Raw genomic sequence first — 71,563 nt, 5'->3', positions numbered from 1 at the left:
AAACGTGCTAGCTCCTCTAGACTCTCCTGGTTTTAAATTGCATGTCTTACATTGATAGGATCTCCTACAAATGCCCTCACCTTTGCTCCCACTTCATCATCAGCATCCCCTTCATCCTCTTCATCATCATCATCCCCTAGGTCTTCCATAAGCTCTTTGCCTTTTCCTTTAAGATCTGATTAGTTACATAGAATTTAAGTCTTCATAATATAAAATCATAGATATAATATAAGATATTTATCCAAAAATCTCATTGTAAGCATGAGTAGATATATAGTATATAACATCTTAGATTGCTTGGATTTACAAGCCAGAGTGTATATCTCCTTCTCGCTCCAATGAAATTTTCCACTTGGAAAGTTAAGGAATAAATCCCTACTTTCTAAAGTTCTCAAACTTGTTGCACTCTGTACATTATGTTCTCATATCCTAGATCCCACCACTCATTTACAATGGTCGACATAGCTACAATGTAATGCTCGGCATGGCACTATTACGAATCCATCTTAAATTTAAGGTTTAAAAATATAATTACAAAATGAAGAATAACAAATAAATGGTATTGAGAAATAGAAATTTGATGATGCAAAGCATGAAAGAGGACTAATTTGTGTTATATCTAATTGTTAGAGTGCTTTCTCTTATAGTGTTGTGGAGGTAATGACCCATGAGGATCTTCAAGAGCTCACATTATACATTATAGTACATTATTGGTAACTAGTTAATAGACTTGTAATGGATAGCCATACGATCCAAGCTTTTTATTACCTTTTACAAAGTCAAGCCTATAAAGACTTGCCAAGCACATTGCATCAATAATAATCTTATATAATAGCAAATACCAAAACTATGTGTAATTGAGTGGTTAATTAAAAAGTCCCTACCGAAAAATTTGTGTGATTCATATACACTTCTTTGCAAATTTTATGGTGAAAAAGTATCAATCTTTTATAGACTTTCTCTTTTTGATTGAAAGAATTCTTTTTGTCACTAGTACCATAGCCTTTTTTTTAAAGGCTTTAACTCTTTTAAAATAATGAGAAGTAAGCATTGTTAGAATCCTTGTCAATGATGTCAGGGGGAGACAAAGCCTTAAAATGCTCCGCTTAAATCACAAAGCTTAAATTGATGCTATGAGTCTTTTTTTTTGTGGGGGGGGGGGATTGGGGGTTAAATGGGATAAGTTATAGCTCAATGAGTTCCTTTTTTGGGAGTAAAATGAGATAAGATATTAATCCATTTTTCCCAACTACAATGAGTTCAAACATTCCCATCTTTTGCGTAGATTACATAAGTCCATTTTATCCCAACTACAATGAGTTGGAGCTTTCCCATTTTGCCCAAAAAAATTTTTAATGGTTCTTGATGTACTATTTCATTATCTCATTAATTAATTAGATAGCTCACTAATGAAAGATAATGAATCAAGGCATAGACCATTGAAATTTGGTAAGTCCAAAATGTACATGAGATATGCTTTTAATATATACAAGTATTTCATCTCCTTTACGGTTACATAACCAAAAAAAACAAAGAAGACTATTTAGAGTGTAGTTCTCATTTTCATCATTTTCACAACACTTGTCCTCCTCTCTATTGGTGGGTTGTTCAAGTCAAGAGATTAACTTAACCTTGCCAAATCATGAATCCTTGGGTCTTGTTTTCAAGTCTCAAATGCAATTTCCCATTATGGGTGTGCTAGCTTGTCCATCACATCCTCACTCTGTTGTCATAATTCTCCTTACCAAAGGGTTGAAGGAGATCTCTCAATGCCTAGGTGAAGGCAAGCAAATATGGTCCTTCGTGATGGTTCTCTCTCACAAAAATCAAGAAAAAAGAAGTTAATCAAAGAGGAAAACCTACAATTAAACGTACGTAAGAATGCATTCATCTAGCAAGCATGAATTCAAAAGATAGTCCTTCATAATGGTTCTCTTTCACAAAAAGCAAGAAAAGAAGAAGCTAACCAAAGAGGGAAACCTACAATCAAACGTATTCAAGCATTTATTCATCTAGAAAGTGTTGGAATTAGGGTTAGGGTTGCAATAATGCACACACACAAGATGGAGAAGCTTGAGAGCACACAAACCCAGTAGATTTTAAGAATGAACAAATGTATGCCAGATACAAAAGATAAGTACACACCCCAAAATGAGTAGATAAGAGGGTGTACATACACACGGGGGGAAAAAAACCTCATACACATCACTACCATATAATGCTACAAATCCCCCCGGGAGTGATGATGTGAACATGTACAGGGTATGGTCGATCAATCCTGAAAAGGCAGTAAACCCAAAGCTTTACGAAAAGCTTCGAACTTTTCACGAGGAAGAGTCTTTGTAAATAAATATGCCATGTTGTCATGTGTAGGCACATAGACCAAGCTGATCTCTACTGCAAAGAGAGTCTTTTCCTAAAATAGTGGTAACGCACCTCAATGTTCTTAGTACGAGCATGAAACACTGGGTACCTCGTAACTGATAATGCGCTCTAGCTATCAGTGAAAATCGTAGTGCTAGACGACTATCCAACACCCAAAAATCAGCCATAAGACATCTGAGCCACCCACACTCAACTGTAGTTGTAAAGGTTGCCCTGTACTCAGCTTCACAGTTAGAAGTGGGGGGCTGCCCTGTACTCAGCTTCACAGCTAGAAGTGGGGGGGCTGCCCTGTACTCAGCTTCACAGCTAGAAGTGGGGGGGCCATTATAGGCTGCTTCTTGCTGAGCCATGATATACATGAATCACCAAGGCGAAAGAAAAACCCACTAGTGGTCGTGTGCACTGTACTCAGCTTCACAGCTAGAAGTGGGGGGGCCATTGTAGGTTGCTTCTTGCTGAGCCATGATATACATGAATCACCAAGGCGAAAGCAAAACCCACTAGTGGACACTCGTGTGTCATAACATCCAACCCAATCTGAATCACTAAAAGCATGCAGCTGTGACTCACCCCCTTTTGGATAAAACAATCCACAAAACTGAGTGCCCTGTAAATAGCGAAAAACTAGCTTAACAGCCTGCCAATGCTTCGTACCTGGGCTATGCATAAATCTACTCAACTGTGAGACCACATACTGTATATCTGGTCTCGTGTTGCATACATAAAGAAGGGATCCAACAGTGTGCTAATACAAGCTAGCATCAAAAGAGTCTCCTGCATCTTGAAGACTAAGTTGAGTACTTGTCTCCATAGGTGTAGCCACAGGTTATAGTATCGTTGTTCTTTCTTCTTCTCCATGTTCTCACCTCCTGCATCTCTCTTTCTCTTCATGTTCTCTCTCTCGTCCTTCTTCGAATCATTTGAGCTTACAAAATTATCATAAATTTATTTACACAGTATCATAACTTCATTTAACCTATAATTCAATTATCCCCTACAAATCCTTTAAGTCTATAAACTTAACACTACCTTATTCATCTACACAATGTCATTACTTTATTTGTTTATTTGGCATGAGCACAAAAACAAAAGAAACTCTTATTCTCATTTTATTTTAAAACCCAACACGCATCTCTCTCTCTCTCTCTCTCTCTCTCTCTCTCTCTCTCTCTCTCTCTCTCTCTCTCTATATATATATATATATATATATATATATATATATATATATATATATATATATATGTATGTATGTATGTATGTATATGTATATATGTATATATGTATGTATGTATGTATGTATATATATATATATATATACATATATATATATATATATATATATATATATATATATGTATGTATATATATATATATATATATATATATATACATATATATATATATATGTATATATATATACATGTATCTATATATATATATAGATACATGTATATATATACATGTATCTATATATATATATATATATATATATGTATATATATATATATATATATGTATATATATATATATGTATATATATATATATATGTATGTATATATATATGTATATATATATATATGTATATATATATATACATATATATATATATATATATATATATATACATATATATGTATATATATATATATATACATACATATATACATACATATATATATAAATTTATATATATATATATATACATATATATATATATGTATGTATGTATGTATATATATATTCATATGTAAAATAAAATCATGAGATAATCATAAACAATTGTTAACCCAAAGACTTGAATATTTGTAACAATGACATGTTCGTCAAGATAGCCTTCACAACCTTCTCTTTGGGATGAACACAAACTATGTTTGTCATTCAAGATAACCTTCACAACCTTCTCTTTGGGATGAACACAAACTATGTTCACGCTTGATTTGTGAGCTACTATAGTGCAATCCCCACATCCTGTGTAAAGCTCCACAATCACTTATCCTTCTTTTGTTTCTTTAGGAGACTATCCCAAAATTATTTTCCACATCACATCCACCTCAACAAAGAGAGCATTTCTCTAAATTTCACATAATGTGCAACACCCATAATTTGGATTATTACTTAACCATGTAGTCCCATCTGAGAATCTTCCCCTGTGCATAGTGGAGTAAGGATCAATGACATAATCAAGTAAAAATGGTTATACATGCTTTGTTCCAACTATGCTCAAGGTAGCAGCAATGAGGGTATATGTGCACAAGAGTATTAAAAATTTTATTATAATAGAAAGTGTTGTTTAACAACCACCATTTTTGAGAATCATAAGTACCTCTATGGTTACTGTTACTCACCTCTTGTCTAATTTTATTTCCAATCTTTATTGTACACTACACATTGAATAGTGTGTCCAATATGAAGCCATATTACTTGGCGTTGCCTATCATGGTTTGTCACTTGATACATTGTACCAATGACAATAAGGGAGCCATTGTTGTCAAGGATGGTCTCACAAATCTTAAGCAATAAAAGCTTATCTCCATCTATGTGACGTTGACATGAAAACATGAGAATTTATGCCTTAGCTTATAAAGTATCACGTATGGTTTTATTGTTGAACAATTCCTCTTAATCACTCACATGTATAGAGATTCCATGGTGGGATTAAGTCATTGGGGAAGCCATAAATGGAACCTCACTATAACATAATCACATCTTGTGCTTGTATTGATACCTTAAATATTGAAGGTCCAATTTGCTGCGTATTGAAAACGTGCTAGCTCCTCTAGACTCTCCTGGTTTTAAATTGCATGTCTTACCTTGATAGGATCTCCTACAAATGCCCTCACCTTTGCTTCCACTTCATCATCAGCATCCCCTTCATCCTCTTCATCATCATCATCCCCTAGGTCTTCCATAAGCTCTTTGCCTTTTCCTTTAAGATCTGATTAGTTACATAGAATTTAAGTCTTCATAATATAAAATCATATATATAATATTAGATATTTATCCAAAAATCTCATTGTAAGCATGAGTAGATATATAGTATATAACATCTTAGATTGCTTGGATTTACAAGCCAGAGTGTATATTTCCTTCTCGCTCCAATGAAATTTTCCACTTGGAAAGTTAAGGAATAAATCCCTACTTTCTAAAGTTCTCGAACTTGTTGCACTGTGTACATTATGTTCTCATATCCTAGATCCCACCACTCGTTTACAATGGTCGACATAGCTACAATGTAATTCTCGGCATGGCACTATTACGAATCCATCTACATACGATTGTTTCCATACAAGTTACGAATAGAACAATATAAAAAAGCAATGAGTGGTCTTTTTAGATTGTTACACACTTGAATACATCATGCTTAGTAGTTTCGATGACAGTAGAGTGTGTGAAGCTACCACACCTTGTTTTTTTAGTGACCCCACCATTACCTCAAATAACTTCCCAAAATACAATCTCTTGAGCTCAGAGATGCTTCCTTAAAAGTATATGGAAATTGTATTTGATACCACACCTTGCTCTCAAATCTTGTGCCATATCACTTCTAGTCTTAGCCAATCTCTGAATCGACTTGCATTTGCTACATTGCCATTGATAGTGTTGTTGTTACAAGATAAGGTGCTTTGTATATATTAAGAAAATGGAAAAATTTATAATTACTTGCTCTTTAGGATTTGCAAGTCCTGAAGCCTATGGGAATCTCCATCAATCAAGACATCCAAAAGCATATCTTTTTGGTCATTTAGCAGTGTGCTAGATGCCAAGTTGTATAGGCGACTAGACCAGTTGTCCTCTATCATAAATGAAGGCATCATAAAAATCATATGCAAAAGGAGGAAAAAGATATTCTCTCAAATTGGAGAATGATAACAATGCTCAATACTACCTATATAAGGTTTTTGCAAAAGCCTTGGCCCTCAAACAGCGATACAGCAATTCAACACAGCTGCATTTTACATATTTTCATAGTTGGATTGTCTCGGCTCCTCCCATACAATCAATTGCTCTCTAGGAAGGGACAGATTATGCTTAAGAATCTAACCAAGATTTCTTGTTTGTTAAAATAGACTTTGACAAAGCCTATGATAGGCTGGAGCTTTTGTCCATCCTTTGAGTGCATCACAATAATAGTCATTTTTTCCATCATACATATTAAGCTCTTGTAATATTTGTACCAATGATTGGCTATGCATCCCAATTAAAATATTTCTTTAACATGATAATGGAAAGAAACTCGGGTGTGAAGAAAGTTACTGGTTTGCTTTGGTGGCGGTTGTGAATATTTACAATCTCATGGAATTATATAAGTAATCATTAGGTACTTTATGAGATTAAGATATAGCTTACGAGTTAGGGAGGAGAGTATTGAAGCAAATATAAAACACAATAAGTTTAGAGCTATATTGAGATGGGCAAACTAGGATTGGGGTGTAATTAGTGTTTTAATTTTAATTAGTGTTATAATTTTTTTTTGTAATAATTATTACTATTTAGTATCTTTTTTTTAGTTAGTGTATCATTAATTTTATTAAATTTAGATATCATTATATTTATTTTTCAAGAAAAAATATTTAAATATCAAGAATATCTTGTAATGATTATTTGGACAGATTTAGTTTTTTACCAAGAAAGTTTTATTTATATATTCATTTTTATAATTATTTAGTTCTTATAATTTGTTTGATTTCGTTTTTGCATCATAAGTGTTTGTCTTTTTATTATATTTGATCTTCAATAGTATTCTTACATCATAGTATTTGTCTTTTTATTGTATTCAATCTTCAATAGTATTCTTTCTTCCTATTGATATTTGTTGATTAGAGACATGGCTTATGTATTTTTTTGATTTTTTGTTGGTGGATTGGAGGTGGAACCATTGATTTTAAAAAAAGTGGGGGGTCAAATTTTTATTGCCAAACCTTTAAACTTTTTCAATGATTAATACACATAGTGGGGTAAGGATATGAATATATATGTAGTAAAATGATATCAACAACCTTATCCCAATTACCTCTGCTAGACCAAATGGTGAAGAACCGTGCTTTATATTAGATAAGGAAGTGTCTCTAGAATACCTCATCGTGCAACACTCTCAGTCACATGCATGTAACACTTTAGAAACCCAAAACAACAAACCATGGATCTAACTATAGATGAAAGCCAAGCCCTCTCATTTTTTTAAATGGTCACCCAAGTAGAAGCCAAGAAAGTATAGTGGCATATCTCTTGTCTTTTGAGGCCAATGACAATCTTCTATGCAAAATTTTCTCAGAATGTAGATCACTCTTGTCAATGTTTTGGTTAACATATCTATAAAGTGGTCCTATGTATCCTATCATAGCTTTTGGCCCTTTCGAGAAGTGGGGGCTAGACCTTGTAGGGCCTCTGCCCCACTAAGATCTTCTTCAAGTAAGGTGTATGTATTAGTTGCTACAGACTATGCTACTAGATGGGTGCAGAAGCCAATGCCACTTCTAATGCTAAAGAGGAGACAATGATTAAGTTATTTCTATTTGATGTTTATACTAGCGTTAATGAGGTTAAAGAGATGTATACAATGGCAATGTGGCTTTCGAATTGCCATGCAATGACAATCCTTCCAAGTCTTTAATGGTTGGAATGGAATAGGCTTCTGATGGACACTGCTGGATTAAACCAACAAATAGTCTATGAAATTTCTTGGGGTGGTAATGAAAAGTCTATGTGGAGGAATTTTTCATTGTTTTAATGCCTTATGCGGTACTAAAATCACATCTTGGACAGGTATTTCATTTTGCCCACAATGACTTGGCACATATTTATTTAGCCCTCTTTTTAACATTATTCATTAATTTTTTTAATTTACTTCAAGTAAACTTACACAAAAAGTACCTCAGCTTGGATTATTAACAATTGGACATGGATCCTTGGCATGGTTCTACTGCAAGAGTCGTCTTATATTGAAGGCGATTTGTGATGCTACGATATACTATTGCATGCCTAATGACATAAATATGAGTAGGCTTATGATGCATTAAGGGACTCATATACATGAAGTGCAAAGGGGTTTTTCTCGAAATGCATTGCAAGAATAAAGCAACTTGTTTAAGAGGTAGTGTTTTAGGTGACTTCAAGTGGCCTTTGTAATATAAAACTTGACATAACAAAACAACTTGTTGTTAATATGCTATGTTAAGATAGCATGTCATGTCTAGAAGTGGTATAAGCTTTCAAGAGTTGGCTGAGCTCTTACAATAAATGCAACCACTCATCCATTGCCATAGGTATTTCTAGTACCATAAGGTTTAATATACAATTATGATGTTTTCCCACTCATCATGTTCAATGTTTTATAGATTTAAGAGATTGGTACAAGCTTCCAAGAGTGAGGGCAGAGTTCAAGGTGCAGAGTCCAGTATACTAGAATTAAAGAGGTCATGTGCCTACGAGTTCTTTCATGGTAGTCAATTTCTAGGGAAACCATTAAATAAGTCTAAAAGGTGTTATGTTTTCAAGATGTCCACAACAGCAGGTCCTACTTTATGTGTAGACTTGGTATAAATAATGAATCGTTGTGATAATGGAGATCTAAAAAGGGCTTGGGTGTGCTTCGATCACATACGTCACATGTAAGGATGAACCATTAAATGAGTTAGAAAGGTTTTATATTTTAAGATATCCATGATAGGTCCTGCTTGGTGTAGACTTGGTAAAAAGAATGATTCATTGTGATGGTGGAGTCTACACCTAAAGCAGGTCTTGCTTCAGGTGTAGACTTGGTAAAAAGAATGAATCATTGTGATGGTGGAGATCTAAAAATGGCTTAGGTGTACGTCACATGTAAGGATGGACCACTAAGGTAACACGTGTATAATCCAAGGTAAAACATACTCCATTACTAATTTAACACATTGTAGTACTTGCTCTTGATGATATTTCATATATAGCATGTAGTTTGCAAGAGCTCATGACCATTGCGTGATGTGAGATAAAGGAGGAGGACACATATGATCAAGTGATATTCTAGGAAATGCGTAATGATGTGGTGGTGCATAAAGGTGGAGAAAGACCATATTTTTTTGGATTCGTGGGAGATGAGGCTGGTGCTAATTAGGAAGATGTGCGCACAATGTATAATGATGGTCCTCATAACATTATGGAAGGGAGAGAACTATTTTGTTTGTTCCACTGGGAGCAAAGTTTACATATTCACACTGTGCAATATATGGTTAAGAATTTCCAAGATGAACACAAACATCTTTGTCGAATGTGGTATTATGCATTGACCAAGGATGATGCACGTTCTCAATATAGATACATTCAGTCATAGTGGATAAATGGCAAGGTGGCAGATGGAAATATTCCACTAATGGATTGCTAGCTTAGTTGGTGGTTTGTGAGATATCCCAATAGTGTAAGTATCTAGTTGGAGTGAGTATTTACCTCTTTTTATCTAATGCTACATTATTAAACAACCACTTATTATCAGTTTTCATAATGTTAGGAGCTGGATAACACAACTTTGGCACACATGCCTACAACAAATCTTGCAGAGACAAAACATGCAAGTTGGTTAGTAGGGGAAGGCTTCCAAGGTTGGTTAGTAGGGGAAGGCTTCCAGGGTACCATTAGTCTACATGTTGCAGCTGTGTCTAATCTCGGCAATGTAGTGTTACAAGATGCCAAGAAACATGCTTTCAATGAAGGAGAGTACCATGGTGCTGGTCCAAGCATGACAAAGTTGATTCAAAGGGCCAATTCCTCTAAGGCTCCTAGCCCCATTTTCGCTAAAGTAGAATAGTGTTGAAGCATTGAGAGAAATGCCTATGCATGTACAAGCACCTTTTCTTGGTGACAATATCACAAAAATGCGTAAATGCAAGCCATTAGTTATAAATGTGGAAAAAATGAGAATTCATCACATCGACTAGAGTATGTCACAGAGAATGTGCCAAACAAGAGAGGTGGAAGAAGATTCAACTTTCCACCTCTAGCTCCTTCTCCATAACTTGCCAAGGAGATACAACAGTAGGAGTGGAATGTGAAGGGGTGATTGAGAGTGACATGCATGATTCCATGTGGGCTATTCGTCATACTTCTTTGAATGCAAAGTCACATGTCAAGGATGGAAAGGTGGACAATTTGGCAAGTGTTAAAAGGCCATCCAAAACTCAATACGTGGTGTTCTAGCTCCTTTATTCTATGTTATGAAGGAATGGTTTGCAGGTCGTCATCGTCGTCAATTCACGTGGTTTTGTAATGAAAGTTTTGACCACACTTGGGTTATTTATAACTCTATTTGCAATGCTCTAGCAAAACCTCCTACCATGTGACTTGTTCAAAGTGGAACAGTCCTTACTAGTGAGATGAGATTAGAGTGCTGGGGAGGGTGCAGGTTTTATTTTGCAGAGGGGTCACATTAGTGGTTCAAATGTAGCAGGTCAAAGGTCATCAAGATATAGATAAGGGATTTTAGAGATGGTAGCAAAGAGTATAGATATATCACTTACTTTAAATGCTATTATTTGTGAATAGTATGTCATTAAGGCAGGTGAACATGAGGTCTTTCTACTAGAGATAGCAGCAGAAGCAACAATACATGGTGAAAAGTACCAAAGAATCCTACATACACATGTCCAAATTTTAAAATAAGATAAGGGGAGGGAAAAGCCTTATGCTTCTTGCAAGCACATTTACTTTTTGTTCCTCTACGTTTTTGGTTTAGACGTTAGCCATCATATATTTATGCATCAACCATCTCTTAAAAAGGAGAACCTTATTAGGATGTTTAGCATAAGGAGAACAATCTCTGCTTCCTTGTGATAGCACACATTAACACTATTTGTGGACTATAGTACAATTAGTTGAGCACATTTTCATGCTTGTATCAAATTTTTGATATGGGATTTTACTTTATATCTTTCAAATCAAGTGTATTTCAATGAGCATTGTACATTTCCATGGTCTCAATTAAGTGGTCTCGTCATAGGTACCTTAGCATCTAAGCCATGAAGCAATTGATTATATGTCATATCAAAGTCAATTATGCCCCTTGCTCTCTCTACTCAATAACATTATGAGGTCTTGAGACACACCTTCATGGTGGTATTCTCACCCAATGGAGCCCCAATGCACAATCTATAACCTCAATCAGGAGAAGGGAGAAACAATGCATGATTACATTACTAGAACTAAGTATATTATCACTCATTAATCACTCAGGAGAAGGGAGAAACAATGCATGATTACATTACTAGAACTAAGTATATTATCACTCATTAATCGATTATGATCGGTCTCAAGAGCAAGCCTCAACAATATGGAGAGAGAGAGAGAGAGAGAGAGAGAGAGAGAGAGAGAGAGAGAGCATGAGCAAGTGAGTGAGAGCTTAAGATAAGTGTACAGAGGGAAAATAAAAGAAGATAGAGAGAGAGAGAGAGAGAGATTGGTAGGGGAAGAGAATGGAGTAAGATGACACAGAGAATAGAGTGATAATAGAATGACACCATGTACCATTTTCAGCTTTAACTGCCAATGAGAGGTTCTGCCTCAGCATTGCACGTCGGTCGCACAAGAGGCATGGACATACTGCCCTGCAAACCACTTATGCTATCGTCTCTCCACTGGGTCACAAAAATATAAATCCTCAAAATGGCGTGCGAGTCTTGCTCGGCTTGTTTCGAGTTGAAGTGGAAGAGATGAGATGCTCAAAGGCGAACGCAGTCATGTCTTGTGACTGGGTGAGGTCGGGAATACGAGATAAATAGAGAGTGAGAGAGAGGAAATAACGAGAGAAAGTGGGAGAGAGGGAATAGAGAGTGAAAGAGAGAGGGAATAGAGAGAGAGTGAAAGAGTGGGAGACATAGAGTGAAAGAGCGAGAAGCCCTCTCTCATACTCATCCCTATCTCTCTCCCCCCCTCTTAACTCCCTCTCTCTCTCTCTCTATATATATATATAGAGAGAGAGAGTGTGTGAAAGAGTGGGAGACAGAGTGAAAGAGCGAGAAGCCCTCTCTCATACTCGTCCCTATCTCTCTCCCCCCCTCTTAACTCCCTCTCTCTCTCTCTCTCTCTCTCTCTCTCTTTATATATATATATATATATCTTTATCTCTCATACTCGTCCCTATCTCTCTCCCCCCTCTTAACTCCCTCTCTCTCTCTCTCTCTCTCTCTATATATATATATATATATATATGATATATATATATATATATATCATACTCGTCATAAAGATATATATATATATATAAAGAGAGAGAGAGAGAGACTCTCTCTCTCTCTCTCTATATATATATATATATATCTTTATGACGAGTATGGTATATATATACTCTCTCTCTCTCTCTCTCTCTCTCTCTCTCTATATATATATATATATATCTCTTTATGATGAGTATGATATATATATATCTCTCTTTATATATATATCTCTTTATGATGAGTATGATGAGTATGATATATATATATATATATATATCATACTCATCATAAAGAGATATATATATAAAGAGAGAGAGAGAGAGAGTATATATATATATATCATACTCGTCATAAAGATATATATATATAAAGAGAGAGAGAGAGAGAGAGAGAGAGTTAAGAGGGGGGGAGAGAGATAGGGATGAGTATGAGAGAGGGCTTCTCTTGCATAAAATTAAGCACGAATAGAATCAAAGGACACAATGTCTGGTGATTATAGTACTAGTGTCAAGAGGAGAAATGTCATAGGCATGTAGCTAGGTATTTGAAGAAATTGGTGGAGACCTCTAAGAAGTTGGTATCTACGTGGATCGTGAGACCTTGTGTGCAAATCAATTCCTTGAAGCCGAGGCAAACAAGGAGAAAAGAGAGGAAGCCCACACAACAAGCTAGAAGGTATGGACTTTGCCAAGCTAAAAGCCTATAAAGAGAACACGAAAGCCATTTGCAGTTCTCTTAATCGCATTATAGACTCTATTGGAGGTCCTAGATTTTATGATAGAGATTTACCAAATGAGCAACTCACTAATGTTTGCTACTACACATAGGTTCCTAATAGTCCTTTCAAAGACAATTTATCATAATTACTATTACCTTTTGTTGCTACAAGATATGGTATGTTGTGATTTTCTTTCAAGTACAAGGTCGCACAATGAAGCTAGAAGGTATGGAGATGTAAGGTCCCTCCCAAGCCATGTATGTGTTTCTTTTAATATAGATTTCAATAAGGAAAGAGAGTGCACTTAGAGAAGAGTGAGACAATAAGGATAGAAACATTAGAAAAGTGTTCGAATAAAAATATTAGCTCCAAAAATCCTAAAAGAAATAAGAAGACAAGAATAGTTCTATTAATAAGAGATAAGTATCTCCAAAAATAGAAATTCAAAATTAGGTGATAGGAGGTCGTATTTAGAGTACTTTTACATATTTAGAGTCCATGCATACTAAAAAACGTTTCTAAAGATGGCGCGTTTGCGACTATATGCAAATGTTTTTGCCTATTCTACCTACGACAGTTCGTAGACTAGATGCCTTCAAGTTCTTTTGACTGGTTATACAACCATATTCTGAGTTTTTATTAGAGAGTTATGGCCGAAACAATTTGCTGATTCTATCATGGTCTCTACACAGGGAAAACTGTAAGAAGGCAGCAAGTAGCCTCAAAGTAATCCTAGAGCTTGAGATGTATATATCCCTTCATTCTTATCTAATCTCTTAGAAGAGAAGGTTAGATTGCTATGGTCTTTCGGAGGAAGAGACCAAAACTCCATAGCTTTTCTTTTAAAAAAAGAATAGTATGTCGTAGCCCTGCAAGAAAAGGTTATTTTAACATAAAACTTCGAAAGAGAGAAAAGTAAGAGTACGAGTGAGAGGAGATAAAGCTTGGGGATGTTCTGAAACTCTTATTAACGAGTAAAGACAACGATAAACGATAAATTTCTATAAGGCATATATATATATATATATATATATTATTTTTCAATTATATATCATTCTTAGGGGTTGAGGTACGGCCCCGACTTCTCTATTAATTGTTAATAGTGATCTATTTGATTGATTTACTAGTTAAAGTTTGTATTCTTTTAAACAACAGCATATGCCTTAATAAAGAATGTCTTATCACAATCTCAAGTTGATATGCTAAAATCTTTGTGAAGAGGATTGTTTTCTTAAGAAGGTAACATGGATTCTAGTCCTATGGTTTAGTTGAGTAAATGGATCGTTATCTTGGTTAAATTAAGGTACGTGTACAACTCTCCCTGCCTTGATGCTGCCCCGTTCTTGTGCTTGTATAGCCGGACGACGGAGACGTTAGTAAGGTCCGGAGTTGGCCAATGGTATCCCTCATACCATTGGGAACATTGGGTTTGCTGATTGAGGCGAGTGATTGCGATGCTGCCTAGTTCTGAGGGCCCAGGCTAGTGCGGTGAATTAGCCCACCTTAGTGCATAGACATCCCTCTGAGGAGCGGGAGGATCGAGCGACGGAGCCTGAGGGGGCGAGAGGCCGGCTTGAGTCCTCGCCAGCAGCGGGCAGACGATGAGGTGTATGGTCCGGTAGGGTTTTGTCGAGCTTGTAGAGGCTGGAAGGCCGAATTCTAGATCATCGGTAGTATAAAGAAAAATAATAAGAGAGCCGGTTTGTGAAAAGGGCCTTAATTAAGAATCATGTTTATTCATGTCAAACATTGTGGTAGGATTAATTCGAAAACAAATTAACGTGTGAGTAGGGTGGAAAGTGGGAGGATGGAATGCCCCGACGGCACCATCCTACGGGTGGACCCGATTAGTCAAGTAGCTTTCCAACAGATTATGTGAAAGCCCTATGCTAGATAAATAGGTTCTCGGTCGGGCAATTCTATTCTAGAAGACTAGGCCAGCGGGGCGGCTGTGCCTTGCATGGATGAGGAAAAAAGCGTTGTCTCTAGGAATCAAGACTAGTAGTTGCCCAATTATGATCAATTACCCTATGGGTGATTTGATGTTTAGAAGATCACGCTCCCCCTGTGGGATAGGACTAGGTCTTACCTATGAATCGTATCCTTGAATCTCTGCATGGTCAAGGTGTCGATGAGTAGGAAATTTTCTCCAAGTTAAGACTTATAGATTATCTTAAGTGTTTCCCCTATTTTGGAAGGGGGGAACCTTACAAGTGGTATCAGAGCCGATCTTAGTTCCTAGGATTTATTTTTCAAAGATTAACTGTCAAGGGATTAAAACAAGTGATTTTTTATCATATGAGGACGAATCAATCATCTCTACTGGCCATAGAAGTGGTTTGAATATCCTCACATGTTGAGACAATCATCCTATGAAATTGTGCTTGTATCTTGGGGGTGCACACGCAAGATATTTGTACAATAAATTTGAGAAATAAGATTTGGGAGGAAACCTTTTAAGGAAAAACATAGGGCGATCAAATTAAGAAACTAGTGAGAGACTGAATAACTAGAAGGATAGACCGAAACTTTGTTTAGAGAAATTTTCAGGATATATCTCATTAACTCTTGCATATTATAAATTATTAAGATGATAACTCCATTAAGGTTTGAATAGTTGACTTGTGAATGCCATCCATTGGATGCTTTACACTAGGACAATTATCCAAGATCTTGAACTCATCTCGGACAAACATGGGTCTACAAACATGGGTCTAACTTCGGATGTGTAATTCTCCTAAAGGATCATGCTATTAGATGTGTTAATCCCAAGATACTAGATGTGTAATTTTTAGAAAACTAATCATATTAGACGTGTTAATCCTGATAATCTTTGGATGTGTCAATCCCAAGGCACCATATGTATAATTCTTAAAAAAATGAAGATCTCAGATGTATTAACCCTGACTACCTTCAAATGTGGTGCTATGATAAGTATTTGATAGTTTTGAACTTTTAATGAATACAATGAAAGAAGCAAGTTCGCCCTTGCTCGCATCTAAAAATCATAAGAAATGCCAAATTAGTTGGAAGCACTGTTGTCAATCTAACCACTGGAACCAGAATCAGTTATGGGATGCCATGAAAGTACACCTTCGAGAAAGGTTTTGTCCTCCAAGATTTCGAGAGGATAAAATGAATGAATTTTTGGAGCTAACCCAAGAAAGGAAGACCCTAAAAGAATACCACCAAACTTTTGTTAAACTTCTCCAATTTGCTCTAGAGATGGATGAGGTAACTCTTCTCCATCGATTCATTTGGAAGCTTAATCTACCATTGAATAACCTCGTCAAGAATGCAAAACCATCCTCTATTTCAGAAGCCATAATTATAGCCAGAGACTATGATTAAGTTTTTATATATAGAAAGTGTCAAGAAGGACATGAGTCCTTCCATGTTAATCAAGAAGAGGTTCCCTAATTCAAGAGGAAGGTCAAGCCCACTCTTAGCTAACGAGGAATCATGAGCTAGAGAAAAATTAGGTTAAGAAATAGGGATAGCAGGGTTAAAGATAATCGAATTCAATAAGTATTTCTATGAGTTAATAGAAGAGGATTGGTGTAAGATTCATGTGAAGTAATGTGCATGATGAATAGAGGTATTCTACAAGACGATACTAAGATTATGAAATTGCTATCATAGATTAGATTGTGTAAAGGATTGATTCCCTTACCTTTTTCCATGACAATTTGTTAAGTACCATATTACATGGGGGTATAGAATAAGGAATTCGAGGGTTCATATCATATGAGAGGTATATGGATGCATGAACTTAGGATAATAAGGCCAATTAACTTTAGAATAATAGAAATAGGACTTTTGGAGGCACAACAAAACAAGCCAAACACATGAAATAAGGGACTCGGAACAATGTTTAGATAAAAGAAGATTTCTACCTTTGAAAGAGACAGGAGGATTTACTTAGATACTACCCCAGCTCGTGAGATGAGGACATCTCGAATCTTTTAAGTGGGGGAGATTGTAAGGTCCCCCTCCCAAGCCATGTATGTGTTTCTTTTAATATAGATTTCAATAAGGAAAGAGAGTGCACTTAGAGAAGAGTGAGACAATAAGGCTAGAAACATTAGGAAAGTGTTAAAATAAAAATATTAGCTCCAAAAATCCTAAAAAAAATAAGAAGACAAGAATAGTTCTATTAAGAGATAAGTATCTCCAAAAATAGAAATTTGACTTTAGGTGACAGGAGGTCGTATTTAGAGTACTTTTACATATTTATAGTCCATGCATACTACAAATGTGGAAAAGCAATGTGTTTCTAAAGATGGTGTGTTTCGACTATATATAGATGTTTTTACCTATTCTACCCGCGAGCGATGGCTTGTAGACTAGATGCCTTTCGGTTCTTTTAACTGGTTATACGACCATATTCTGAGTTTTTATCAGAGAGTTATGGTCGAAACAATTTGCTGATTCTGTCACAGGGTCTCTACACAGGGAAAACTGTAAGAAGGCAGCAAGTAGCCTCAAGGTAATCCTAGAGCTTGAGATGTATATATCCCTTCATTCTTATCTAATCTTAGAAGAGAAGGTTAGATTATTGTGGTTATTCGGAGGAAGAGACCAAAACTCCATAGCTTTTCTTTTAAAGAAAGAATAGTATGCCGTAGCCCTGCAAGAAAAGGCTATTTTGTCATAGACCTTTGAAAGAGAGAAAAGTCAGAGTACGAGTAAGAGGAGATAAAGCTTAGGGATGATCGGATGATTTCAATCTAAGAGAAGGTATTAGAAGACTCTCTATTCTCATATATCAAGTTCTGAAACTCTTATTAACGAGCAAAGACAATGATAAACGACAAATGTCTATAAGGTATATATATATTTTGTTTTTCAATTATATATCATTATTAGGGATTGAGGTATGGCCCCGGCTTCTCTATTAATTGTTAATAGTGATCTATTTGATCCATTTACTAGTTAACGTTTGTATTCTTTTAAACAACATCATATGCCTTAATACTGAATGTCTTATCGCAATCTCAAGTTTAAATGCTAAAATCTTTGTGAAGATGATTATTTTCTTAAGAAGGTAACATGGATTCTAGTCCTATGGTTTAGTTAAGTAAATGGATTATTATCTTGGTTAAATTAAGGTACATGTACAACTCTCCCTGCGTTGACGCTGCCCCGTTCTTGTGCTTGTATAGCCGGACGGCGGAGACGTTAGTAACTGCCCAAATTATGATCAATTACCCTATGGGTGATTTGATGTTTAGAAGATCACGCTCCCCTTGTGGGATAGGACTAGGTCTTACCTATGAATCGTATCCTTGAGTCTCTACATGGTCAAGGTGTCGATGAGTAGGAAATTTTCTCCAAGTTAAGACTTAATGGACTATCTTAAGTGTTTCCCCTATTTTGGAAGGGGGAACCTTACAGGAGTCTACCAAGCTAAGAGCTTATAAAGAGAACATGGAAGCTATTTGCAGTTCTCTCAATTGCATTATAGACTCCATTGGAGCTCTTAGCTTTTATGTTAGAGATATTACTAAATGAGCATCTCATCAGTGGTTCCTAGTAATCCTTTTAAAGACAATCTATCATAATTACTATTACCTTTTGTTGCTCTAAGATATGGTATGTTGTGATTTTCTTTGAAGAAGATAATCATTTTTCATCCTTGCATAGGTTCCTAGTAAATCTTTACAGACAATCTATCATAATTACTATTATCTTTTGTTGCTCTAAGATATGGTATGTTGTGATTTTATTTGAAGAAGGTATTTGCTGTATTCATACTGTAACACATTTGTGTTTCTTGTATAACTAATTCTAGTTACCTTTTATAACATGTTTCTTGTATAACTAATTCTAGTTACCTTTTATAACATGTTTTATTGGAATCGTTTTTCATGTCATCATATAGGCTTTGTGTTTTTTGTTAGCTCCATGTTCGATAATCCCAAAGATGACTTCTTGGAGTGTTTTCACGAAATGTGCTGCTGAGCTCAAGAAGTGGAACCAATTGTGACGCAATGTCCTGTTATGTTTCCAATGCATCAAATTGAGGGTTCTCCTTCAGATCCCTTGGCTCCATTATTCATACAATCTTGGATGGCTTGCATGTTATTAATTCATTGTTGCAAAGAAAAGGTGAGCTGCCATGTAAGGTCCACTAATGGTAGTAATAATAATGTCTCGCATGGAGAGGAGTAGTAGCTCAACAACTCGACACATACAATCAAATGCAATGAAGCTATGGTGTGGAGTTATAAATGTAAGGAGGGATGGGAGATGTGAAAATGCAAGGAAGGAAGGTGGAAATGGTGTGGAGCTATAGAAAATGAGCTTTACAACAATTGTACAATAGTTATATTATGGGTGTGATGACAAGATAGTGGGGAAGAGGGATAACAATTCCTATGTCGGAGAAAGAAAGTGTGGGTGCAACTTGTGTTCGAAAGAGGGCAAAAGAAGTAGACAACTATGGTGTGTAATGGCAAGACAAGTACGAAGCATAGTCCAACATTAGTACACCATGGCACAGATGTATGCATTTGCAAGACAAGCACACAACATAGTTAAGCAAAGGTTATGGAAGGCATGAAAGTGCGCTGGGTTAACATAGCTAAATTAAAAAAAATGGTGGTCCGAATTCCAAATTTGAAAACCTTTCAAGATATAAGGTGTTTGAAATCCTTTTCAAATTTTAAAATGTTTTAAAATAATGTGCCACGTAAGCTGGTACTTCCACTCCTCTATGGCTAGGTGTGACGGGTTGCTGCATGTGCAGCGTCGCTATGGGGACGTCGGGCACATGAAGGTTTTGGGAGCTCCTTCAACTAGAGGATGTAGAGGCCCTTCCTCCTCTCAATAATATGGGGCAACACTCTAAGAAACCCAACAAAAGCATACTAGGGAACTCATGGCTCATATTTTGCAGGTAAGTTTTATCGAAGGTTGGAAGACCAGGCTGCCCAGGTTTGGACCCAAAACCAAAAGATGGTACCTAAAAGAAAAATAAGTGGATTACACTTTTGTTGCTTTCATAGAGAATCCTGTGGGGACCAGATCTACAGTTAAAATCTGGTCTAAAAAGGGAGTCATATTGGAAAAACACTCAGGCGATGATGGAGGCTTGCATTATGTTGGGTTACCAAATCTCTTGGGAGCATTCTAGCTTTCTTTTGGAGGATGAGCGATGGACTTTGTTGTGTAACTTATTAAATGAAGTGAAGCGTGAGAAGTAGGCGGCTGGTTTGAGATAGTTTTGGATGTAATTGGTTCAGTGGTGTACTCAGCTTTGGGTTAATACATATACTTATTATTGATCCCTCCCAAAAAAAAGAAACCCAACAAAAGCATGCATAAAAAATGGACATGTCAAATATATTAGCACCAATTTTTTATGATTCATACCACTCCTATTCACTCTCCTATTCGGAAAAAATCATAGCTCCACAGAGACAAGGCCGATCAAAATTCTGTCACCACAGATATTTTTTAAATATACCAAAGAAAATTCCTATGGAGTTAGACTTTGTGTCGGCTGCAAACGGACCCGGCTGTCACCTTTGCTTCAGCATGTTGATTTGCGCCTACAATTGGCAATTGGCACTTCATTAGATGAAGCAGGAAGAAGACACATTGAATTTGATGCAAAACCAGACGGATTAAAAGCGTTGCCACTATCCTAAGGAATAGGAGATGATTGTCCTGCCATCGACATAATATACGCCTTTCGCACCTTATACCTGATGATTCTTCAAAAGAGCGCGTTGCATGTGCACCAACCTTGATTTTAATGGAAAGAGGCGATAAATTTGTCCTTCAAAAATCCCCCATGCTGTCAGGAATACGTTGATCATCCTGCAAGGAATTGGTGAACCTTGTCCACAAAGAAAAAATTAGACTCAAACCCCGTGGTGGCCGTCAAATCCGATCGACGTTCATGAAGGAGGCCACGCCAGCAGTTCGATGCTTTTATGTGGCTGTTGCCATGCGCGCCTCTCTATCACCTTGTCGCCTGCATCATGAACTAAACTAATTTCTGCGCGACCGATCTCTTCACCACCAAACGCCTGGAGAGTTTCCAGCCCATCAAAACGGAGGAAGTACAGTGCGCACGGGTGAGAGAGAGGGGGGGGACTTTTTCAAAGCGGGCAGCGAAAGGGGCAGTGTTGCTCAGCTGACAAACAGATCACATCATACGACGTGGATATGAGTGTTTGAAAGGGCCGAGCAACAAAGATGACAAAGGTTGAAAAAACTTAATTAACTTTCTCTCAAAGGTTAAACAAAACACATTGACTAATTAAAAAAAGGAAAACCCACAAGATGAAACGGTAGCATAAGCCCAACTTCTGCGCGACCTTCCTTAATTTCACAAAGATGACAAAGAGAAATGTATATGCATAAATTTCTGCGCAAACTAGAGGGAATATATTTTTTAATTTAATATAATAATTATTTATATAAGCTCGATGCTCAGAAGCGTCAGGATACAGGCCTAATCATTTATAATTAGTTCATCACAATGACGTATATGCATAAATATTTGTGCAAACCAATAATGGATATATATAAGCTTATCAAGATGACGAAGAGAAATGTATATGCATAAAATTTTGCGCAAACCAATAATGGACTGGAGGGATTAGCGTACCTTAATCTTTGTTAGTTTTAATCCTAATCATTGTTAATATCTGCGCAAACCAATAATGGATTGATATAAGCTTATCAAGATGACGAAGAGAAATGTATATGCATAAATTTCTGCGCAAACCAATAATGTACTGGAGGGATCAGCACACCTTAATCTTCGTAGTTAATACTAATCATTGTTTAATCCACGCTCGGTCACATCAGCAGCGAAAGGGTGCCTGTGGACAAATGAATACCGTGGACTCTTATCATCATTGAGGTGGTGAAGGCAATCAACGACGGTTGCAGCGTTTCAGACTTTTAAAAATCTAAAATATCAATTAATAATCTCAATTAACCTAAGCTAACGTCTTAGCTTTCCACGATTAATTCAAAGATTTTTTTTTTTCACTCATTGTCCTATTCGGAAAAAATCATAGCTCCACAGAGACAAGGCCGATCAAAATTCTGTCACCACAGATATTTTTTAAATATACCAAAGAAAATTCCTATGGAGTTAGACTTTGTGTCGGCTGCAAACGGACCCGGCTGTCACCTTTGCTTCAGCATGTTGATTTGCGCCTACAATTGGCAATTGGCACTTCATTAGATGAAGCAGGAAGAAGACACATTGAATTTGATGCAAAACCAGACGGATTAAAAGCGTTGCCACTATCCTAAGGAATAGGAGATGATTGTCCTGCCATCGACATAATATACGCCTTTCGCACCTTATACCTGATGATTCTTCAAAAGAGCGCGTTGCATGTGCACCAACCTTGATTTTAATGGAAAGAGGCGATAAATTTGTCCTTCAAAAATCCCCCATGCTGTCAGGAATACGTTGATCATCCTGCAAGGAATTGGTGAACCTTGTCCACAAAGAAAAAATTAGACTCAAACCCCGTGGTGGCCGTCAAATCCGATCGACGTTCATGAAGGAGGCCACGCCAGCAGTTCGATGCTTTTATGTGGCTGTTGCCATGCGCGCCTCTCTATCACCTTGTCGCCTGCATCATGAACTAAACTAATTTCTGCGCGACCGATCTCTTCACCACCAAACGCCTGGAGAGTTTCCAGCCCATCAAAACGGAGGAAGTACAGTGCGCACGGGTGAGAGAGAGGGGGGGGACTTTTTCAAAGCGGGCAGCGAAAGGGGCAGTGTTGCTCAGCTGACAAACAGATCACATCATACGACGTGGATATGAGTGTTTGAAAGGGCCGAGCAACAAAGATGACAAAGGTTGAAAAAACTTAATTAACTTTCTCTCAAAGGTTAAACAAAACACATTGACTAATTAAAAAAAGGAAAACCCACAAGATGAAACGGTAGCATAAGCCCAACTTCTGCGCGACCTTCCTTAATTTCACAAAGATGACAAAGAGAAATGTATATGCATAAATTTCTGCGCAAACTAGAGGGAATATATTTTTTAATTTAATATAATAATTATTTATATAAGCTCGATGCTCAGAAGCGTCAGGATACAGGCCTAATCATTTATAATTAGTTCATCACAATGACGTATATGCATAAATATTTGTGCAAACCAATAATGGATATATATAAGCTTATCAAGATGACGAAGAGAAATGTATATGCATAAAATTTTGCGCAAACCAATAATGGACTGGAGGGATTAGCGTACCTTAATCTTTGTTAGTTTTAATCCTAATCATTGTTAATATCTGCGCAAACCAATAATGGATTGATATAAGCTTATCAAGATGACGAAGAGAAATGTATATGCATAAATTTCTGCGCAAACCAATAATGTACTGGAGGGATCAGCACACCTTAATCTTCGTAGTTAATACTAATCATTGTTTAATCCACGCTCGGTCACATCAGCAGCGAAAGGGTGCCTGTGGACAAATGAATACCGTGGACTCTTATCATCATTGAGGTGGTGAAGGCAATCAACGACGGTTGCAGCGTTTCAGACTTTTAAAAATCTAAAATATCAATTAATAATCTCAATTAACCTAAGCTAACGTCTTAGCTTTCCACGATTAATTCAAAGATTTTTTTTTTCACTCATTGTGGCCCCCTATTAGCACCAATTTTAAATAAATAGCTCTTTATTAGTCCATATATTGGTCGAAGGCCAAGGCCCCATCCCTTCCAAGACCTTCATTTTAGTTTATATATTCTATCTTTTACTAATTGCCACAATGAAATTAAAATAAGATGAATATTCTAGCAATGGTCTGATGGATGACAAGTGAGGACGTGGCAAAGAGTAATAGGGACGGCCCGACGCCACGCAAGGTGGGCCAGTCTGGATGCTGGAGCTATCTTTTACGGAGACAGCTACTACCTAGTAATGATAGGGTACTTGGGGGAAGATTCAAGAGACTCGTGACTCGTGAGTCGTCGCCTAATTGGCATCGAGTTTAGAGGGACCGCCAAATCTAGCTGCTGTACGGTCCAAGTGCCGTATGCGGAGGTGGCAACGCGGGGTTTTGCCACGGTGGAAAATGCACGTGCTGCTTCCTCCCCTTGTTCGGCATTAATCCTTCGGCGTTCTTGTTTTACCTTCTGTAGGCATCCGCGTCTTCTCGCCATAGCTAAAGCTCGTTCTCCTTCTATTCCTCGTCTTTCTATCCATCTTGCGCTGCGCTTCGATAAATCGTGTCTTCTTCGCTTGCATGATAAGAACACCGCCCCGCTCCGCCCTGTCTCGGCCCTCAGGAGCTGTTCTCATTGTAGACAAGGTGCGCTTTCTTGGCTTTCGTCTGTAGTTTTTCTCTGCTTTTAACTCACGGAATCGATTTGTATCAGAAACGGGAAAGAAGGCATGACTCGCTGCCAGGGTCGGTCCTCCGACCGAAGAATTCCAGTCGGTCCGATGGAGCCATGGCCTCTATTTCTCTTGCAGTAGCGATTGGGTTAAATTCTTGGAAAACCCGATGCAGGTCGCTTCTTCCTCATCCGATTTCTTACGTTGGCTAGCTTGATATAGATGGTTCTTTCAGGCCTGGCCAATTCGTTTCGGAGGCTTTTTAGCCACATAAGGCAATCTGCGTTAAGCTCTTGTAGCAGTGGAGAGGGAGACATGGAACTCCAAGAAGGCGAGCGAGCTGTGCAGGCATCGACTCGTTACATATCGGCAGCTTCGGTAGCTTTAGCGGAAAGGGAAGGAGCGTTGGAGAGGTCATCAACTGAAAGGCCTTCGGGTAACTTGCAGAGCCGGCATGTGGCCATCAGAATGGTTCCCATCAAGCGCAAGCTGGAGGATCTTGAACTTGGCTCAGGCGGTTTGTCTGCCCCTCAAGCTCGACCTAGACGGGAAACAAGAGACGATCTACCGGAGGCAGCTTTGCCTGAACTCAGCGGCAGCGACAGAAATTGTGCCGATTCTGTCAACTCCGTTCAGGCTCAATCCCTGGACGAGGAGAGTGATATCAAAAAAGACGGAAACTCAGCCACCGATCTTGATTGCATGTGGGATGGGGAGGTACCCTGGAGTAACAGTAGTGCTGCATGGCCGGATACCAGGGTTTCAGATGGCAACAAAGAATTTCACACAGGAAGGGGAGCGGTGAGGGTTTCTGACACTGGTGGTGATGTGGCCATGCCTTCAACAACTGAAGAAGGCAACATCAGCAAGAGTTCTTTTTCATCTGCTGTAGGTAGGATTGAAAGTTCTGCTAAAGAGCCATCAGATCATGTCGACTCTTTGTTTGGGAAAGCTACAGAAGATTTTCGAGCACTTGATTCAGTGGATTGCAAAACTTCTGAAGCAGGGAGAACAGGGACAGATTTAGCTTCACTGAAGGAAGGTGATCCTTGCGAGCTACAGACCATTGTGAGAAGGCCAGAAACTGGTTTTGATGCTGGACATCAGGAAACCAGGACAAGCATCACAGGCAGTGGTTCAAGTTCTAAGGGGGATTTCTTCTGTGATGATATCTTCTTAAGCTCGGGTAATGAAAGGCGCTCTCACATGCTGCTTCAGTTCTTTGTCAAAACATACATTGATGGGCGCACCATTGTTCTTTATGGGAGTGCATTTGATACAGTTGAGTCTGTTCATAGGCAAATTTTTGTGAAGACAGGCTTACCATTGTCAGAGCAGCGCTTGATATACTTTGGGAGGCAGCTACAGCATGAGCAGACACTTGCAGAGTGTGGAGTTGCAAATGATGCTACTTTGTATTTGGTTGCACGCATGCGTAGCACTGCTCTTCCTCATTCATGGCAGCTCATAAATGATCTGGTTGCCATGATCAGAAGAACCTGTGCCATGGAATATGAGGAAGGACAGGCCAGATACAAATTAATGCAGGCTCAGCTTAGCATCAGGTCTGGGGTGAAAGAGTTTTTGAAGATGGCAATGAAATCTGCACTGTTTTCTGAGCACATGCAGGTATTCCAACTTGCAGGAGCCACGTCTGCACTGGTTATGTTGTTACTTTCTCCAATCGAGTCAAATTGCGACTGTGCGGAGGAGTCAATCAAGTTATTTTTCTGCACAAATGAAGATTGCTTACCTGCTCACATGCATAGCCATTGCGCCCCTGTGCTGTTGGACTTCTGCAAATTGCTGGCTAAAAGTGCTCCTTCTCACTCTCTTTATCCTGTCTGCCGCGATGCTCTCGCTTGCTTACTTGATATGGTTGGTAATGGGGGCTCTTACTTCCATGAAGCTAAGGCGGAAACTATTGTTCATGATTTTGCCCCGTTTGTTAATGAACTTTCAATAAGCCTTTGTTCCAACTTGCGGTGGACTGCAATGGAGTACAGTATCAGGGAAAGGTCAGCTCACTTTCCCTCATATGTCAAGGATGGGCAGGATTTCACAGCTTTTGTGATACTTTTATGCAAAGCTATGGAAGCATGCAAAGGGAATGGTGTTTTTGGCTCATCCTTCAGTGAGAATGAGGGACTTTTGAGCAGTCTCACACATAGCAGAACAGTAGGCACTCTGAACAAGGCAGACCTTGGTATGGGCTCTTTGGGGTCAGTGGATGAAGTTGAAGCCAAAGCTGGTGCAGGACTGGAGATAGGATCCCAAAGGTGGCTGCAATGGCTGTTCCATGAGCTTCATCAAGCACTAGATGGTTGTTTGGCAGCTATCGAGCTCACTGAAAGACCTCTAGAACCATCAGAGTTGGCAGAAGCTGACGAAAAGCCTTTTTGTTGGGCTCCATTTTTGGTTGTACTGAAAGGGCTCCACGCTATTGCTCAACTTCACGAGGGTTCTTTGGAAGATCTGCTTGTGATGCTCCAAACACACCGATCTGCTTTAAATTTGTTAATCAAGCAGTCTAGATGGCAGGATGACCATTCTTGGTTACTTGATCATAAATATCTCTTGAATTTTGATTCAAAGAGGAGGCTTGTGATGGCAATGCTTCCAGAGCCACAGGATGATCACGATGAAAGGCAGGAAATTGTAGTGCCACGATCTAAGCTACTCTCTGAGTCTTTTGAGGCGCTAGCATATGCTGATCCTGATACTTTACAAGGGGGCATTTCTTTGGAATTTACATCAGAGGAAGCAACAGGACCAGGAGTTTTAAGGGAATGGTTCTCATTGATTTGCCGGGAGATTTTCAACCCTCAAAATGCTCTTTTCAAATCCTGCCCAAGTGACGGTCGAAGGGTCTTTCCCAATCCTGGTATGTTGCACTTCTATTACAGAATTTGTTTCAGCTCTTTTTTTTTGGGGGGGTCAGCTTCTTGTTGATTAGATTAATGCTGGCATCAAAGTGAATAAGCATTGTGGGTTAAAGAGGTTTTTTTTAGATTAGATAAATGCTGGCATCAAAGTGAATAAGCATTGTGGGTTAAAGAGGTTTTTTTAAGATTAGATAAATTTTTTAGCTTTCTAGAAAGACTTTTACCTGTGTGTTTGCCATGTGCTGAGAAAACAAAATTAGTAAGTTTAGGTGTTATTTGGATTCTAGGTGATTCATATGCATAGTGCTTAATCACCAAATGAAAGTTGCTGAGGATAGGTAGAAATTCCAAGTTTGAAAAACAGCTAGCTGTTTCACCCAAGGACTAACTTTTCTGTTTTGTGGAGTTCAGCCAGAATCAAGTCTGAAGAGACGTGTTTAAAATAAATGGAAGCTCTCTCTCTCTCTCTCTCTCTCTCTCTCTCTCTGCACATGCATACCATGGATCTGTTTGATCCCCCGTAACCTGCCTGTGCAGCTCTCTAACCCTAATAACATTACTTTCTAACATGCATTATGGGCCATTCAAAGTGATCAAGAAGATTAATGAAGTGGCATAAAGACTTGCTTTGCCGGCTCATTGGAAGATTCATAATGCATTCCATGTTAGCCTCCTTCAAAGATTTGTGAGTGAGTTGCCCGTTGAGCCCATGATGGAAGATCCACCAGAAGAGATTTTGCAGCCAGAGAAAATTGTATTTCATAATGAGAAGAGGCTGCCGAGATTCTTGGTCAAGTTCTACAATTATCCAACCATGGATGCAAAATGGTTGGATGAGCTGACTATTGAGGAAGTACCCTCAGCTCTTGGATGCATATCTTGAGACTTTCAGTTGAGGTCAACGATGATCACAAGATGTGTATCCAGTTTGCTTATGTACAGGCATAGAGGTGGTCGCATGATGTGTACCCAGTTTGCCTATGGACAGCTTAACATTAAAGCCCAGCTTGGCTGGCATGGAAAGTCCAGATCACACTGGCTTTGTGATCTCATCTTGGGTCTATTAGCTTGGCTTTTGGCCCTAGATAGGTACATAGATGATGAATATGGAATTCCAAGTTTTCATATGCATATACATCTCATTCTTGCGTGGCTGGTTAGATGATTTGCTAGATGTTGCCTTGTTTTCATGTCTTGCATGAGTTGCCGTGGGTCAATCTCGTGGCACCGGGTACGCTTGGAGCTATTGGCTTCGAGACTGTGTGTGTGCCATTGTATTCTCACAAGTGGTTGTCGTGGTTGCAGGGCTTTGAAGTTGGGCCAAAAACTCAATTTTTGGTTCGGGTACGCTTGGAGCTATTGGCTTCGAGACTGTGTGCGCGCCATTGTATTCTCACAAGTGGTTGTCGTGGTTGCAGGGCTCTGAAGTTGGGCGAAAAACTCAATTTTTGGTTCACTTTGGGACTTATGAGAAATTATTATCTTCTATGTTCACACCCACTTAATATCGGGACTCCCAAACCTTTGTATTTCTATAAGGCACCTTCTTTTGGACATTAGAGAGTGCCAAAGCCCATTTTTAAGTGTATGTACTATGTGAACATTTTAGACACTTGTCAAGTTATGCATGCATGTTTAGACACTTGGCAAGCAAAGTGTGCATGTTTTGACACCTCTCGTCCGTCCACTGAAGGAAAACCTCATGTTTGCTTTCTCTCTTTCTCTCTCTCTCTCTCTCATCCCTGACACATGCTCTACCTTCTCTACATGCTACCAAGACCGTTGTGAAGTCTCCCCATTGCCTCTACGTGCTGTTTGGGCTGTTTTCACGCAAGAGTACCCTGATTTTCAGAAACCCTAATCGCTCTACAAGCTCCCGAAGTGTCTTGGAAGCTCTTTTGGGCAATTATGTTGTCCAGGAGGTGCCTGCTGCCTGGTAAATTATTCTTTTGTTGAAATTTCAGATTCACGGACCATGGCTCCATGGTTGCATCCACGGTTATGGGCAATAGCTAGAAGGGTTTAAAGTTTGTCTCACAAGTGCTTGTGTAAAGTCCTTACTAGACCATGCCCATGGATTATCTAACATAGAACCACTGTGGATCAGGATAGAGGACATGCTGAGAAACCCTAGCAAGGTTTTTGTAGACCCAATGTCGAACTCATCACGTGACCGTGATAGATTGTGGCTAGCGACTCACCACCCAACCGTAGGTTCAATACCTTGAACCACCCCCGAGCTTGGGTTTAGATTGTCGAGAGCTTGCTAGTCACCGATGACTCCAACTTGGCGTCCCATACCACCTAGTTGAATCACCCGATGATAGCTCCATGGCCGAGAGATCTTGCACGCTCCTTGGTAACCCCAGGTGTCATGTGCATGCTTATTCCCAGGGTTGATCCTTGAAGGGCAACAAATAAAGAACAGTTTTCAACTAGATTCAGGATCTACAGTAGGTAGGTGGGGGTAGGGAAGACAATGGTAGAGCCCAGGAGGTTGTCAGCCAACATTCATGGAGGGATACCTTTGTTGGTTGCAGCAAATGGGGGATTTGTTTAGGGGGGACCTAGCCGACAGCAAGTCGGCTAGCCTACTAGTGTTCTCCAAGGCCTATACCTAGCTAAGGTTGAGCTCATTGTAGGCATTCACGCCGCCAGTGTGCTTGGGGTGGCCAAACCATACATGGTATGAAAACGTTGGAATATTTGGCATTTATTGCTATTTTGTTGGTTGTGAGCATTTTATGCTGTTGGCCGACTTTAGTAGTCTGATGGCCGACGAGGGCTAGAGAAGGGTATATAAAACAAGCGAAGAAAACGATGGAGTTGTCTCATTCTTCACAAAGGATTGCTGCCTTCCAAGGGCCAAGATAGCCAAGGGGAAGCTCCAGTCAAGGTGAACATTGCAGGTCAAGATTGGCCGACTTCAGTCTGCTGGCTGACCAGGGCTAGAGAAGGGTATATAAAACCAGCCAAGAAAACGATGGAGTTGTCTCATTCTTCACAAAGGATTGCTACCTTTCAAGGGCCAGGACAGCCAAGGGAAAGCTCCAGTCAAGGTGAACATTGAAGGTCAAGATTTTAGTCTTTATTTTGCTGATTTGCATCATTCTAATAAAGCAAATACACCATTCGTGGTGGGGGCCCCACAGAGGGTATTCGAGACCCAATACTGTGTTCTCTTCTCTCTCTCTCTCTCTCTCTCTCTCTCTCTCTCTTTTTTGCACATCTACTTCAGTTTTGTGCGTTAAATTCGTCATGAAAGATTGCTGAATTTTGAGCATTGAAGTTATCGATTCGATCCCGAAGCTTTTGTATGTTACACTGGTATCAGAGTCTTCTTCAAGTGTAAAGATTCAACCAGAAAAAAAGAAAAAAAGAAAGAATTTTTTTTGCTCACTCGTGTGGTTGGTTTCTAGACTTCGGGATCTGGGCTAGTTGGTATTTAGAAGGTGAGTCCATTCCTTGGTTGGACCGAGTGGGCTCATGCCCACACCAGATTAGGTTTGGTAGCTTATGTTTGGGATGAGTTTGTTCTCGGACTATGGTTTCTACCGCTCCATTACCTTGAGCGACTCGAAGACGAGTTTAAGGGAGCGTGTCAAAATGCGCAGCCAGTCTTGTAGTTTGCCAACAAGATTTTAAACTTATGTTTGTAGTTGGGCTTATCTGACAAGGACAAGAAAGGGCAGTTTCTTGATGGCCTTGACACACAAATCCAGTGGGAGGTGCATATGTTTAGGCCAACCACTTTTGAAGACACACTCTTGCTTGCGCAGAGTACTGAAATGAAGCACAACGGCGGAAAGCCCAAGACTTTCTAGCCTGCTACTCCCAAGGCCAACGCCTCGAGGGGAAGAGGCCAAAACCAGACGGGGTCCTCCCCAGGACAGAGCACGGGAGCCTCTGGCTCTAAGAACTCGACGAATGTGCCTAAGCTTACTGTAGACCAAAAAGCTCAGGCAGGCAAGACAGGTGGTAAATTGAGTGCTGAGGAGATAGCTTAGTACAAGGAGGAGGGTAGGTGTTTCTTTTGTCATACAAAAGGACACACTTCTAGGGCAATCTAACCATCCAAGGATGCCCCCACGCTAGGATACGGTGTGTGTGGACAATCTGAATCTAATACCAATGTGATATGCAGCGGAAGTCTTTGTATTGGAAGATCCTGTCACACAGATGCTCACACCGTCTTCTGTATCCTGAGTTTCGTGAGTTCAGCAATCCACTTTAGTACTTCAAACTTTAAAGAGATATGAGAGAGAGATATGAGAACTGTACACTAGATTGGGTCCCGAATTACCCACTGAAGGCCCCCCTATCCCGATAACGAGATAGTATTTGCTTTATTTCTTTAGAGAGAATGACTGTGGACTGTAGATAAGCCAAACGCAAGATCTCGGAGGATTGGAGATTGGCTGAACTGTACACGGCTGTAGAAACACCTCGATGAACTGAACTCGAGCCTATGCACTCTTCCCAAGGGCATGAGGAAGGGCTGCACACCTGAGGCTGAGAAAAGAAGATGGTGGACTGTTCTACACTATGTTAGAATGCTGTGTTACCTTCACCAGATGACTGTTGCATGTATGGATGATGCACAGAAGGCTGGATACTGATGTAAACTGATGATTCAGGGCTGAGAACTGCTATAGACTGAAACGCAGACCTGTAGGGATGCTGCTGGACAGAAACGCAGGCTGATCTGCTGCTGGACTGAAATGCACAAGTGTACTGCTGCTGCTGGACAGAAAACGCAGGCTGGCTGCAGGCGCCTATGGGCTGCACAGATGGACTGAACCTGAACTGCTGAATTCTGTGGGACTACTGCGTTGAATTGGGCTGAATAGATGCTGATGGCAGGCGTCTAGTGCCCTAGGGAGTGCTAGGGCTGGCTGGAGCAAAGGTTCTCAAGGGGCTGGAGAAGCAAGCTCATAAGCTCCAAGGGCTGGATTAGTCTAGAGCTGAAGGCAAGGGTACTCCTAGGGCTGAGGAGGAGAGCTCTTAGCACAATGAAGACTGAATGAGAAACTAAGCCCTATGCAAGCCTATTTATACTAACTGGAGGTTGGTCAAGTTGGCTGGTCATTTAATAAAGTTTATATTTATAAATGACAAATAATGCAAATAAGGCTAAATAAATACTATAAAATATGTAAAAAATACCAGATAAATCCTAGTAAATTCCCTAAGACTTCTGGGATGTTCTAAATGATGCACAGGCATATGAATGCATATTATGCAGGATGCAGAGTGCTTTCTGATGCAAATCCTAAGGCTTCTACTGACTCTACATGCATGAATGATTCTCTCCAAGTGGGTTAAGGGACTTGACTGACTGACTGACCCGCTAAGGCTGAGGAATGACCTACGTAGCTCGTGCCTGACTTATCCTGGACTAAGGATGTACAATGGAGTCACGACGTACGACAATTATCATCCTACTGGGTTCTAATACTGTACAACTGTTGCACTTCTAATGATGAGCCATCTTGTCACCATGCACTGAGTGCAGAGTGCATGTGACAAACCACTAGTGCTCTCCAAGGCTTATAAATAGCAAGGGTTGAGCTCATTGTAGGCATTCACTCCTGTAGGGAGTAGGTTCAATAGATATAGGAATCTATGAGTCAAGACCACCTTTTGAGGGGCAACGAAAGGCTTGCCAAGATGTACACCTTTTTGTACTATATGAAAATACTGAGACTTAGCTATTTCTCTCTCTTCTCTCCATCTTTCTTGGTTGCGTTTTGCATTAGGTTGTTCCAAGATGGTGTTTAGGGCTGAAAGAAGACTCCCAGAGTGACACGAGGCTATTGTGTGGCTACTTGATCTCTTATGTCTAATAAGTGACCCTAGTTCTCTTATATAATAAAACTCCGCTATAAGTGGCCTGCTTTTATTTATAAATCTTTCTTGTTTTATTTCTAAGCTTTTAGTCATTATTAGCCCTAGGCTATTAATTATTAGCTCTTAGCCAATCTAGGCTTCTTCTTGCTAGCACCCTTAGCCTACGGGTGAATCCTCAAGGTCCCCATGCCCTTGGCTAAGCTTTAACCCTAATTTTGGGTTAACCCTACCCTAATTTTGGGTTAGTCCATGTGTTAATTCCACGTGTTTCCCACCCTAGTCCTAGGCCGGTCGAGACGTAACATTTGGCTTGGCCAAAAGCCTTGGTGAGCATCTAACCCTCTAGTGCCATGTTTTCCTTAACCCTAGTGTGAAGTTGGACTCTCCCCTTGCCTTGGGCCTGGGCGGTGGCATTGTTTTCTTTGATTTCATTCATGAAACTTGGAGTTTGGCGCGTGGCACCCACTATCTTGTACCTTGTATCACTCTTTTGGAATAAAGTTATTTCTTAAAAAAGGGGCGCGGGGGGGGGGGCGGGGGAAAGGGACCTTGTTCCAATCCTAGTGTGGATTGCCATGTTATTTATGTGTTGAGAGGTGTTGATTTGCTGTCTAAAGCTATTCTCAGTAATGGTTATTTGATCATAAGATTAGGACTCATTAATCCATCACAGTACACTTAATATCTAGCCTTTAGAGGCTGTTCACACACATAAGCACATTTACACATACTAAGAGGAGGTTCACATACATACACTTGCGAAGGGTTGATTTACGCACACAAAGCTCCAAATTCCAACAAAACCTCCAGGAAATGGGGAAGAAAGCCTTTAGCAACAATATCAATAATGGCCTCTAGATTGCACACTACTAGTGCTGACACCCAGACCTGAGGTCAACAATGCATGATAAAGGAGCTCCACCATAGAGGCAAAATCCAAGACCTCCTGTGTAGTAAAAAGCTTCCCCATCCTCCTAACTTGCTAGGTGCAATAGTTTGCACTCATGCAAGAGGTGAGGGAATGACATGGGAACATAACCTTTTATATTTTCAAGGCCCTTAAACACGCAATTTATTACATCTCATTTTAGAGGGACAACTTGGACAAAGAACCATTGACCCACACATAAATTCACTTTCTTCTTGTTTTTCTACTGGGTTATCTTTTGCTACAAGATGGGCACGATGTTTTTCTTGTTCTTGTTACTTTTTCTTTAAGCATTGAGCTTTTTAATTCCCAAGTCTCTTGCAATAGCAAAATCGGATCTTACTTCCCTTTTGGTGCTTCCATTTACTAATTAGAGCTCTGTCAAGATCAAGACTGTAGTTATCTTTCTCCTTTAGTCTTCTATCTTCTAGCATAGCCACTATATCCTCATAAGATGCATCTTGGGCTAGTCGAAGGATAGAGAAAATATGATACCTTTTGTATGTTCTTAAGATGCACAACTACCTTGTCATTGTCATCAACAACTCCCAAGCTGGAGAGGAGTTGTGTGATCGATCCAATATTGCGCAGGTGTTCACTTTATATCAAAGAATTTTTGCTTCAAGAATACTTTTGAACTGACAATCTTTTTCTCAAATAGATTTTCCATTTTTACCCATACCTCAATGGCTGATTTCTTGAGATTGAGGTGATGTATCAACAAGACTGATAAGAGCAATTGCACGATCATTGCGATCTTTCCAGAGATGAATTTTTTTTGGACCCTCCTCGGCTTCAGGCTTCTTGTCAAATCTTTTGACAATGTTCGAGAGTCCATCCTTCATAAGCATGAGCTGCATCTTTGTCTTCCATGTTGGGAAGTCGGTGCTGTTGAACTTGACCAAGAAATAGGTGCTTGATGAAGTGGCCTGATCCATCTTAAGGATTGAGTAGAGGCTTTCCAGGTCAATTGGCTCTTGTTTACTCATAGTGTTGCACTGTTGAGAGGTATAGAATTCTATTGGAGAGGAGATAGACGTCAACGAAGCAAACGGAAAGGCATTGGGACACAGACGGATTGACTAACCTTAGCAGCAGCGGCCACACCAACGAACGAAGAGACAACAACACTGGCATTGTCACCGGGGCGGAAGCAGGCGCAACATAGGACTGCAGTTTGGAGTTGTGGCTCTGAGTGGTAGAAGCATCTATGGTGGTGATGAGCTGCTCAACAGCATCGTCGACTGGGCGAATAGTGGCACATCAACAGCAGAGACCACAACGACGGTGGTGATGTCGTGTAGGCGGGCGTTGCACTAGTGGAGAGGAGCTGCGCAGTGACGGACAAGCAGACCTAACTTTAGGTGCTAACAACAATTGTCAGCAAGGTAGTGGCTGTAGAGGAGGCGGTGCAGCATGAACTGAGACGCAGATAATGGCGATGGTTGCACAACAGGTTGGCGGCAGCTATGGAGACGGTGGAAATGAGTGAGCAGCTCGGCTTTGGCTGTTAGCAGGTGGGTGGTAGCTCTGAATGGCGAAAACCCTACAAGTAGCTCTGATACCAATTGAAGTGTTTAGGGTTAGGGTTTACATAGGCAAGGTGGATGAACGATATCCTGGTGCGAGTGTGCAGAGGTAGTGAGAGAGATGACAGTACAAGAAAAAGATGCCAAATGTAGCGGTTAGGGTTAGGGTTTACACAGGCCAAGGTGGATGAAAGATATCCATGGTGCGAGTGTGCAGAGGCAGCAAGAGAGAGATGACAAAGTTCAAGAGAGAGATACCAAATGTAGCGTTTAGGGTTAGGGTTTACACAGGCTAAGGTGGATGAAAGATATCCATGGTGTGAGTGTGTAGAGGTAGTGAGAGAGATGACAAAGTTCAAAGAGAAAGATGACGAAGCTCAGAGTGTTGCTCCACTCAATGTTGATTAGATTAATGGTATGAAACCTTCACCAAGTACAATGCGTTTATAGGCTTAGAGCCTTATGACCCAATCACACACACTGATACAATGACACATGGCACACGTGCTTGCATCACTGCTTACTACACACACACACACACACACACACACACACACACACACACACACATAATATCTAGCCTCTAGAGGCTGTTCAGACATGTAGGCACACTTACACATACTAAGAGGAGGTCCACACACACACTTGCTAAGGGCTGATTTACACACACAGCTCCGAATCCCAACAGATCACATAGACCCTTTCAGTATTTTGTAGATGTTAATATTTCTTTCTTTCTTTCCTCTTAGTATCTGCACCTTTCTTGTAATCACTTCTCCCATGTGGGCATGACCCCAATGCCACGAGGGGGTATTAACTCTCCAGCATTGGGGTACCGCAAAGCGTAGATCCCACAAGATCTAAAGCACGCTTCAGCATGAAAATATCCTCCAGGCTTTTGTAGTGGTAGCACAAGAACTCCGGCCACCGAGACGAGCCCAAGCAACATCCTTTGAGCTGGCCTTAGCAACAGCACAAGACTTCCAATTGACCACGATGAATTATAATTTCTGTGCAGCGTTGTCTCCAGTGGCAGCCCTGTTGGCTTCCCAGCCTCAAACACCTTTGGCATCCCAGTCTCAAACACCTTATCGAATAAGTGTAAGGTTAGCCTTATTCAAATAAATTTTTTTGGGGGAAAAATGCAGGGGTTCATATGCAGAGAATGGTGTGAGGGGTTAGCACAAGGGGTGTGTTCTCAAACACACAAGCTAGGCCATGCCAAAGAAGCTAATTTTGGGGGTGCCTAGCATCGCCCAAGAAGCTGCCCATGACTCACCAGAATAAGTGTGGAGCTGTTGAACAGGTAGACGAACAATGCTGAGAGAATGCCTGCCTCAAGGACCAACTTTGTGAGCTGGATGACCATGTAGCAATGCCGGAGAGCAAACTGAGCTGGGCAATGGAGCCTCATTAAGAGGAGATTATTACCAAGGTTAAAGAAGATGTGCAAGAGACAGTTGGGCGCATCAAGATGGAAGTACAGCCGAAGTTGAGGAGTGCAGATGGAGGGAGTGAGCACCCCTTCAAAGTTGAGTGGGAGGTTTACCAGAGGTGCGTTACAAAGATGAGTCGAGTGGAACATGCCAGCCGTATCCAAGCTCGATGATAGTGAAATCATGCAGTTAATTGCATACAACACGAGAGCTGATAAAATGGAATTGTAAAGCAGTCAAAAACCTGGAAAAGGACAAAACTACATAGTAGACGAGTTGAGTCTAGTGCAAGTGAAACAGAAAGGTGGAGAATGAGACAGAGTCTGTGATGCTCGCAAAGCAGGCAAATCAGTGGTTTTCCATAATGAAAAAATCCTTATTCAAGAATTCCATAGTCTAAACCACCTCTACCACCACCACCAGAATTTTAGTGGGAGCAGTAAAGTTGGAAGGGTTATTTATGTTAGATATTTTGTGGCTTTGTGTCTATTTCCATGGTTTTTTGTGATCTGAGCGCATTCATAACTTTATTACATTACCTTGGCAACAAACATTTATGTTGGCATTGATGATTAAAAGAGTATCTGATGCTGCTAGTGTTTCTGTTTTGCAGCTTCGGGCGTGAATCCTGGGCATCTCACATACTTCCGATTTTGTGGACGAGTCATTGCATTGGCCCTGATGCACAGGGTTCAAATAAATGTGGGGTTTTCTTTGACCTTTTTTAAGCAGCTTGCCGGTCTTCCCATCTCATGGCAGGATGCACGAGATGCAGACCCGATACTGTATGAGAGTTGTAAAAAACTTTTGCAGATGGATGCTGAAGATATTGATTCGGATGTTCTTGGCCTCACCTTTGTCTGTGAGGAGGAGGAGCTGGGGGCAATGAAAACAGTGGAGCTCTGCCCTGGGGGAAAAGATATGTCAGTGAATAGCAAGAACAGGGTAATTTATGTTGAGTATTTGGTGCGACAACGTTTTGTCACCTCTGTTGCAGAGCAAGTCAGATCCTTTTCTCAGGGATTCTCTGAACTACTTGCCACTGGAAATCTAGAGCAATTTCTGAGAGGATTGGAGGCAGAGGATTTTGATTTAATTCTACATGGGAATGGCCATGTCATCTGCCTTGAAGATTGGAAACTGCATACAGAGTACCATGAGTACAATCACTCAGATGATCAAATCATTTGGTTTTGGCAGGTATCTAGCACATAACTTCTAGGAAATAAATTAAGTAGCGTTTTCAGTTTTGATGCAGGTTTTCTAAACTAATTGGATAAAGGTGAGGCTGTTCAGATAATGACTGAACTCTGAAAAAAAAGATATTTTGGACTACATAGTAGATGTGCCAGGGCCGAGCATGCTCTGCTGGGTGCCTCCTGTAGTCACAATATACAATCATAGAAAGGAATAAAAGTGCACTTACAGACTATTTTTAGAGACTGTTGGGCACCTTTCCTTAAGACGCTTTTAGATCGGGAGGTTGAAGAGGAAGCAAGAGGAGCATAAGATGCCAACATTGCCAATGCTAGCATCGCCACCTTTCTTGAAATGACCACGATTACCCTGCGATTATAGTCATCACTGGTTTAGTGCTTTGCCCTGGCAATAGAGCAACGCCATCCTGTTACGCCCCTCTGCACCATCATCACCAACCAACCTTGCTTTGCTGAACCTCATCGGCATCAGCAGGTGGCTTGGCAACGATGACAGTAACGCGTGGGGATGATGAATGCTAATCGAAACTCTCGTTGACATCAGCAATGCCTGATCTAGTGTTACACGCTCCTTGTGGATGTTGCGTGATCACCACCAAAGCACAGGGAGGAGTCAGCCCCTGGAATAATTATCGCTTGGAGTTAGTGTTGGGCTGAATTGGCTTCCTGTCAGCCTCATTTGTTGGCAACGTCCCCCACCCTGGGTGGAATGAATATGGCCCCGTCAGAACCAACATCACCATGGCCGCATCCTCATTTACAAGAAAACCACCTTTATCTCCATTAAGGTGGGTATCAAGAACACGTGGTCGCCATGTGATGGAGGCGGTCCTCGCGAGAGTGTTTGAAGAAACGCGATCGCCAAAGTGTTAAAGGGTTGAGACTCTCAAGGAGAAGAGAAACACACACACACACACACACACACACACACACACACACACATTACGGACACGAGAATGCACAAACTGCTGTGGCCATAATCCATACTATACTCATCAAGCATATACACAATGGATAAAGGCATTGCTGAGGGCAGGCTAGTACTGTTAGAAGTAGGAATAGTTGGACACAATTAGAATAAATTTAAGGAAAATTAGGAACAATTGATAAATAGTTAAGAACTTAATTCAAACAAATTAGGGAGTTAGAATGAGATAAATTTAGGGGTAGGTGGGATAAATCAAATCACAATATGGCTTGTCTCTCATACTCGAGTGACATGTTAGACAACAGATGTCCAAAACTAGACCTCAAAGCTAGGTTAAGACAACAAATTCGACTAACACCACAACCATTTACTACGCAACCCAAAGCCCTCTCAACGTCATACCCAATGCAGACCTCCACCCTTGGTTTTAATTCTTTCCCCCACCTCCAACGTATACCCCACCTCCTCTAGCAGACATGGGGTATACATTGGAGGTGGGGGATGGAATCCTGCCGGGTATGGATAGGCTGGGCCATGGTAACCAAGGCCTTGTACATTTGGTCCAATTGGTCTGGTCGAGGACACTAAAGGCGTATGCAATGGTACGCGTCCTATTAGGATCTTGATGAATCCGGGGGGTTTGGATAATGATCTAACTCTCCCATGGACCTTGACGGTAGTTGCTTACTGGTATGCTTAGGGTCTACTTCCTGACTTTTCAGGGATCACTGGCACTGGCATTGGGACAACTTCCTATCTCGGAAGACCACTGTCTTTCTTTGGTTGTAGGCACATCATAACCTAGCTCTCAGCACGTGGTTTGCCATTGCTGGAAACCCATCACTGAAACCCATCACTGTGCAGCTAGTGTGGTGTCTTAATGGAGACTAGCACCATTGCCTTTGAGATTGCCCCTAGGCTATCAGGTTTGGTGGGGGATCCTCAGGCTCTTCACATCAGATCCCAGCTGTCATGTGCACCTTGCACTGGGGTACATGTAATAGTACCTTTTTTAGGAACATTTGTCGTACACGGTGACCCCATTGCGAGCCCTCAGTCGAGGGACAGTCAGGCACGAGCTACGTAGGTCAGTCTCTGAGCCATAGAGTTCAGTCTAGAGTCAATCCTATTAACCCACTTGGAGAACCCCATCAATTAAGTACATGTAGAAGTCAACCTTAGCATAGGTCTTGCATCAGAAGCATTAGCAAGCATGTATAGATTTGTTGCATGCCTATGGGCCAGCCAAAGGCCAGCCCATGGCTACAGTATCATTCAGCAACCTGTTTAGGAACTGTTTAGAGCCTTGGACAGCATTTAGGGCCAGCGACAGCAGTAGGAGCAGCCATGCTCCATTCAGCCAACATAAATAGCCACCAGCAGCAGGTCGTGGACAGAAGTATGCAGTCGGCCAGCATATAGGACAAAAAAGGGATTAAGCCCAGCATTTAAATAATATGTAATGCATTGGCCCTTGTCCACAGCAGGCCAACAGCCTTAAGGATGAACCGACCAGCAGCCCCATACCATTATAAGCAAGTGCCTTGTTCTCAGCCTAGATCATCAATCATCAAATCAGAATTCAGTTCAATAGTCAGTCTTTATCCTCTCCAAGAAGCATCGAAGCCCCTCTTCAGCATTCAGCCAGCATATGTGCAGTCCTATAGCTATCTTGGACTTGCATCAGTGGCCTAGAAGAGTCTTCTACAGTGCCCTTGGATTGGTGGATTCTCAATTGACGCACGATCGTCCCCGTCCTTGCGTTGGGCAGTCATAGCTCTTATTCTCAAGCATTGTACAGAAGATCTCCAAAGAAGTAATATAAGCAAATACTCCTGCTTGCATGGGGGCCTTCAGTGGGTATTTGGGATCCAATACTGTGTCGTCTACATTCTCTTCTCTCTCTCTCTCTACTTAGTGATTGGATGCTAAAGATCTCATCAAAGTAAAGGTTTAAAGAAGGCCTTGATGCGTGTTACCACGGTCACCTTAGTGCATGTAACACCAGCACTCTTCACGTAATCACTTGACGCACAATTGCTTGGGTCACGCAAGTGCGCGTAGCTTTATTGTATGAGGAGGACAACACATGCCTTGCCTTACAACTCACTCATTTTCAGGTCTGCTATTCCAGCCTTCTCGGTCTTGGTGTGTCAAAGGTGGCAGTTTATCAATAGGATTTCCACTTGGCATATCTAGCGGGCTAGATGTAGAGAGGCCATTGATGGCACCACTACTCCACCGAAGGAGGGACAATTAGCTCCATTTGGACAGATTTTAACTATACTCTGTACGGATGATGTAAGTGCCTTGTAGGCAATTTTTACCGGATGCAATAGCGTCATGCAGCCTTCACAAACACCAACCATTTTCATTGTGAGCCCTTGTCTAGGGACAAGTTGCCAAGAGTGGTTAGTCGTGTCGTGCATGTCCCGCACTATATTGTCATGCTGTCCGGCACTATCATTGTTACCAATTGTTGTATGTAATGATGTACAAACAGCTTGAGAACGGCATACCAAACAATGAGTTCCATAAGTCCAATACATCGAGGATTTTACTCATGTACAAATCCACTTTCCTCATGTATTAAATCCATTATTGTACTTTATTGGCATCCATAGTCTCTCTGGTTTTCTCCTCTCTTGGGATCATATTGGCATCTCTACCTAGAATCCCACATTAAATCACTCTCTTGGGATCATATTGGCATCTCTACCTAGAATCCCACATTAAATCACTCTCTTCCCTCGTTTTTAGTGTTTCTTGTGATATTATGAGCCTACTCCGGCATTACAGCCTGATTTTCAGCAACTATACTGCCACAAAAGTACTCATGTCCCCTTTTTACTTATCAAAATCTTGAACAGTCTATTCTCACTCCTTTTCTTGCTGGTGACCTAAAACAACAAGGCAAAGTATTCATCAATAATGCAGAGCACATTTCAGCGAGTCTTTGGAACGTCGGAGAAATCATGGCAACAAGGTGTTCTTGAGCTCCAGCAATATTTTCTAGGTCTCTTTTGCATTGTATCAGCCCTCAAGTTCACATGTTGTAGACTCTACAAGTTCCAACTCTTGTAGTCTCTTTGGATGGTTAGAATTTACAACCTGTGTTGCTAAAGCTGATGCATTGTGACCTTAAGCCTACACATTAAACATGGTAGTTTCATGCATAAAAGCTGTGAGTTCGTGTTCTGTTTGTGTTTCGTAAGTACAAAGCATCAGAAGTTCTTGCGACTGTGTGGGTACTTCGATCAGTGTATCTGATTTGACTTGCTAGGTGTACAAAATCTAGGTTCTGTGTATCATAACATGGACTTCAAAATTTTCTATGATACACGGACTCCAAAATTCTTTGTTCATGTGTGCAGGTGTTGGAAGGTATGACAAATGAGCAGTGTAGAAAGCTGCTGTTTTTCTCAACTTCAGTTACACATCTCCCTGCTGAGGGTTTTGCAGGGTTGTCTTCGAAATTTCACATCCATAAAGGACATACAGACACAACTTGGCTGCCAACTGCTCACACCTGCTTTTTCCAGCTAATTTTACCACTCTATCCTTCCTTTGAAATAATGCGTGAGAAACTACTTGCCCTGACAGATGGACATATAACTGAAGGTTTTGGCTTTGCGTAGTATAATCTTAGACTGCTAAATTATTTAGCAGGCATCTAGCAAATAAGGAATTGTTGTTACAAGTAGTAGGTCAACTGCTAAAAAATACGTATGGAAACACGTGTGCGAAAGTTTTCATGCCAATCCGAGGCCTTGGATGAACCTGCCTTGATACAGTGTAAGACTTTTAACATATTCCTGCAGTTTTTAACTGCTGTAAATTTTTTGGTAGCTAAAGTAACAAAATAATGTAACAAAAGCACTAACAAACTATAAAGCAAAGATATACACGTTATAAGCTGAACAGTTCCAATCTATTTATAATTGAAGTGAATGCATGCCAGAGTTTTATGTTTTATTGTGTTAGGAATCCATGTTCTAAATGTAAGCTGCCTAGAGTGAGGTGCTCTGTGTAGGCTGGAATCCTGGTGCTCTGTCGAAAAACATCTGGTTAAAAAGCATTACATTTCAACCAGTGACAAGAGCTAAGTATTACATTTCAACCAGTGACAAGAGCTAAGTAGGGATTCGTTTCCCCAAACACCCCCCCCACCGGCGGAGGATCACCGTTTGAGTCTTCCATCCTGCCTCTATGGACTAAAGTGAAGTGTCTAAATCCTTATTTGTCCCTCGGCCCAAGGGGACGGGCAAATTAGACTTGTGTCTTGAACAGCATGAAGTCCTCTTGTGTCCTTGAAGGTCTTCCATGCACCAGAAAAGGGGCTGGTCCGTTGTGACTATTGTGTGTATCTAGTAATTCCCAAAGATCATCCCATCTTGTTACTCCACCTTAACGGCTGTTTACTGTTGGGGGTTTGTCTTGATCCAACTTGCTCCAAGATCTCCTAAGCACAAGTTAAAACACACATTAATTTAAATTAGATTCGGTAGGCTCATGCCCACCACCCAACCCTTAGGATTATGAAAGGTCGAGAGTATCTAACGGATAATTTTTTATTCTCCTCTACTCCGCGATGTGGGTGTGCTAGCTCCTTCATTGTGTTCACTCGGTTGTCACACTGGAATCCTTCTTTGATAACATGTGAGGGTAGAGCTCTTTGTACCTAGATGGAGGCAAAAAGAGGATGTCCTTCATGGTGGTTCTTTGTCACAAAAGGCAGATGAAGAAGGGGAGTAACCCAAGCTATCCTATTCAAGCAGGTTAATCATCCTAGCATGTAAGAATCTAATAAACCACATGCAAGCAAGAGTAGAGAAGAAGGGAAGCTCACAAGAATACTAATATGAGGGAATGAATGTGTATTGCTAAGTGTCAAGAACGACGTATATACAAGTGACTAGTTTTCACATTAGGCTAGCCAAACTTAAAAATGATCCGGGTAGTATTACTAATCTTAAGGAAGTATGAACATGAGGTTTTTGGAATTTGTCTATTTGACATTAAGCTCAAGGTAAGGCTGCTTTATATGTTCCGCTTGTTGGCTTACAAAAGATAAGGACTCGTTCGAGCAGGTAAGATGGCAAAGTGCCTTCCGGTAGGTCGGGCGGGTGAAACCACGTTAACCTAAGAAGTGGTTAACATAACCTCTTCCTAAAGGTGACCGCGTCCTCAAGTCACCCAAGTGGGTGGTGAAGCTACTGTAGGGTTTGAGAGGTGTGGATAATCTATGTTTGCCATGAAGTTGGCGTGTGAGGTTAAGTGGTGTGGTTCGGGAGAAATCCACATCTAGGTACATGGCATATATTAGTGATAAAGCCTTGACAAGCAGCTTGTCGAGGTGGCATGCAAGGTAGATGCGAAGCAAAAGTTCTTCATGCGAGGCCTCGTTTGGTTGTGGAAGTAGTTTGGCTTTAGGTGGTGGCTGGTAGAGGCGATCTACATCCTTTGATCGGTGTTAACCACTTTGTTGTGGAAGTGGTTTGGGCCCTTCAAGTTCAGGTGGTGGTTGGTAGAAGCGATGTGCATTCTTTGATTTGTGTTAACCACTTTGTAGGTTAACATGATTTCACTCGCCTAACCTACCGTAAGACGCTTTCCTATCTTACCCCCTTGAACGAGCACATATCCTTTGTGAGATGGTGTTGCAACACATAAAGTGGCCTTACCTTGTGCTTAATGTTAAATAGGGAAAGTCTTAAGAACTTCGTGTACATATTTTCTTGAGAGTAGTAATAGATGCCATACCATTTTTAAGTTTAGCCAGCCTAGTGTGAAAGATAATTACTTGTATATGTCATTTTTACAATAAATAATACACAACCATTCCCTTGCAGTAAAATGCTTGTGAACTCTTCTCTTTCCCCTTCTTACTTACATGTATGCTATTGAATCTTTCTTGTTTGATGGATGCATGGTAGATAGGATTGGTTGTAAGCTTTTTGCTTGCATTAGCTTCCCCTTGATCCCCACCTTTTGTGAGAAAGAATCACCGTGAAGGATTGGTTATATGTTTTTTGCTTACATTAGCTTCCCTTTCATCCCTCGGAAGCTCTTGCACCATAGAAAGAGTGCAAGAACTAATCAAGGTCATGGGCTCTGTCCAACCGCACTCGAGGGCATAAAACATCTCAACCGAGAAGCTAATCTTCTATAATCTAGCTCACAATTGTATGGGCAAGGTGCGTCACTCACCTCGTGAACGCTTGTGCTCGGATTCTCGTAAGAGACGATGTTGTCGTGCAGCCACGCTCCAAAGCTCCACTCCAACGCCATCGCCGCACTCCAAAGGAAGCTCGACTCTCCTCTCACTCAATCTCCCTCTCACATGCACTCACACATACACAATGAGCACATAATATCTCTAATTGAATTAGGCAAGCAAGCAAGACACACAGAGAGCAAGAGAGTAGAGAAGAAGAGCACTCTATGAGTTGCATTAGAGAATGGTGAGAATACAAATTGACCTTTATTTTGGTCCCCAACCGCACTCGGGAGTATGAAACATCTTAACCGAGAAGCTAATCTTCCATAACCTAGCTCACAATTGTATGAGCAAGGTACGTCAGTCACCTCGTGAACGCTTATGCTTGGATTCTCGTCATACGAGACGATGTTGTCGTGTAGCCACACTCTAGAGCTCCACTCCAACGCGTCGCCGCGCACGCCAAAGGAAGCTCGATCCTCCTCTCCCTCTCTCACATGCACTCACACACATACACAATGAACATATAATATCTCTAATTGAATTAGGCAAGCAAGTAAGACACACAAAGAGCAAGAGAGTAGAGAAGAAGAGCACTCTATGAGTTGCATAAGAGAATGTATGGTGAGAATACAAATTGACCTTTATTTTGGCCGCCACCCTTCACACCTTGGGCGGCCATACTTAAAATATTGGTCCATGGCTATCCAAGGCCCCCTAGGCTGTGTAAACACTTAATCTAAGAATGTAATCTTCATAATTAATCCCGTGGTGCGGCTTTCATAGGCAAGCGTGACGATCGCACACGTAAAATATACAATGTTGGCACTTTTAATGTCAATGGCCAAATGAAGTGACGGTTGCCAATGGATGGCGGCGGCGCTGGAGAGGTGTTCAGTGAGGGTTAACATGCCCCTCTTCTTGATGTAGATTCTATCCTCAGAATATATTGATGAAGATTCGTCGAGGCTGTTAACTAGCTGCATGTTTTGGCGTTGGAAATGTCGGTGGTCTTGGAAGATCTGTAAGGCAACATGGTACCATGAGTAAGGTGCTTTTGTGGAAAATAATTGAATTTAAGCATAATGCAAACACCAATCAAGCAGTGAGAAAAGATTTTTGTGATTGGTCAAATTTTTCATTTAAGACAAGGGTAATATTAAGGATTGTCCAAATTCGATCTAAACTCAGATGGAACAAAAAGCATGGCTTTGGTTATGACCTTAGTCTCGACACAGTATCACTTTGGTGAAACCATATCTAGCTATTATCTAGCCTCATAAATGAAACTGAGAAATGATTATTACAAGCGTTCGTTTTGATTCTAAAAATATAAAAGTAGGGTAACACCTTGTAGAGACCAAGGCAATGGTCCATAGACCTGATACAAGAGTATCTAAGATAAGAGTATCTAAGGACCGCTAAGTACCTCCACAACGATGGTTTTTTTTAAAGCCCTTTAAAGCCCTTTATTGATAGGTTTTAGCCACAAGGTCCCACTCCATGGAGATCTTGGCTACGGTCCCAAGGCTCCATTATTAAGAACCAGAAGTGCTACCTAGATCGCACATGGCGATGGCTATCTTCTTGTAGAGTTTTTTTTTGGTTTTTTTTTTTGCTTTTTGTTTTGTTTTTTTAGTTTAAATTAGTTTCACTTTCACAATTAACTTAGAAGGCTCTATTCTAACTAAAGAGGCACACTAAGGAAGGTGGAGTACTTGGCATACTCTAAGATCGATCTCACGAAGGATTGAACTAAGACCAATGCCTAAATGGTTATCCAAGTAATAACTAGAAAATTGATAGACCAGATACATAACAGTGCAAGCAAGCACTCAAATAAACACTAAATGAAGAATCATAAAAAGTATTGAAATAATATCAAAAGGTGAGGATGGGTTAGAATACACTTGGGCAATGAGAAAAATTCTGTCCATATCAAGGTTGCACGTCCACTATAAGTTGTAAATCTGGATCTACTCTACATGATTGTACCTCAATAACCTTTAAATTAAACTCATCTAGCAAGCTCATCATCAAGATAACCATAGTCTACACGACTATATCTCAATAACCTGTAAATTAAACTCATCTAGCAAGCTCATCATCAAGATAACCATAGCCTACACGACTATACGTAAATAACCTGTAAATTAAACTCATCTAGCAAGCTCATTGTTAGATGACTCGTAAAGCATGCTCCGATTTGGCATCATTAGGTTGATTTTTTTTCTCACTTGGATTTGCTTCATATATATATGTATTCTTTGGTATACTAGGCAACGGTTTGAGTTCATCCTCACTGTGATATGGCATGGATACTATAGGTAAGTGAGCTAAGTAGCTACCGTGAGCTAAGCTATCTAGGAAATCACCCACCATGCTCTAGAAGGAACAAGGAGTCGGAAACATTACTGCAACAAATTACGATGTAAGTCCGTAAGTTCTTGCCCTCCTTCCCTACTCTATAAGCTGTTCCTGTGTAGTTCTATCTTGATAGGGTCCTCCCACTAGGTAATGTACACTTACGTGATCATGTCATTGTGGTGTCTCTCCTACCATGGATTGCAATAGTTCTGTAGATTGTTCAACTATGGTTTTATCCACAGAGACACACCATGTTAACCACTCAATCATACATCCTGCAACCTTCATCCATGTACAACCAAGTATTACTGGTTCAGGTAATATTCTAGCAGGCATAACCAGGAAGTCTCCCACCAGGTACTTATTGCCATCACAGTACGTCTCCATTTGTAATAGTCCAAGAACCTTGGTATTTCTACCATGGATACCTTTCACCTTTAAGGAGGTATCTATGAGTTGGGGTTTTCCTAAAACTGGTTCCATGCATCGAAGGAAATTAGATTGTGACTAGTTCCTGTATTAAGTAATGCTTTATAAAGCACTTTACCATTAGGGCTAGGCAATTGAATGGATGTTCGTAGAGGTGCTATGTGCTCCTATGTGTCTTCTTCAACCTCTCCCACAAAGGCTTGTGCAGTAGGTCTAAGTTTTTTTTCTCGATGTTGTTGAAGTTTGGCCCATCTTTCCCTTGTCTCCTCTTGGGCTTGGGTCTTCTTTTGAGTGGCCCTTTCCTTGGCGGCTTTCTTGTCATGAGAAGCAGGTAAGGATTCTTTGGTAAGAGGTTCATAGTATTTTTTAAACTTACTACCAGTAAGGGAACCGATAGTTTCAACTTTGTCAAGAGTCTCAACACGTATAGTATCTTGTGGAGTAAATTTGCAAACCCTAAATGGTCCCTTTCCAGTATATTTAAGCTTCTTCTTTTCACTGCGGACCCCATACATAAGTACAAGATCTCCTACCTCTATCTCTTTGTCCTTGCAATTTTGGTCAAACCACTTCCTTCTTTGGTCCTTTTCTCTCAGCATGTTGCGCTGCAATTTGTCTTTCATCCCGTAAGTTGTTCTAAAACAAATAATTGGTCAGCCAATGTGATCTTGGACTCCCAGTCAGTGTGCGACGAGCCTCAAGAGTTTTTGTTATTATCAATAATCTGTGGCAACAATGATGAAGCATGCTTATGTGTCACGTGTAGTAGGACTAATAGAGCCAATAAAATCTAAGCCGCCCCATTTTTCAAAGGGTTGGTTGACTCTGACAAGATGTAGTGACATTATGTCTTTCTTTTCTGGCTTTGCACAACATTGGCACTCGTCACATCCCTTGACAAATAGTGCACAATCTTTGAAGAGTGTGGACCACTAATACCCCAATTGGGTGTTTTTCTTGCTATAACATTGCCTGCGAAGTGTCCAGCAGCAGCTACCCCTTAGTGTGCTTGTTCGATGATGTATAAGTATTCATCCTCCCTGGGCAATGTCTTAATATATCTCATCCTTACCTCGTCTATAAAGAGTTCCGGTAATAAGTTGGTAAGGTGGACTCTCTTTAGCAACTTTCTTGCTAAATCCTTCCTCAGTTCCTTTCCTTCTGGAAAACCATTAGCTAAAAAGTTAATGATTCTCTCACTCTATTCTAGAATAGCTTCAACCTTGAATAGTGTAGAATCTTGTAACTCTATTCTAGAATAGCTTCAACCTTGAATAGTGTAGAATCTTGTAACTCTTCATCAACCCCGATGGTGCTTCGCCACCATAAGGTATGTGGGATAGATGATTTGCCATAACATGTTTCTTTCCAGGCCTCACAATCACTATAAAATCGAACTCAACAAGAATTAACAACCACCTTGTGATCCTTCCAGTGGAGCATGGTTTGTTTACCATATATAACGAGGCTTGATGATCAACATAGAAAAAAAAATTGTGAGCAAGAAGGTAATCCCATGAAGCATGGTTTGTTTACCAGATATAACGAGGCTTAATGATCAACTTAGAAAACAAATTTGTTAGCAAGAAGGTAATGCTCAAATTTCTTTATAGCATAAACCATTGCTAACCCTTCATGCGCAATGGTGGTGTAATTGATTTCAGCTTCATCTAGTTGCCTATTGATTGGGGTATATTTTCCTTAGTTGAACAACAAATCACATCATTGGGCACTTGGATTAACACCAGGAATTGTTTAAGCATCTCTAATTGCCAAATTTGTAAGCAATTAGACACTGCCAAGAGTCAAACTTTGGTAAGACCTTTGCAATGGTGTCAGGCACTATCAAGAATGTTGAGAAGTTCTCTAGGGAAGGATTTCACACCTGGGCCACGTAAATGAAATATCTTCTCAATGGAAATTAATCAAGGAAAATGCACTTGCTTATCCAACTGAGGATTGGTTTAAAAAAGATGAACATGCATTGTCATTAATTGGATTGCACTTAGGCACTAATCTTATTCATCACATTGATTCCAAAACCACGGCCAAACAAGCATGGGATGAGTTGAATTTAATATTTGGTTCTAAGGCCAATAATCAGGAAATTCATTTGAAAATAGAATTTTATGGCTTAAAGATGGAATTCATGAGTCGCACAAATCATAAGCAAAATCAAAAGTATAATGACCCAGCTAGATGGCATTGATTCAAAAATAGGTGAAAAGGATACACTTGCATACTTATAAAAAAGTATGCCAGAGGAATATGGTGCACTAGTGACCACTTTAAAGAATTTACCTAAGCCAACATTTGAGGGTTGTATTTCATCACTACTTGAATAACAGAAGCAGTTAAAAAACGGATTATAAAGTACATCAAGGGAAAAAGCTTTCTACACCAACAAGGGCATAATTCTACCATTGTGGAAGGAAAGGACACTTCAAAAACGAATGTAGGCTCAAACACAAGCCTAAATGTGAACACTACAATAAGCTCAGGCATAACGAAGAAGAATGCAGACTAAAGAATCAGGAGGCAAACTATGTGGAGGCTTCATCAAGCAAAGAGAAGATCTCTGGACGAGCATCTCTTCTAAACCAAAGCTACATTGCAAGCCTCACCACCTTATCCCATGATTGTAAAAGGTAACTGATGAGTAGACCTAGTTCTTTGTATTGTGTTTTCTTATCACACCTGACTACCTCAGGGTAGCAATTTATGCACCTAGCGGGGGTGATGACATCATCTTGCATTACCACACTTGACCACCTTGAGTAGAATGTTGTATTACGGGGAAGTGATGGATCTTTTGTAATTCACATCCAACCACCTTGCACTGGCCTATACATCATGGCACCAAGGGGGGGTGTTGAAATTTGTGGTGCCATTGAGGGCAAGGTATGAGTAGAGGACTAGGATCAGGAGCATGCAGCCACATCACACTTGGAAATTATCGCACACGAGCATATTTATAAGAGGTGTACCCTCCTCATACAAAAAGGGGCATTTTCAAGCAATGAACACAAGTAGCTCTCAAGCCTCTTTATGAGTACAAGTTTTCATCTTGTAACCTAATTGTGTTGGAGTCAAGCTTGATTAAGTCATTAAGATTATCATTATGTTGTTATTTAAGCTACACCCACCATAAGATTAGTGTTCTTCAACCTTGGTGATTAAGGTTAGGCACACCATAGCTGTGCATGCTTGAGGATTCATGTTCAATATTTTGACACCAATTACCCTTTACCAAGAGGTATGTACATACTACCACCACCTCTGGTATTACCATCCCCACCGGTTCCTCTGGGAACCACATCGATACAACAATACTTGGTGACTTTGCCAACAGACTCTGAGAGTCTAGAACATGAGAGCTATGGGTTATATAAGCATTTTGATTCATATGGATATCCTAAACATCCCTCAGTCATTGACTATGCCTCCTTGTTCAATACTATGGTGCAACAAAGAGCGAGACACTTCAATAACATGTCGCACATGCCATCTCTCCAACATTTCCATTGTAAGGGCCCATATTGTGTTGCCAAGTGTCCTCGTAGAGCCATCGCACCAAGTACCCCAACTCTATCCCTGAATTAAGTACCAAATCCCAATGTCATTCCATACAGAGGCACTATTGCCAGCGTGGATTCAAACATGCTTTCAAGGATTGTCCCAACAGCAAAGTGACAGTCACCCCAGTGCAACCAGAGCATCAACCACTTTAGTGAGCATTAACTTGTTAAGTGTACAAGGTGGACTTGTTTATGCACTCTCCCTTAATGCTATCACAAAGGCTCCAAACCAAGTCAAGGGAAAGGAAACATTCAAGAGGCAATGAAGAAGTAGAAATCTCAACCTTCAACCTCAAAGCCATTAGCCAAAGAGTCTGAGGCATGGGTCCCAAAGGCGATAATAGCTCTTGAAAAGGCTAAAGAAGTCAAACACGAGGTCCAAAAGAAGAAAACCTCTAAGAGCACGCATAAACACAATGCATGTGTTGTCAAGGGCAATGATGTTGTGACCATTGAAAGTGGTTCAGATGATAGCTCTGAAGCTCCCTCTCTTGTGGAGACAATGGGTGATCTACTACTTAAATCATCTCTTTCCAAAGAGAAGAAACCCATTAACTACACAAACCTTCCAAAGAGGACCCCAACCATGTGTTGGAGATGGAGCACAAATGAAACAAACCCAAGTTCTTGTAAGGAAGGTGTAGGTTGAACTAGAGCCATTACTTGGAGTAGGTTGAACTAAAGCCAGTAGGTTGAAAGTAAGGTGTAGGTTGGAATAGAGCCATTACTTAGAGTAGGTTGAATTAAAGCCAGTACTTGGGAGTAAGTGGTCGAGTATGAACCGCTAACCCCACCTGAGAGCATCCTTGACCCCATTCAAGAGTCACATAGAACCAATAAGGGAATCTGAGTCATAGTCACCATAATATTTTCTTTAATGTGATAGGTGATGACTTCATTTTGACACCATTAGAGGAACCACCTCTGATGGAAGTATCAATGCAAATGCCCTACACATTGGTAGGTCCAAGCCCAGCTCTGAGTGATTATAAGCCAAATATCGCATGAGCGACATAGCAGGCCTCCTCACAACCTTCTTATCCTCGGATGTCTAAGTCTTGAAAGTTTTCTTTGATAAGGAGATTCTCAACTTTGGAGAGACTTATCTGCCTGGATGAATGGGAACTTAAGAGCCCACACTCTTAAACCTGAAGACGAGGAGGATGAGTCGTGCCACATTGAGAGCTTATCTTCCATATCCAAGACAAAAGGATATCCAAAAGTTTCCATGAACAAGCTGGGACACTACTTCAAAAGCGATGAAATGACTTATCATTTATAAAGGCATGATGGTCTCTATAATCTTGGATGGTGGTGTCGGTGTTAGTATAATCACCAAGGATTGCTTAGAGGCTTGGGGAAGCACACACCACTCGTAGGCATGAGCATCGTGATCAAGCTTGCCAATGGGAAGACAACTAAACCTTTGGGCATCCTTCTGGATGCAAAGATTAAGGCCTTCGAGTCCACCACACATTCGTAGTGATGGCTTTTCAAAGAAGAGGATCATACACCATGATATTCGAAAGGCCTTACATAAGAGACACAATGTTGGTTCACGATTAAGAAGCCAATCACATATACATATGCAAGGGTAACCAATCCTTGAAAACAAACTTGAAAACAGGGGGCATGGCATTGGACTTTGCCCATAGGTGAAATGGAGTTGGGCAACCTCGCTTGCTCAAGGGATTTGGTGTTACTGAGCACTGGGGATAGAGGCAAGGGGATCAATAATTAATGTGGTTGAAGAAGATGCCATGAAAAGTTCCTACTAATTTGAGGAGGTTCCAAACAATGGGTCGTACCACCATGGGCCAGGCTTACAGTCGCCTCGATCCGCCCATCCAAAAATGTACATGGACAACTATTCACAACAACGAGGCTGTTAACCCAATTTTAGGGTTAACAAGAGCTACCGCCATTATCTTACATCAAAGAGTCATGGTAGATACACCAAAGGGTCATACATTAAGGATATGAAGCAATAGTGTCCAAAGCTACAACTTGGACAGGCGCCCGGAATGGTGTGATGGAGTATTATGGCGATTCCCGCTTGCATGAGCGTGTGGTAGCAAGTTAGGATGATGAAGTCCTAAGTGATGTACTTAATGCATATATTATGAGAGTAGTCATTGTAATAGCATTAGACCTCTTATGAGCCTAAAGTGCTTGGTCGGCCACAATTTAAGTGAGTGTGAACACTTATGGCCATGTATATAAGTGAATATATCTCATAATACAAAATACTCTCCCATTGTGCAATTGAGTCTTGCTCTTGCTAATCTCTCTCCATAATGCATGCTAGTGAGTGTGTGTGATTGAAGTGAGGTGAGAGGAGGGACGAGTACCCGTAGTGCAACGCGACGGTGTGACAACGCTCATGGAGGGCACAGTGGAATTGCTTATCAAGGAGTTGCAGGTCTTGGAGACCTCAAGGGTTACGAGCTCGGCCATTGGAAATATCCTCACACGATAGTTGCGGTTCACCAGGTAATCTGTTTTTGGATGTGTTTCAAGGAGGGTTAGGGTGAGCCATAACAGAGGCTTAATGTAGGTGCTTGAGCTAGCAATGCCTATTTCTGTTAGATGTGTCTACTCAATGTAGAGCCCATGTGTATATTGTAGGTGTTGTCCATGGACATGGGTTAAAACGTGTCATTCCATCGGCTTGTTGGTTGTGTAATTCTAGCTCAAGTTGCAACTTGCCTACTCTCAGTGGTGGGGGTGTCCTTGTTATGGAACCGGATTGCCGATGGTAGCTTTTCTTCTTTTCTGATGTTCTTATGTTGTTTGTGTTGAAATATACAAGTGAATAGGGTGTGTGTGGGAACAAGCTCTTGGATAGAGGCTGTAAAAGAGAAGATGTAATTGTGAAAGAACCTGTGAAAAGGTGAGAAGAATCTACTGGGAGAGAATAAAGGGTAGCATGAGAGAATTTAGGAGTGTGGAGTTATTCTGGGAGATAATCAGGGAAAAGAGAAGAGGTGGAGAGAATCAGGCAAAAGGTGGAGATATTCTGGGAGTGAATCATGGAGAAATCAATGGGATTAGATGCTTGATGTAAACACTATAAATTGAGGCATAGCCCTAATGAGAATTTGCTGGTTTTTGAGTATCCATGCCTACATTAATCTATCTGCTAATTATTCACTAATTACATCTTAATCATTTCTTAATCACTTTGTTAATCATGTTGATTCTAGTGTATGATCCACCCTAGCTCATCATTATGCTCAAATTTCAACATGGTATCAGAGCCATGCCTAGAATCAACCAGATTTATGAGCCCATTAGTGAATTAATCAGGATTAGTAAGTAATTAGCAAAAAAAATCAGTTTTTAGTGAGTTTTCACTCTTCCCCTTCACCCCCAGCCAGTGGAGGACTCTATTCTCCATGCACAATCAATATTAGGCTATGCCCTCTTAACACAAGCTAGCTAACACATCTAGCTACAAGCACATCAAACGGCGCAGCAAAACGCGAAAGCGTTTAGGAGAAATCGACGTTTTTTCCAGCGCTGAATTTTCTGAGTAATTTGCAGATCTTGAGCTCATCAAATCAAATTGAGCTAATTCCTCTTAGAAGAAAGGGTAATCAAGCATGCTCTACAAGCTGGTGAAGACAGAAATCAATTTCATCAAGTCTACAGAGAGATCCAAGCTCTTCATCAAATCTGCAGGTGACTTTGGTAAAACAGAGATTAAGCTTTCATTATTTGGTCAAATCTTGTGTTTCTTGGCTTAATCCTCTACTAGACTCATTGCTATTGATGCCTTTGAAAGCATTTGAGCTCATTTGAAGTGGAAGGCACTAGATCTGAGCTCCCCGCATACTCTGTTTTCTGCACACAAACCAGAGCATTAATTTGCTAATCAGTGATTAATCAGTGCTAATCACTGTACTTTGGTGCAATTGAGGGTTCAAATTAACCATTAGGTATCTGATACAGATCCCTAAAGCTTCAGATTGCAAATCGGAGTTGGTTTGATACTCCAACCATCCCGTACAAATTGGTTACTCTTAATTTAATGTAATTTCTAGAAAATTGTGCTGATAAAAATTATGAAAATCATCATTTTGCATTTAACCCTTGGTTAATGCCTGCAAATTACACTCAAATTCAAGATTATTCACAGCCAGAATTGCATTTGGAATGTGCATGAGAATGAATGCTATACGCATTATGTATTGGGCACATTGCATCAGTGTAAAAATGGGAACAGACACTGCCCTTGTCCAGATTAAGGCAAGAGGTAAGACCTCCCGCATAAATTTGGGTTTGCATTGCATAATGATACAAAATAAACATAAAAAGCCCAAAGGAACTGTTAGCAAAACATTGAAACATGTTGCTCACATGGAGCAAAATGACCTGACGGACGAGCTCATGGCCCCAGCCATGAAAGAAGAAGAATATCTCTTCCCAAGAAGAGGATCAACACCAAGAAGAATAGCTGAAGGAAGACATGGACACGAGAAGAGAAGCTGCCACAAGAAGAGAAGCTGCCCCGAGAAGACTGGAAGAAGAGACGGACATGTGGAGAGATGCTGCCACGAGAAGAAGACTGAAGACAAGAGAAGATGTGAGGCTCCAAAGAGTGAGGAGCCATGTGAAAATCTCTGAGAGAGAGAGAGAGAGAGAGAGAGAGAGAGAGAGAGAACCCACAACCCAATTTAACCTGCCCCAATAAAGTAAAACCACCTCTGAGCCACCGATGATGTAGGCCAAGGTCGCGGGCACTTATAGTAGCCTTGGACACATAGAGAGAGAGAGTGTCAAGGACTATGGAGTTTAGGGACTTGAGGCACTGGTCGCAGACTGTCAAGTAAGAAAGAAACTTGATACAGGGTCCAGGTGTGCTGAGATAACTTGAGGGGAGGAGTAGACACTGGTCGCGGACTACCAAGTAAGGGGAGGCAAACTTGGTATAGGGTCTAGGTGTACTAGGATTATTCACTTGAGGGGAGGTGTTGAAATATACAAGTGAATAGGGTGTGTGTGGGAACAAGCTCTTGGATAGAGGCTGTAAAAGAGAAGATGTAATTGTGAAAGAACCTGTGGAAAAGGTGAGAAGAATCTACTGGGAGAGAATAAAGGGTAGCATGAGAGAATTTAGGAGTGTGGAGTTATTCTGGGAGATAATCAGGGAAAAGAGAAGAGGTGGAGAGAATCAGGCAAAAGGTGGAGATATTCTGGGAGTGAATCATGGAGAAATCAATGGGATTAGATGCTTGATGTAAACACTATAAATTGAGGCATAGCCCTAATGAGAATTTGCTGGTTTTTGAGTATCCATGCCTACATTAATCTATCTGCTAATTATTCACTAATTACGTCTTAATCATTTCTTAATCACTTTGTTAATCATGTTGATTCTAGTGTATGATCCACCCTAGCTCATCATTATGCTCAAATTTCAACAGTTTGTCGGGTTTGTGGTGGCTTTCTCTTTATTCTTGCTGGCTTCTTTTTGTATTTCAAGTTCCTAGCCCCACAAGTTAACTTGAATGGAACCTTGGAGGAGAAGAGACACAAGAAGTCAAGGACCCTACATGTACACATCCAAGGGTTACCAAACTAGGGCCTCTCCTAAGGCCGATGAACTTACCATATGCTAGAAACTTGAGTAGATGTGTTGAGATGTTAAGCTCAACATGAGCTGACACTCACGAGGCGCCTGGGTGACCGTTCGACATTTACATCACTGGCGGGTTTGGTAGCTGGCACTGACATATCTTCGCTAGAGATTCGAAAGCTAGACTACACCAACTAGTCCACACCTACCCACTCTACTTTAGCATATTCACATTATGGAGCGCTTGCATATACTCTAGTATCCGTGTTAGTCACTTTATCTCCTTTGTAGACCTCTTTTGTTGATGAAGAAGAACAACAATTTTCAGCCTCTCATCTTGTGTGTTCTCTTCTAGGGTTTGTGTGAGTGTGTCTGTGTGTACTTGCGAGAGATCAATCTCCATTCTCCCTTGCATCTTTTCATGGTATCAGAGCCTAGTTCATGCTAAGAAGCTGAGTGGCAAGCAAGAGAAGCATAGGAAACGGTACGAGGGTAAGAGCTTCATCTACTCTTCCCCCTTTGTGTTGGCTACTACACCCTTGTCGAGAGCCCTTTGCGAGGCACCGGCAAACGAACTTCGATTGAGGAGCTATCTTCGTTGGAACGGAGCTACAAGGTAACTATAATATCCTTTAGACAAAAACTTTTGGGCCAAAAACACGTTTCAGGTGCGTCTTGATCTTCGTTTTTCAGTTCACATGCACGTAAGTTTCGATTCTCTACAGATTTCTATTTTTGGAACTGTAAGAAGGGCAATTGGTTGTGTAGACACTATGTGTATTGCAAAGAGGTCTTACAATTGCTATTGGATGTATATATGCAAATTGAGGTCACTGGTTGTGTGACAGTTTGGGTGCAATATAGTACCATTGTTGCAGAGAATATAACAGTTTGTGTAGGTCAAACAAGAATGATATTTTTGGTGAGTTTACGTCGCAGATAAGATGTCGAATGATGGAATTAACCAGATTGTTGCAGAAAATCTTAACAAGAAGAACTTCTCGATGTGGGAAAAGACTATTGTTGGGACTATATTGAAGGTGAACATGAGAAGGCACCAGAGATACGAGAGATTAATCCAATTGCTGTAGATGTAAAAGAATACAAGAATTAGAATCAAGGAGCAAGGAAAATTATGTATTGGCTTTCTATTAGCATACTGGACACTATGATTCGGCATATACAAAATGCTAAGTCACTTAAAGAGGCATGGGATACCTTGGTGAAGATGTATGAAACTAACACCAAGGCTCGGAAGATTCAGTTAAAGAATGAGCTTTATACTGTGGAGAAGAAAAATATGTATGTTAACGATTATGCCTTGAAGATTAAGGGTATTGTGGAATCCCTTGCATCTATTGGTGTTTTTGTTGATGATGATGATAAGTTGGAAGTATGTCTACGTGGTCTTGGGCCACAATATAAGGCATTCAAAATGTCTATTCACACTCGAGAGAACATTCCCAACTTTACAGATTCGGTTTCAATGTTGATCATTGAAGAAAAGAGTTTGGGTGAAGACCAGTCTTCACAAAACAAAGGCAGTTTGGAGCAACATGCCTTCTACACAAGTGCAAGTAAAGGACGAGAGAGAGGCAGTTTGGAGCAACATGCCTTCTACATAAGTGCAAGTAAAGGACAAGAGAGAGGCCAAGGCGGAGGCCGTGGCCAAGGTGGTGGAGGAACAGGTAATCAGAATTATGGTCAGGCAGCAACAGTCCCAGGATTCACAACAACAACACACAAGTGGAAGAGGCCAGTTTAGAGGTAGGGGGAGTCAAATAGGTCGTGGTAATTAGCAAAGGCAACATAATGATACACGAGGTTGTTTACTGTGGTAAGCCTGGAAATGTGCAGTTAGATTGCTATAAGAAGCAGAATGACAAGCAGAATGACATGCAAAATGAAAAAGTGCACCAAATTAACTATGTTTCCACTAACAGAAATAATGAGGATAATGAGAGGTTGTTTGTTATGCAACATGTAGTTAACGCTATGTCTCCAAATAATGTAGCAACATGTAAGGGATGTATGGTGTGTTGATTCAAGTGCTTCAAACCACATGACAAGTCATGGTGAGTGGTTCAAGGAAATGAAGAGTCTTGAAATACCAAGTTTTGTTGAAACAGGGGATGACATTGCTCATCTGATTGCCCATGTTGGAGATGTGCCATTGTCTATGTAGGATGGTAAGTAAGGTGAATTACCTTGTAGATGTACTTCATGTTCCAAACATTACAAAGAATATGGTTTCTGTTGGCCAGATGATTTGCAGGTGTGGTTTAACCCTGATGGTTGTTATGTAGAAGACTTTAAAGATAAGTGCAGGTTGGTTGCAAAAGGCAACCGAGTGGGCAGAATGTTTACACTGAATGTAAATATGCCTGAAGTGAGTGCTGCAATGTTTGCAAATGGTTCAGGAGTTGTGTTGCAAATACAGACATTTGGCATAAGAGAGTTGGGCATGTAAAAGTACAAAGCATGAAGTACATGTAGACTAAAGAAATTGTGACAGGGCTGCCTAAGTTTAAGGTTGATGGTATGTAGAAAGTATGTGAAGCATGTCACTTTGGAAAGCAGACAAAGCATGTATTTCCACATGACAAAAATGTGAACAGGAATGTACTAGATGGTGTGCATTCAGATGTATGGAGTCCTGCAAAAACTACATCCATGGGTGGCTACAGGTATTATGTAACATTCATTGATGACCACACGAGGAAAGTGTGGGTGTATTTCATGAAGGAGAAGAGTGAAGTTTTCACTCATTTTTAGAATTTTAGAGTGATGGGTGAAAAGAAGACAGGGAAGCATGTGAAGTGCCTAAGGTCAAATAGAGGGAGAGAGTACTTTTCCAATGAGTTCTTTGAGTTCTTGCAGAAGAATGGCATTCAAAGACAATTTACATGTCGATACACTCCACAGCAAAATGGAGTTGCTGATGATGAGCGAAAAAATAAGCACATTGCAGAGATAGCATAAGCATTGATGTGACAGAGAAGAATATGCCGCATAGCTATTGGGCTGAAGTTGTTTCTACAACAGTTTATATCATGAACAGGGCTCCTATTATAGCCATACACATTAGGAGAAATATGGACTCTCCATTTTGCCCCTTAAGGAGTGAATAAAAAAAGATTGGCCTGACTAATGAGAGAGCTGGAATTCTAGATCCATGTAACATGGATCTTTTTGTCATATCTTTGCCCAAATCTCTTAAGACAATAAAATAATAGAGCCCATATCTTAAAAAAATAAAGAAATGTCAGATTCCATATCTTTCATGTCAGATGTACCTTGTGGTCAGCACATGAAAGTTTGAAAACCGAATTTCATTTTTTTCTATTTTTTTCCATTTTTTATGTTTAACTTTTTACTTTCCCTCCTTTTGCATTTCACTACCTTTTCATTTTTTCCCTTTTTGGTGGAATTCAATTTTGCCATAGTTCTTTCTTCACAAAAATTTATAGGCATGTTATTCTCCACCATATCTCTCTCCTCCTAAAATTTCATCTCATTTGGACAAAACGTCTGTGAGTTATGCCCGTTTTCTCACATGAACTTTCTCTTCTGTGCACCACACAGATAGCTATCTTAATGTGAAGTGGCATCAAATTCTTGTGAGTAATTATCATATATTTAGGGTTTGTCTATGTTTTATCTTAATGTGATTAATGATCATAGGTTTAGGATTTGTTTATGTTTTGTCTTGATGTGTTGCTGTTTATTTTCTCATGAACACGGTTGTGTAAATCAAAGCAGTAAGTTGCTGTTTATTTCTTGTTATTTTAATCTTTATTTGTTGCTTTCAATCTTCTTTGCACAGTATTGATTTGAAGTGGCATAAATACCACAGTAATGATCATAGGTTTAGGATTTGTTTATGTTTTCTCTTGATGTGTTGCTATTTATTTTCACAGGAGCAACAAGGTTGTGAGCAGTAAGTTGTTGTTTATTTCTTGTTGTTTTAATTTTTATTTGTTGATTACAATCTTCTCTGCATATAGTAATGATTTCAAGTGGCATAAATAGATTTAGGGTTTGTTAATGTTTTATCTTGATGTGTTTATGTTTATTTTCATAGGAGCAACAAGGTTGTGTAAATCAAAGCAACAAGGTTGTGTAAATTAAAGCAGTAATTAAGAGGGTTTTTATTTCTTGTTATTTTAATCTTTATTTGTTGCTTACAATCTAACATATATATTTATTAATCATGTAGTCTAGCTTTATTAATTTAGATATCTTCAAGGAGGAGGAATATCAGTAATATTCACACAGTGGAAGTGTTTAACAAGAGAGATGATAAAGGTAACTAGATCCCTGATCAATACAGTAAGTTAAATTGGATTTTAATGTGACCAAGTACTCATGGGTGGCGATTTCAAGGTCAAGCTCAAAGAGGTCACAGACCCCAACAAGCAATGGAAAGGTAGAATCATAGAGTTCAGGAGACGCATAAATGGTATGAGTACAATAATAGAGGCTTTCATTCAACATGTTTATATGCACAAATTCGAGTGCATCATGATAACTTCAGTGAAAGACATAAGCCTAACAATAAGTTTATTTCTCTGTGCTTTGTGTTCTTGTGCTTTGAGTCCATGGTTATTAGATAGAGTTTTAATACAAGCATGTTTGTTGCTTGTAGCTTTATATGTATCCACTCTGCATGACTAGCAAAATGTAGAATGTTTTAGTGGAAAGCTAAAAATTTTACATGCAGAGATAGGTGCCTTGATCTATGACAACAAGAGTGCGAGCGAATTGGCATCTCAGAATGTTTACTTTTATGATTTAGTGTATGATGTAGAGAGACATAGATTGGAGTATATTCCACTACCACCGTTGTCCAGCCACCACCAGGAGTGGTATAATCCTAGCTTAGACATGTCAGAAGCATGTAAGATAAAGATAAAAATTGATGTTCATGCTACCATGAAACCATCCACAGGCTCTAGAGATGTGCATGTAAGTTGATTTGTACCATTTGGTTTGTTTGCACATTTGTTTGGATCCTGTGAAGGAGTTAAGAAAACTAAGATTACTTATCATGCAAGTGTCCATTTGAGGATTGGATGACTCAGTTACTGGGTGAATCATGGCATCTCAAGAGAACTCACCCCACGATGATATCATTGAGTGCAGAATTACTATGTCAGATGTTACCTTTAGGTAAGATTACACTTATGTTGATTGTTGATGGTTTTTATTCATAAGTACTTCATTGCAAGACACTGATTGTTGATTGTTGATTGTTGAATGTTGATTGTTGATTGTTGAATGTTGATTGTTGATTGTTGAATGTTGATTGTTGATTTTACATTTTTATGTTGGTTGTTGTTTGTTTTTTTATGACAGGTACTTCATTGCAAGACAAACTTTGTGCATTCGCTTCAAGTATAGGAGGTGGCGGACCAAGACATGTGAGACGGCATGCATTTAGCACTCATTGATGTGGTTATTCTTTGGGAGGGACATGACCCTTTTAGAATTAATGTAGAGATTCATTGGCCCCTTAGTTTTCTGAGGAAGGGAATCCAACTTATGTCCAATAATCCCCCTTGTAATTTCTATTTTAAGTTGGATGATAGGAAGGTTGGGAGTTGAAGTGAACATTGCAAAACATGCAAGCAGTGTGTTGCTCCACACATCTTTGAGATTGTGGAGTCAATGTAATTCTTATTCTTCTAAGTGAATATAAGAAGTTGTTTCTCTAAAAGTGTTGTAAATTTAATTTTTCTTCATTTTCATAAAGTGTTGTGGTTTTTTTAGTCTACTGTGTTTCAAACCCTTTAATATGTAAGAAAATAATAATAAGTATAAGTAAGTACAAATGTAAATATAAATATAAGTATATATTCAAATGTAAATAATAATATAATTAATTATTCTAGAAATATAAATATATTTTTATAATTTGTTATATTTTAATGAAGCATCATTAATTTTTAAGTATATAGATATAAGTTTAAAAATAAATATAACTTTAAGTATATATTTAAGTGTAAATAATAATATAAGTAACTATGTAAATAATATAATATAATAATAATAATAATATAATGTAACATGAAATAGAAGTATGATTTATTATTTATTATATTTTAATGAAGTGTCCTTTATTTACTAGAGTATAAACATATGGTATAAAAATAAATATAAGTTTATAGATATTTGTAAGTACTATAATAAACACAAGTATAAATTTATTAAAAATATTATAAATTTAAGTGTAAGTATAAATATGAGTATAAGTTATAGATCAAACTTATTTATACTATCTATTCTCTCTAGTTCTCCCTTTGTGTGCTAGCTCTCCCCACTACCCATCATGGCCGCCTCCCCTGCTTTCGCCGTGTGGATTAGCAACACTCACTATGCTCACCTTGTGGGGACCAGATCTACCCTAGGTTTTGCAAGAGTTTAGACCTTGAGGCTGTCATCTCTACCTTAGACCCAAACTCCACCTTGCTAGCTGCATTTTGCGATGCAATGGACGACTTCACCTACTCTATCCCAAATTCCACCTTGAGTTGGATTCCTTTGGAGTTCCTCTTCCAGCATAAAGAATGGATCCAACCCCCACAAGAAGGCGGTGAATAGATCTCTAGCTCATGTCGGACAAGATTTCCATAGTACCACTGTCCCAACCTCCTATGAAGAGCACATCCCACTTGATCTCATTAAGCAGGATATTGCTTTTGCTATTTACATCTTAAACTCTAATGTTCAAGAGCCAGAGGATGATGACATCCAGGATCTCCCTCTAGTGGAATACATAGACACAGAGCCAGAGGAAACCACTCTAGACCCTGTCGTTGAGGCCGCAGAAAGCTCTCGCCATGGCACTTGCATCCATCCAGCCTGATGAAACCCAAAGTCACCACCCACCACTACCTTCATTGAGTGCCATCACCATCGAAGGGGTGGAGTACCTCCTCATGCAGGATGTGTTAGAGCTCTTGGACTTGAGGGAGGAGGAACTATATAGTATACTTGTGCGAGATGCCAATGATGATTTCCTCGACTTTGATTACCAAGAAGCCTTACCAAAGGTTGATGATGAGGAAGGGTGATATGATGATATCTCTGTTATCATTGCCGTCCAGAAGTAGATTAAGGATACAGCTCGTCAATATGAGGTCACAGATGAAGAGTTCGAGCGCTTGCAGAATGAACTCTTTGGACCTCAAGCACGTCATGCGACGCCTATGGTCCATAGCCGAACAATGGCAGACCCATTCTAGGAGCAGATCTGGAGGCATCCTTGTAGAAGGAGCTTGACAAAGCAGAAAAGGTATCTCCTTTTACCAGTTGCTCCCCAGATCTAATATTTAGGGCCTCTAGGGCATGTACACCCCACATGTATGATTCCATGCCCATCAGAGGAGGCTGAGAAGTGTACTGTCCGAAGGCTTGCATGGGAATCCGTGAATCTGTAAAAATCAGGGCTTCCCACGCGAGTCGCGCGGATAGTGCACTTCCTAGCCTCTTTGATGGGCATGGGATCATACATGTGGGATCTACATGTCCTAGAGGCCCTAAATATCAAATTTGGGGCCATTCTTTTAAAAAAAATCATCCTCTCCCATGCATTGCATGATTGATGCTAACGTCAATTTTATTTTGCAGGAAATTGTGTATCTTGATGAATTTGCATTGAGGCAGAGTGGAAGATCTGGGGGCCAAGAAAGGGTTCATGACTCTGCACTCAAGGAGTACATTGGCAAACTTGCCAATGATGTGATAGTCTTCCACAAGACTTGCTCTCCGGGGTATGCGGAGAACTTTTCGAAGATTAAAGCACTTACAAAGGGTGCTGCATTCAAAGTTATTCCGACTAAATCAAGTTTGAAAAAAGTTATTCTACTTCGACGCTCAAAGTTACTTTACTTGTTCTCGACTCAAAGGTCAGGGCCTTTACATTTTGTGATGGTCGGTGGTATTGTTTTACGGGGGTGCAGGATCCCACCATCATTAGGGCAGAGCTTGAAGGTTTCCATGTTTTGATTCCAGCCATCAAGGCAACTTTAGAGTCTGGAGAGCCTAATAGTAAGATGCCTAGGATATAGCTATGATGATTATGTAACTTTGATGACTATGTTTTGATGACCATGTAATTTTTTATGCTATGAATGGAAATTTGGGTTGTAGAGTTTTTGGTTTAATACGTGTCTTATAATGTAATTTATTAGTTGACTCAAGCAAATAAATTCAAATTACACATGTAACTCAAATAAAAATTGTATCCATTCGAAGACGCATATAAATCAACAAATTATATAAACTCAAATTAAAAGAGACTTATTTGCAAACAGAAGATAAGAGAAATTATTTTTTTAATATACATCGAGATTTGCATAGCTTTTGAGAATTACAATCATGCGAGATATACAAAAATCAAACTAAAGATCCTAGCCCGGAGGATCTCTCCAGCGTCGCACCAACTACATGTCCTTTTTCACTGATATTCGCATGGATAGCTCCAAACACCATGTCACCAAAAATGTCCACTGCGTACACCTCCGCAGCCTCCTGGAGTGCCACTAAAGCTTTGGTTGTCCACCGCGTAGGTAGTGGGCTTGATGCTGCGTGAACCCAGAACCTCTTATCACGCGTAGGTAGTGGGCTTGATGCTGCGTGAACTCAGAACCTCTTATCATGAGACGGTCTTGCAGATCCTGCATGATCTCTCACACCACACGTTGGAAGGAGAGCTTCGGTATGAGCAAGTTCACCGTCTTTTGGTATTTCCTAATCTCACGGAGAGCCACAGTGCCAAGCTTCCACCTACGCTTGCGATGTTGCTGTTGTGGTGGTTGGACGGGGGTTACTCCATGTCTCACCTTGGGGGGCCAAACTCTCCTAGCAATTTGCTTGGTGCGAGCCATGCTCTTGGAGGTGAGAGAGAGAAATGAAAGATGAGAAATGAGGGTTACTTCCATACTTATAGATGAAAATTTATATATTTTCTAAATTAGCTCAATACATAAATTTGACACTTTTTAATTTTTTAAAATAGTTTTCCTTACCAGGATGAGCTCTAATTTTATGTGTACATATAAGTATCATGAAACACCTCCTAGATAAAATATCAACCCCATCAGAGGTCTGTCCGAAGGCTTGCATGTATAGACCTGGTATTAAAAAAAGAAGGCCTCTACATGATGCGAGCCTTCGGACAAGGACCCTACAGGCCTTAGATAGGGTTGATATTTTATCTAAGACATGTAAACTATATGATCTATGCACAGAATAAATTTCAACCCATTCTGATCACTGCACACCATGCATCAATTTTTTCTAGGAAAAAAAATAATATCGTATAAAATAGCACTTGCACATGCACATGGACTTGGTGGCACATGCACATGCACATGCATGCTCATGATGTAAGCCACATGATTTATGCACAGAACAAATTTCAGCCCATTATGATCTAGCACACACCATGCATCAATTTTTCCTACACATGCACATGCACTTGCAAATTTTTTTCAACGAAAATATAAGAATATACATTGACATTAGAAATGAAGAAAACTCAAAATATTCAAATCAATGGGCAAGTCCGGTATACAACATTGGAAACAAGGAAACTTTAAATATCCAAATCTGGTACATCGCATAAAGTACAACTAGTTGAGTAGAACTGAAGGAAAATGTGAAAACACAAAACGATACAGGAGCATTTACACAACTCTTCAAACCATGTTATGGCTGCATTGTATGGAAATGAGACTTGGGATTTGGTGCCATTGCCTGAAGGCAAGAAAGCTATTGGATGTAAGTGGGTGTATAAGGTGAAACATAACAGTGTGGTAGCATAAGCAGATATAATGCTAGATTGGTAGCCAAAGGATATGCGCAGACACATGGGATTGATTATGAGGAGACAAGATGGCTAGTTTTAAGTCAATCTCGGTGCCATTAGATCAAAATGGCAAGCTCGGTGCAGATGCAGGTTATGTGTTGGAGGACCCCACTATGTACAGGAAGATTGTGAAGAGTTTGATCACGATCAGTAGGCCAGATTTGAGTCACATTGTTGGCTTAGAGAGCCAGTTTATATAGGTTCTAGGTAAACCACATCTTGACTGTGTGCGACGCACACTTCGATATTTGAGGGCCACTATTGATTATGCATTGTTTTATGCAGGAGGTGCACCATTGGAGCTATATGGGTACACAGATGCAGATTGGGCAGGTAGCATCTCAGACATGAGATCTACCAGCGGATTTATGTTTGCATTGGGGAGTGTTGCTATGACATGGAGCAGTAAGAAGCTGCTCCATGTCATAGCAACAAGATATGAAGCAGCGAGAAGCAGTCCTCAGTTGCCTTGTCAAGTACAGAGGAGCTGCGGTGGCAGCGTGTGAGATAGCTTGGTTACGCAATCTACTTGTGCTGATTTGGTGTTGCATGTGGAGAGAAAGGTTGTCATATATTGTGACAATCTTAGCAGTATACAGTTGGCCAAGAACCTAGTTTTCCATGCACGAATGAAACACGTTGAGGTACACTAACACTTCGTCAGGGAGAGAGAGTCTTGGTAGGTGACATCGACTTGGCCTATGTTAACACACAGGATCAGGTCGCTGACATCTTCACAAATCCTTAGGAGCTGAGAAGCTCCACAAATTTTGAGATATGCTTAGAGTTCACGAGTTGGAGTTAAGCTTGTGGGGGAGTGTTGAGATGTCAAGCTCCACATGAGCTCACACTCACGAGGTGCCTGCTTGACCGTTCTCGACAATTACATCACTGGCAGGTTTGGTAGCTGGCACCGACATATCTTCACCAAAGATTCTACAATTAGGCTACGCCGACTAGTCCACACCTACCCACTCCACTTTAGCGTGTTCACATTATAGACCGCTTGGATGTACTCTAATATGTGTGTTAGTCACTTTATCTCCTTTATAGACCTCGATTGTTGAAGAAGAAGAAGAACAATTTTCAGCCTCTCATCTTGTGTGTTCTCTTCTAGGGTTTGTGTGAGTGTGTGCGTGCTTACAAGAGCTCAAGATCCCCTCTCCCCTACATATTTTCAAGATGGGGCCCCCTTTTTTGTAGATGCATGGAGAACCAGGAAAGATATGACACATGAGAGGCCTCTTCTCATCCACTTCCCTAACACCACCAACTTCCTAGATAAAAGGCCATGGTGGATAATTTGAATTCCACATAGGTAGTACACCATTGGCGAGAGGACATGGTTACTATACGGAAGGCCCCAAAGGTGGCCAAGTGGGATTTCTAGATGACCACATCATCTCATCACCGAGCATCACCCAAAATAGGGGCGCAATGTCTATGAGACCACATAGTTGAGGCCTCACAAAGGTAGGGACATTGTCTTTTACATAGAGATACACCGACCCCCAAGAGGGGACTACCATACATAGCAAGTTATGATTGGGAGTTAGCATCAAAGGTAGGGACATCGTCTTCTACACAGAGACACACCAGAACCTCGAGAGGGGATTACCATACATAGGGGGCAAGTGGACTATATGAAAAGATGGTCACATCATCTCACCAATGAGCGTTGGGGCGTGAGTGTAGCCATATTTGGTAGTGATGTGTTAAGACCAGCCACCAGGACACTTTTTCCCTATTTAGGAGGTTTTTTCCCCCGTGCTAGTATACACTCATCTTGGGCTACTTATCATCTTTGTACAGTACACATTCACTATCTATCTATCACCTCATTGTATGCTCCCTTGAGCTTCTCCACTGTGTGTGTGTGTGTGTGTGTGTGTGTACATTCCTGTAACCCTATTTCCAACATTTGTTATTAGAGCATATGCTCCTCGCCCCTATGTTGCTACCTACCCTTCACCTCCGAGTGAGTCGCCTATCTTCTTGAATCGGATTAAGGAGCCCTTCTGGAAGAAGAAAGAGGAACTTGTAGTGTATAGTACTTTGTACTAAAGTTTTTGGGTAAGATTTTTAGCATGTTTTGGCGACCATTCGCACGGTTTTTGATTTTCTACAGATATCTTCGGGGACCGGATTTGCATTGTTCTTTATCAGATTCTAGAGTAGTATTATCAGATCTACTATAGACGGGGTTGCAAATACATGAGAAATAATCAACAGACACTCACCATGTTGGATCTTGCCTACGAGCTACACTTCAACGACATCGATCTCTACATCTTAAAGGTAAAATTTCTACTCAGTTTACTTTGCATTTCTTTCATACACATTGTAGGTCTCCATTGTCATTAGCCTTATTAGTAGCCACTTTGGTTTCATCAAAGTAGCACTTAGCACCTGCAAGTTGCGTGATTACTTGCTTGGGTATTATAAAAAATGGTAGATAGTGATGTATTTCGGATGTTATCCCCGTTGAGGATAAGCTTGAAGGGACCAACTAAAAATTATGGTCCTATATGATGCGGCATGTAATGGTAGCCAAAGGGCTATGGAATTTTATGGTTGGTACTGAGAAACTTCCTGGTTTCTTTGATAATCATGATGTAGAAGGCACATCTGAAGACGTAGACTCAATTTCACATGATGCATTACCACATCATAGCATACCTCCTATGCATGAACAAATAAAGTGGGATGGAAGAGATGTGTAGGCACATGTGTTTCTTACTTTGTGAGTTAAGAGGAATATCATTCCCCACATTCGATCATGCAGGATTACTAAGCATGCTTGGGATACACTTGCGCCATTGTACCAGGTACATATTATTTATATATGCTAGTAATTAGAGTTAGCGCATATGGAGCATATGGATGAGGGAGACTCCCTGGATAATTTCCTCATAAAAATCAAGGATTTTAAGTAGTTGGCTAGTGTTGATAAAGTATATCCTGACCGTTCATTGGTGCCTATTGTCTTGAATGCATTGTTGGACTCTATCAAGGTTTTGTTTCTACCATCACACTCATGTGAAAGGAAATCCAAATGCCTTGAAGTTTGAGAAGTTGGTTTCTGTGCTCTTGCAAGACGAGCAATCTAGGAAATAGATCTACTTGGAATCTCAAAATTCTAAGTCCAAATTTGAAATCTAAGTGTGATTTTACCTTAATAAAGGATTTTGCAACACTCAAAACAGACACTAGAATAAGCCTACACTAGAATAAGCCTCTACGCGTAAATTTTTAGTTAAATTACGGTAAAATTTTGACCTTATTAAATGCCTGTTTGGGTGTCCGATTGACAAACACACTGCACCCTTGCAACTAGGAAAGCACCCTAGACAATTTTGTCGAGAAAAAATTTGGCAGCCCCGCCGGACGCAACGGCATGCATATCAAGGCTAACACCCCAAAAAAGGGATCCCCTTCCCAAAAGATGCCTCCTTGGACCGTACACATACCAAGGCGCCCATACAAATGGTCGCATATGGACCAGAAGCCATCCACCCTAATGTAAGGTCCTCCCTGCCACCACGTGGACACCAATGCAACCACTAGCCTGGAAGGTACATGCGTATCCCACATTTGGTGTGACTGACAGGTACCACTCTTTCTACAGGCCCATGCAACCATGATGGCATACTTTCACCGTACACCATCCTTTCCACCCCTCTTGCTCTCTCTTTACCCATACCAGTACCCGTACCAGACCCTATATAAACCCCCTAGCCCCCCAGCACCTCTCTCTATGCCCAACAGCCACCTCTGTGAGTGTAAGCTCTCCCCAATGGCTCTCTGCAGCCAAGCTTTGTCCAGTAGCCCTCTCCAGCCAAGCTCACTCTAGCAGCCCTCTCTAGCCAAGCTCTGTCCCTCTCTAGCCAAGCTCTATCCAGTAGCCCTCTCCATCCAAGCTCACTCCAGCAACCCTCTCCAACCAAGCTCACTCCAGCAGCCCTCTCCGGCTAATAAGCTCTCACAGCCAACCCTCTAGTCTTGTGGAGGAGGTGTCCTACACTGCTCACCCTCTTGTGTGAATAGACTTAAGGGGAGAACCCTTCTCCTCCCCAACCCTCTAGTTCAGTTTCCAACCATCCCTTGCTCT

At 40.4% G+C, this 71,563-nt stretch overlaps 1 protein-coding gene across 2 annotated transcripts; it reads left to right on the top strand.

The window, feature by feature from the left end:
- The first annotated feature begins 24,388 nt into the window (after positions 1–24,388).
- On the top strand, positions 24,389–43,324 carry LOC147642051 (E3 ubiquitin-protein ligase UPL5-like). 2 transcript variants are annotated; one of them, XM_086802253.1, is made up of 4 exons: positions 24,413–24,604; positions 24,672–27,514; positions 37,872–38,458; positions 42,778–43,324. In XM_086802253.1, the coding sequence occupies exons 2-4, from the start codon at positions 24,853–24,855 to the stop codon at positions 43,039–43,041; spliced, it is 3,513 nt and encodes a 1,170-aa protein (XP_086658379.1). In that variant the 5' UTR covers positions 24,413–24,604; positions 24,672–24,852; the 3' UTR covers positions 43,042–43,324. The 2 variants fall into 2 exon arrangements, with proteins under 2 accessions (XP_086658375.1, XP_086658379.1); XM_086802249.1 differs by having other exon boundaries at positions 24,389–27,514.
- Positions 43,325–71,563: the final 28,239 nt, after the last annotated feature.

Source organism: Cibotium barometz, chromosome 1 (assembly GCF_041138505.1).
Source record: "Cibotium barometz isolate CiBa-2024 chromosome 1, ASM4113850v1, whole genome shotgun sequence".
Lineage (NCBI taxonomy): Eukaryota > Viridiplantae > Streptophyta > Polypodiopsida > Cyatheales > Cibotiaceae > Cibotium > Cibotium barometz.
Note: the sequence above shows the minus strand (reverse complement) of the source record. Positions and strands in the feature narration are given on the sequence as shown.

Bases quoted from the DNA above. Each gene is read 5' to 3' on its own strand.
- LOC147642051 (XM_086802249.1), top strand. From the start codon at position 24,853: ATGGTTCTTTCAGGCCTGGCCAATTCGTTTCGGAGGCTTTTTAGCCAC. The intron at 27,515-37,871 runs GTATGTTGCACT...TCTGTTTTGCAG, and splicing joins AAGGGTCTTTCCCAATCCTG to CTTCGGGCGTGAATCCTGGG. The intron at 38,459-42,777 runs GTATCTAGCACA...TCATGTGTGCAG, and splicing joins AAATCATTTGGTTTTGGCAG to GTGTTGGAAGGTATGACAAA.